The 70704-nt window shown below is 43.8% G+C and overlaps 5 protein-coding genes across 5 annotated transcripts in view; all 5 read left to right on the top strand.

Moving 5' to 3' along the window:
* Positions 1-7853, top strand: part of LOC115077459 (extracellular calcium-sensing receptor-like) — a 10303-nt gene extending 2450 nt beyond the window's left edge. Inside the window, exons 2-5 of the mRNA XM_029579751.1 lie at positions 248-1078; positions 3554-3781; positions 6696-6819; positions 6925-7853. Of these exons, the coding sequence (XP_029435611.1) occupies positions 248-1078; positions 3554-3781; positions 6696-6819; positions 6925-7853 (2112 nt within the window). The remainder of the gene's footprint in view (positions 1-247; positions 1079-3553; positions 3782-6695; positions 6820-6924) is intronic.
* Positions 7854-17959: 10106 nt separating this feature from the next.
* On the top strand, positions 17960-27731 carry LOC115077458 (extracellular calcium-sensing receptor-like). The gene is made up of 6 exons (XM_029579750.1): positions 17960-18216; positions 19253-19541; positions 20754-21584; positions 24915-25142; positions 26589-26712; positions 26803-27731. Exons 1-6 carry the CDS (start codon positions 17960-17962, stop codon positions 27729-27731), a joined length of 2658 nt encoding a protein of 885 aa, XP_029435610.1.
* Positions 27732-34615: 6884 nt separating this feature from the next.
* LOC115077457 (extracellular calcium-sensing receptor-like) lies at positions 34616-40849 on the top strand. Its single transcript, XM_029579749.1, has 5 exons — positions 34616-34915; positions 36263-37096; positions 37349-37576; positions 39707-39830; positions 39921-40849. Exons 1-5 carry the CDS (start codon positions 34616-34618, stop codon positions 40847-40849), a joined length of 2415 nt encoding a protein of 804 aa, XP_029435609.1.
* Positions 40850-45588: 4739 nt separating this feature from the next.
* LOC115077456 (extracellular calcium-sensing receptor-like) lies at positions 45589-52592 on the top strand. The gene is made up of 5 exons (XM_029579748.1): positions 45589-45861; positions 48684-49514; positions 50126-50353; positions 51449-51572; positions 51664-52592. Exons 1-5 carry the CDS (start codon positions 45607-45609, stop codon positions 52590-52592), a joined length of 2367 nt encoding a protein of 788 aa, XP_029435608.1. The 5' UTR covers positions 45589-45606.
* Positions 52593-55489: 2897 nt separating this feature from the next.
* Positions 55490-63671, top strand: LOC115078181 (extracellular calcium-sensing receptor-like). Its single transcript, XM_029580925.1, has 7 exons — positions 55490-55571; positions 57925-58191; positions 58623-58914; positions 59075-59917; positions 61189-61416; positions 62275-62398; positions 62749-63671. The coding sequence occupies exons 2-7, from the start codon at positions 57953-57955 to the stop codon at positions 63669-63671; spliced, it is 2649 nt and encodes an 882-aa protein (XP_029436785.1). The 5' UTR covers positions 55490-55571; positions 57925-57952.
* Positions 63672-70704: the final 7033 nt, after the last annotated feature.

The raw sequence follows: 70704 nt of genomic DNA, 5'->3' as shown, positions 1-70704 counted from the left end.
AGGGTAATTAAATTAATATTAATCAAGATAAACTAAAAAAACTAAAAGCATCAAGGGGAAAATTTTACCTCTAGCCAGTCACTATAGTGCTGCCTTATGGGAACAACTGGCAAGTGGTAGCTTTCTTCATGAAGAGATAGTGAATGTTAATCAGAGTCCATTGAGTCAAGAATTTTAACTTCTTCCTTTCTCATTAGGACCTTTGCTTTGTGAGTATTGCTGAGAAGGTATAACCATTTCTTAACAGGTCAGCTATTTGTCCACAAGTCCTTTCCTGAGTGACCGGATCCAGTTTCCATCCTTCTTCCGCACTGTTCCTAGCGATGACTTCCAATCACAGGGACTGGCCCAGCTAGTGATGCATTTTGGCTGGACTTGGGTGGGGTTCCTGGCTCAGGACAATGACTATGGCCAGCAGGGAGTGCAGCTAGTCATGAAGGAGCTTGTCAAGGCTGGGGCATGTGTGGCTTTCTCCGAGACCATCTCAACCAGGCTACCCAACAAGAACGCACTCCACATTGTCCGGCTGATCAAAAACTCCACAGCGAATGCTATTGTTGCCTTCTCATCCATCTCTGACCTGGTCCCTGTCATGGATGAGGTGGTGAGGCAGAACGTCACTGGGAAGGTCTGGATAGCCAGCGAGGGTTGGTCCACAGCTTTTTTCCTTGATAAGAACCAATACACAGAGTTCTTTACTGGCACCATTGGGTTTGCGGTCCACCGCAGAGAGATACCAGGCATGAAACAGTTCCTCAGTAACCTCCACCCATCAAGGTCTCCAGGGGACATTTTTATTAGGAGGTTTTGGGAAAAAGCTTTTGGCTGCTGGTGGAAAGAGCAGGAAGCTCACTTGACCAGGTGGGATAACAGTACTAAAGTGTGTTCAGGGGCCGAGGAGCCGGGCAACCTCCAGAGCTTCTACGGGGCTGAAACCGATTCGAGAGTCACTTATAACATTTACAATGCGGTTTATGCCATTGTACATGCTTTACAGGGTCTGAGGACCTGCAGGAAGGAGGCAGGACCCTTTCTGCACAGAACCTGTGCTAATATCGACGACTTCCATCCTTGGCAGGTAAGAACCAACAGTCAGTCGAATTCAAATGATTATTAAACATGAAGAGAAAGAGTACACACACACACATACACACAACTGTGTCATACCTCTAAACTGTTCCAAAATAACATTTATCATCTCTCTGTGATAATGGAATACTTTATCTTCAATTTTATGTCTTGCTCCAAAGAGTATAAAATCCACCTCATGTGGGCATGAGATGCTTGGGAACACTGCAGAATCCTTTCTCAAAAGCTATAAATTACTTATCAAGAACTGCAACCTTGGAAATGTTCCCAGGGAGCACGAGCTTAGTTGGAAATATAAGGATTATGGGTTGGACTGGGGGGAGGGGGAGGAGGGGGAGGAGGCCACCAGGAGGAGGTATAGAACGGGAGATCGTTTCTTAATTTGGTAGCCTGCAAATCTCTGCTCAGCAGCCTGAAGGAGATTTGGTACATTACGGAAAAATTGCATATCTTTAAGAAAGAACAATGCTGACACAGAGAACAAGCTTAAAACAGTAAAACACTGTGTCCTGGACATTCTGTACATTTATACTTTGCCTTACCAATTCCTAAGAATTGCCCTAAGCAGATTACAAAGATTTTCAAAATACAATGAATGCGACTATATTTAATAAAAACACATTTCATAAATACATTTGATAAAAAAAACAACACAAAATAATTCAGTAAAAAAAAAATAGTATTAATTAATACCATATCATACAACTGGAACTCTCTCCCTACTATCACTAGAGAAAAAAGGACAGCAGTGACTTATTAAATCATACAGAAGATATAATTATATTTAAATTTACTAAACCATTCCACAATCCATCGCTTAAATATAGCTGGTGATGTGGTTAGATGCAAGTAAATAATCTGTACCCTGAAAGTAGCTTCCTAAAACACCATGCCTGTAACACTGGCCGAGGATCAGGTGATATAGGTGCTGACTAACAATGCCCAGCGGGAGAACCCTACTAAGGCCACCTCATCACCTGGCACATGCGTCCTATGGTGGGACTGATTGGAGCTTCACCTATACCAGCTGCCTTCCCTGCAGGTTGAGCCCTTGGATTCTGGTGACTGGAAGGCGGGTCTCTAGGGCGAGACAAGAGCAAGAGTCCAAAACCTGGGTGGAGGTCAGGGCAGGCAGCAGTTGAGATGGGCACCCATGGTCAAGCTGGAGGTCAGGGCAGGCAGCAGACATGGAGAATCAGTAGGCAGGCCAGAGGTCAAGGCAGGCAGCAGACATGGAGAGTCAAAGTCCAGAGCCGAGGTCAGAATCCAAGAAGACAAGCCAAAGGAGGAGGAGTCAAGACAAGGCAGAGCAATACAAGACTGAGGCAGAGGACTGGGCAGGGCAAGGATGAGACAAGGCAGGGAGTCAGGAACCATGCAAGAGGCAAAGGCAGGGCTGGAACGCAGGGACACCGGAACACAGAACAAGCAGGAGCAAAGGAACAAGGTAACACGCACTGATGAGCAAGGCACATCAGCAGATCTGTTGCTGAGGCAGGGAACTGTGGGTCTGGAGTCCTCAAATAGGCCCAAGCATGTGACATCGTCCCAGGATGCTGCAAGTCTTTTCCCACCATGGGCCTTTTAAGTGATTTAACGTGCTGTGTGCGCTTGCCTACGGGAGAGCCCGGGATTGTTCTGTGGGCCAACAAAATGTAACAGCACCCCCTTTCCAAAGCATCCTCCGTAGTTTTCTGGGCTCTGGGTTATTAGGGAATCTCTTGTGGTAGTTCTTGAGCAGTGGCTGGCTGGCTGCCAAGGATTTTCCTCAGATCCATAGATTTTCCAAGAAATGAGGTATTGCACTTGGTTTCGGACCCTACAAGTCTAGAATTTCTTGTACCTCAAACTGAGTACCCTCTTCAACTGCAACTTCAGGGTTCTGGAGAGACGCCGTGAGCCTTTTCCCACCGCAGGCCCTTTAAGCGATTAAGCGTGCTGTGAGCGCGTGACCCCTATAGGAGCGCCCGGAGGAAGTGAAGCAGGATAGTGGCATCTAGGCGCTGCATGGCACGTTCCTCAACGTTCCCTCGTCAGCGGTGTCCGTGCCGGGGAGACCCGCTGGGTCTGGGTGAGTGCGGCGGCCCGTGGGACTGTCCCGTGGGCCGCCGGAAACACAACGATGCCATTTTGCCTTTTCTTCTGAATGCACGTTGTCAGAAAGTTCCAGGGGGCAGTGATGGAATTGGCCTTTCAAACACGAAAGGGACGAGGTGGGGAGGGGGAAAAGAGGGTGACCAAAACCCCACATATAAATTCCTCCCATAAACAGATTCCACACCACAGCTGCTCTTGTCAATGCCAATGCCTTTGTGACCCGCAGTATCCGTGCATGCCACCTCGGAGAATGAGAGGGGGATTTCCTCATGTCAGCCCATGAAAGATCCAGGGGAACCTGTTCAAGAAGAAGAAGAAGAAAAAGACAAACAAACCCCTTCTCTGCCCTGTCCTCTTTCCCTTGCAGCTTCTTCATTATGTTAAGAACATCCGTTTTCAAAATAAAATCGATGAAGAACTGTTTTTCGACGGTAACGGTGACCCCCCGGCACGGTACGAGATTGTAAACTGGCAGCGGAGTCCTGAGGGCGCCATCAGGCACGTGACGGTGGGCAGCTATGACTCCAGCGCCCCTCCGGAACAGAGCCTGGTCGTCAACGCCAGTGCCATCCTGTGGCATGGGGCCAGCTCACAGGTAAAACATGGATGGGTTTGCTTTAGGCTGTGCAGTCAAACAGGTAACCATGGCCGGAGCAAATACCATGCAGATTTTTACACAACAGTAAAGCTGCGCGATAATGCATCCCCCTATAAAAGGACACCACGGGACAATGCATTTTGGAAAACATGGGGCAGTTCATGGAATGCAGGAATCGTGCAAGGAGAATCCAAGCTTTTCAGTCTGAGAATAGCAGAAGTTTGTATAATTGGGCAACTGAACCTATGGGGCAAAGGTTCCAAAGGCTTGAATGGGAAACTGGACAGATAAAAGTGCAATGCAAATGTCCTCAGGGTTCAGGCAGATCTGTAATAAAAGTTCTTCAGGCATGTAGGAGGAGTGTGATGGCTAAGTGCAGACATACAAAAAACCCCCCCAAAAAAAAACTGCTTGTGTAGAGACAAGGTCATGTAACTGGAAGCATTGAACCAATTTTCGGTGTGTTGCATGCCCGAATCATCCATGCCTTACTGCACCAGAAGTTGAAACATTGAAATATGTTTGGCGTCAATAGTTCATGTGTCTCCGCTTAAGTATGACCATGGACAATCAGGGCAATTTTCGGGCTGGGCACACAAGCATAAAGTCCATGGGTATGTTTTTTGTTTTTTTTTTTACCCTCAGACTTTACGCTAACTGTCAAAGGGAAAGCAATCTCTGCAGAAATTTGCCCATGTTTTGGAAAGACAAACCTATAACTCCACCCTGCCCCCACCCCCACCCCCAGGGAATGCCCTCGCTTTGCTGCGGGTAAAGCAGTGCAATGAAGTGGCACCACATGCATAACTTCACATGTAGATAGGGTTTAAGCAGTTTTCCAAAACAAAACAACCCCCCCCCCCAAAAAAAAAACATGTCTTTGCAGAAATAGTTTTTCACAATATTGCCTTCTAGAGAAGCGATAATCAAACTGGCTGCATTTCTGCAAGGGGTAGGTTTTTATCCACGGGGCCTGCCAACATAATCAAAGCAAAGCTGCCTGGGAAGTTTTGCCTTATTGCCTCACGAATAAACACCCACACGAATTTGCCCCTGCGTTTTGTGCGGCTACACTTTCGAGGCAAATCTACGCGCCTAGTTTTGGTCATTTAGAATGACACGCGCAGTCGCCTCCCCTGACCTATCTGCAACCTAGAAATGGCTCCACCACCCCACAGTTAAAAGCATCCATGTTATTGACGTAAGCGCATGCTTTTACCCATGCAGAGGGTGGACAATGCTCAAATGGCCCATGGCTTTCACGGTCTCCCTCTGACTGGCAGGGACCACATTCAGCACCATGGTCAGCAGCCATAATTCTGGCAATATTTATTAGGGGTGTGCATTCAGGCCATCATTCAGGCATTTGGCACGTAGGTGTGCGCGTGCCTTGCGGGCTTTACGGTATGTGCACATGGGTATGCGTGTAGGGCCAGATTTTCAAAGGGGTACGTGCGTAAGATACACGTGTACTCCCCAAAAACCTGGCCCAAACTCCCCCTGCGCGCGCCGAGCCTATGTTGAGTAGGCTCGGCGGTGCCCGCAAGCCCCTGGACACACGTAAGTCCCGGGGCTTTCCTGGGGGGGAGGGGGGGCGTGTCGGGGGCATGTCGTGGCCGGCGCGTCATCGAGGGCATTCCGGGGGGCGTGTCGCAGCAGCGCATCATCGGGGGTGTTCCGGGGGCATGGCCGCGGCCTCCGGACCAGCCCCCGACCAGACCATGGTGCACCGGCGGCCGGCCCAGTGCGCGCAAGTTACGCCTGCCTTGTGCAAGGGGGGGTTTAGATAGGGCTGGGGGGGTGGGTTAGGTAGGGGAAGGGAGGAGAAGGTGCAGGGGGGTGGTGTGGAGGGAACGGAGGCAGGCTTTATGGTTTGGTGAGCGCAGGCTGCCGATTTTGGGCAGCCTTGCGCACGCCGACCCTGGATTTTAATGGATATGCGCGGCTACAGGGTAAAATAGAACCTTCTGGTATTCTACTCCTGGGAACCCATCCCCCCTCCCTTATCCATAAAACTTTGGACTTAGCAGGGTTTATTTTAAATTTGTTGACGTGGCACCAGGTCACCACCCTTTCCAAGCAGTGAGTAATCTCCTCAGTGCCCAAGCTCCCATCACTTGCTTCACTGCAGGCCATCATAATCTGCATCACCAGTGCACGATCACTTTACCATGTCAAACGAGTTTTGCTATATCGAATGATGGACCTTATATCACCTGGATCCAGCCTTGTCTGCAGTAAAGCGAGTGTGACAACCCACGTTTAACGTCTCTAGAAATCTATTTATTCCTTCAAGGAATTTCCCCGCTAAGTAAACACTACACACAGTGTTCTGCTTTTAGAGAACGTTGCTCTCTTTTCTTTTTGGGTGTAGCCTATAATCCTACCATGGTCATGCTGCACCTAAGTTTTCAGAGGAAGCGGGAAAGAATCAATGAATTGGCCAAACCTATAGGGAGCAATTTTCAGATATACTCAATGGACTTTAGGTCATTTTCAAAGGATAGTTTCCCTTAGAAAATTATCTTATGTGTTTAAAGTACCCACAGACTTATTATTATTAAAACATTTTTATGTCATGTTATCTAAAATTCTAAGTGGTGAACAAAAGACACAATCATAAAATATATACACTTACTTAGGTAATAAACAACAAGAACAACAAAAAATCTATATAAACATAAGAGACTTAAATCTGCCTTTTTCTGTGGGCAAAAATTTGCTGGAAAATAATATGCCATCAATACAAAAATCAAATCTGTGTGCAATTTTCTCCCCACCCCACCTTCTCCTCATTCCCAGGAACACCTCCTCCTCAATCTGGCTAAACATATGCATTTTATGGATGTCTTAACATGCTCTTTATTTGACTAGATGACCAACATTGTGCATTCACATGTTTTATGCTCAGATTCCACTCTCAGCATGCAGCCCCAGCTGTCCCCCTGGCTACAGGAAGGTGGTAATGGAAGGAAAGCCCATTTGCTGCTTCCAGTGTGTCCTATGTCCCCTGGGGGAGGTGTCTAACCAGACCGGTAAGCAGGTGAAAAGCATTTGTGGCCATGCAAAAGGTCACTTACAAATAGGGTCTAAAAAGAATTGCAGAAACCAATACAGTTCTTGCTAATTTCCTCTTTTAGAGTCTACTGAGTGTTGGAAGTGTCCACCGGATCAATGGCCTAATTCCAGACAAGACCAATGTGTTCCAAAGACTATGGAGTTTCTCTCCTATGAAGAGCCCTTGGGGATCACCTTGGCAGGAACCAGCATTGGCTTCTCTATGGTTCCAGTTGCCTTAGTGGGACTTTTCATCTTTCACAGGAACACACCCATCATCAAAGCCAACAACCGCAACCTCAGCTACCTCTTGCTCCTGACCCTCTCTCTGTGTTTCCTCTGCTCACTAACTTTTATTGGTTACCCCAGCCCGGAGCATTGTCTCTTCAGACAAGCTGCCTTTGGCATCAGTTTTTCTCTTTGTGTGTCTTGTGTGTTGGCCAAAACCATCATGGTGGTCATCGCTTTCAGTGCCACCAAACCCAACAGTAATTTCAAGAGATGGGTGAGGCCCCAAATGACCTATGTGGTCATCAGTGTTTCTACCATCATTCAATTTCTTGTGTGTGTCTCTTGGTTTCTTCTCTTCCCTCCTTTCTTAGAGTATAACACCCACACTCAGCCTGGAAAGATAATAGTTGAATGTAACGAAGGTTCTCCCATTGCTTTTTGGTGTATGTTAGGCTATCTAGGGCTCCTGGCCACCATCAGTTTTATAGTGGCCTTCCTAGCCAGAAAACTTCCTGACAGCTTCAATGAGGCTAAATTTATAACCTTCAGTATGCTGGCATTCCTCAGCGTATGGATATCATTTATCCCAGCCTACCTCAGCACCCATGGCAAATATATGGTTGCCATGGAGATCTTTGCCATTTTGTCTTCTAGTTTTGCCTTGCTCGCTTGCATTTTCTTCCCCAAATGTTATATCATTCTGGTGAGGCCTGAGCTGAACTCAAAGGAAAGTCTGATGGGAAGGAAGAGAGACCACGGCAAGAAAGTTTATGGGATTTAAGCACACGATGTGCAGTGATTAGGATCTTAGCACTGTTTGTTTCGGTGTATCATCAGCATTCTAAATAATAATAATTTACAACTGCATTTTTGTTGTTGTTGTTTTAGATTATATCTAATAAAACTTGAACTTTTTCTGAGTTGATGTCAGGATCTTCAGCAAATATGTGAAAATACACTTTACATTTCTGGGCACTAGTGATACAGTAAATGATGTTCACAATCTGCCGGACTCATAGTTTGTCCTTCAATAGATATGATGTGTGACACTCCCGACCCCCGATAAGATTATGTTTATGGGCAGGTGAGAAGACACTTATGGAATACATAATCATTGAACTGAGTCACTGCCATTTCAAGGGATATTAAAAGGGACATTCAACCAAGCCCACGGCTGTTTCTTTTTTTCAAATGCATCATGACTATCAGAGTTTGTAGGCAAGTAGCTATCAGCTCCTGGAACAGTGGTTTCCTGGCTAATTGGCCACAGGCAATCCCTACAACACTTTTGTCCTTTTATGGGTCCAACATCATTAACCATTTCCTCTGTGATCTATCACCAGTCTTGCAGCTGCCTTGCACAGATCCATACTTCAGTAAAATGATATTCTTCACTTCCTCCTGGATCGTCATATTTTGGTCTTTCCTCCAGACAGTGGTTTCCTACCTTCTCATCATTCACCACCATACTGAGAACCCCTTCTACCCTGGGAAGGCAGAAGGCATTCAACACCTGTGCTTCCCACCTCACCGTGGTCAGCAAATTCTATGCCTCCATTATGTTTAACTCCTAATGACTTAGATAAAGTGATGTCTGTTTTCTATTGCGTGAACACCCCACTCTTGGACCCCATTATCTATAACTTAAGAAAAAAGGAGGCAAAAGAAGCCATTAAGAAATGGTGAGGAAATTATATGTAATCCTAAACGTGCTATTAAATTAGTGAGGGTAATTTATATAGCAGTTTCAGGTGGTATAAAGTGTTTTACCCATGGAGATCAACTGTCCTAACTTTCCCACCTTGTACATATCTAACAACATGCACAGAGTTCTGCAACATATTATCCTTTTATATTTATTTATTTATTTATATATAACTTTTATATACCGGCATTCGTAAAAAAAAAAACATCATGTCGGTTTACAGACAACTGAGAAAGGAAATTACAATGATAGATGGAGGAAGGATAGAAAGTTAAAAGGTGACAACTTTACTGTAGAGCCAACGGGCGCCACATATATATATATATATATATATGTATTGTAGAAGATGAATTGAGCAGGGTTAAGTTAGAGGAGAAAACACCGCAAGGTCCATATTCAAAAGCATTTAGCTGGCTAACTGACAAGTTCGCCAGCGAAATGAATATTTGGCCACATAGCTGGCTAAATTCTAGCAGGCTGACGTAGCCAGCTAAGGGCCTCATTTTCCAAGCACTTTACCATGTGCGATAACTTCGCAAATCGCGTTAACAGCTGTTAATGCAATGTGCGAATGCAAATTAGTCATTTGGTATTACCACCATCCACGATAGTTCCGGACAGCCTGTTGAGAGAGAGAGAGAGAGAGAGAGAGAGAGAGAGAGAGAGAGAGAGAGAGAGAGAGAGAGAGAGAGAGAGAGAGAGAGAGAGAGAGAGAGAGAGCACCTTACTATAGTGCCTATGCCCTACATAGGTATTTTAACCCCTATGGGAGGGCCACCTACTAACTCGGGGTGGGGATTAGGTATGAGCGTTGGGGGTTGGGGGCCACTTTCGCATTCCACATGAGACCTACGGACAGAACAGTGGTCTCTAGTGCAGATTTGCTGGCCGTCGGAGTGAGGACGCTCCCTCCAAGCGGAGATTTGGCCAACATTCTCTCCACCTAGCATGTTGTTGCCCAGGTAGAGTGTCCATCAAGCTAGGTAGAGAGAACGTTGCCCAAACCACTTCTTGGAGTGAGCGTCCTCACTCCGACAGCCAGCAAATCTGCACTAGAGACCATTGTTCTGTCCGTAGGTCTCATGTGGAATGCGAAAGTGGCCCCCAACCCCCAACGCTCATACCTAATCCCCACCCCGAGTTAGTAGGTGGCCCTCCCATAGGGGTTAAAATACCTATGTAGGGCATAGGCACTATAGTAAGGTTCTCTCTCTCTCTCTCTCTCTCTCTCTCTCTCTCTCTCTCTCATTGATAAGGCCCTAAGTCTGGTCAGGCCAGAGAGCCGTCCTAAGGTTAGCTGCCAACTTTAAGATAGCCCAGTTACATTCAATCATGTGGCTGCATGACTGAATATACAGGACCCAGCGAGTTAGCTGGATAGGTTTAACTGGCTAACTCTGCTATCCAGACTGTGTCTGAAAATGGATCTCTGCATGTAGGCTTTTGTTTTCAGAATTACACTTGCTTTGATTGGAAAAAAACACTCACAGGAAAAATGAGTGCAGTTCTCGGTAGCAGGCTTTTTGCAATTTTCAAAGTGAAAAAAAAAGCACACACAGTTTTGGAAGCTGACGCAAGGCTCCCTAGGTAAATAAAAAAAATATTCTACTACTAGTGACGAATATGTAGGTTGTTAGATTGGTACTTACTTCTCCTATTGAAAAATCTTCAGAGGGATAGCTTCAATAAATTAATTAGTCTACAAGGAGCCACCTGACTCCTGACATTTTTAGGTCTTATATTATTCACTTAACCTAAGCACTTGGAGGAACTATTTAAGAAGAAAACATCGTAGGGACTAGGGATGGATGGGAAGCAATGAGCAACTGTTGAAGATACCAGTACTATTCTTCCATCCCTTTCAGATACATAATAACTGAAATACAGTCTAGCAAGGATGCTTTTACATTTTTATATAACCAGGAATATTATTCAGAGATTTCAAACCATGTAAACAGAGAAGTGCAGCATAAAAAAAATGTCTGCAATGAAAGCACTCTGTATATTATGGCTGTCTTACAATAAAATTCAGATTCAAACTTATCTGAGCAAAGTCGGCTAGGAGTTCATGGCTCTGTACAGACACCTGTGCACCTGATTTTGTTATTATTTGGGTTAAGAAAGTTCATGACTCCTAACAATCTTCTCAGATCAAAGAGGTCAGCTAGGAGTTCATGGGTCTGTATAGTCACCTGTTTATTTATTTATTTATTTATTTCTTTTATATACTGACATTCAATCGAGATATCACATCGGTTTCCAGATAACCAAGAGAATAGGGCGTAGTCCGCCCTATTTTACATTATAACATGGTAACCTGTGCACCTGAGTTTGTTATTATTTGGGTTAAGTAAGTTCATGACTCCTAACAATCTTCTCAGATCAAAGAGGTCAGCTAGGAGTTCATGGCTCTGTATAGTCACCTGTGCACCTGAGTTTGTTATTATTTGGGTTAAGTAAGTTCATGACTCCTAACAATCTTCTCAGATCAAAGAGGTCAGCTAGGAGTTCATGGCTCTGTACAGACAGCTGTGCTTCTGCTTCTGTTTTTATTTTATTAAGTCATTCTTGGTTCATGACCTCCACCCTGCTCAGTGAATCCCCTGCCCTTTCAGATACACAGCATCTTAAATACAGTCCAGCAAGGATGCTTACATTTCTAGATCAAACTAGGAACATTATTCTGAGATTTCCAAGCATGCAAACAGATAAATGAAGCAAAACAGAAGGTCTGCAATAAAAGCACTCTATATATTCTGATTAATTTTAAATAAAATTCAGCTTCAAACTTCTCTGAGCAAAGAGGTCAGCTAGGAGTTCATGGCTCTGTACAGACAGCTGTGCTACTGCTTTTGTTTTTATTTTATTAAGTCATTCTTGGTTCATGACCTTCAGCCTGCACAGAGAATCCCCTGCCCTTTCAGATACACAGCATCTTAAATACAGTCCAGCAAGGATGCTAACATTTTTCTATGACACTAGGAACATTATTCAGAGATTTTAAGCCATGCAAATAGATAAATGCAGTAAAACAAAGGGTCTGCAATAAGAGAACACTAAATATTCTGGTTAACTAACTAAAATGCAGCTTCAAACTATTTGATCAAAGAGGTCAGCTAGGAGTTCATGTTTCTGTATAGTCACCTGTGCACCTGATTTTGTTATTATTTGGGTTAAGTAAGTTCATGACTCCTAACAATCTTCTCAGATCAAAGAGGTCAGCTAGGAGTTCATGGCTCTGTACAGACAGCTGTGCTTCTGCTTTTATTTTATTAAGTCATTCTTGGTTCATGACCTCCAGCCTGTACAGAGAATCCCCTGCCCTTTCAGATACACAGCATCTTAAATACAGTCCAGCAAGGATGCTAACATTTCTATATCAAACTAGGAACATTATTCTGAGATTTCCAAGCATGCAAACAGATAAATGAAGTAAAACAGAAGATCTGCAATAAAAGCACTCTATATATTCTAATTAACTTTAAATAATATTCAGTTTCGCACTTCTTTGAGTAAAAAGGTCAGCTAGGAGTTCATGGCTCTGTACAGACACCTGTGCACCTGAATTTGTTTGTATGTGGATTAAGTCATTCTTGGTTCATGACCTCCAGCCTGCACAGAGAATCAAGGGTCCTTTCAGATACACAGCATCTTAAATACAGTCCAGCAAGCATGCTACATTTTCATATAACACTAAGAATATCATTCTGAGATTTCAAACCATGCAAACAGATAAATATAGTGGAAAAAGGTCTGCAATAAAAGCACTCTATATATTCTGATTAATTTTAAATAAAATTCAGCTTCAAACTTCTCTGAGCAAAGAGGTCAGCTAGGAGTTCATGGCTCTGTACAGACAGCTGTGCTTCTGCTTTTGTTTTTATTTTATTAAGTCATTCTTGGGTCATGATCTCCAGCCTGCACAGTGAATCCCCTGCCCTTTCATACACACAGCATCTTAAATACAGTCCAGCAAGGATGCTTAAATTCTCATATAACACTAGGAACATTATTCTGAGATTTCACACCATGCAAACAGATAAATGCAATAAAAAAAAAAAAAGAAGAATGTCAGCAATAAAGCACTCTGTATTCTGGCTAACTTAAAACTCAGCTTCAAACTTATCTGTGCAACAAGATCAGGAAGGAGTTTATGTCTCTCTAGAGGAATCTGTGCATCTTATTTTGCTTCTATTTTGATTAAATAGTTCTCGGTTGCTGATCGCCCTACAATGCACACTGACTCACCAGACCAGGATGATTCCAGCCCTTTAATAAACAAGGTATAAGCCTTTCTTTCATGGATTTGTTCTGTTTCCAAGGGCAGAGAAAAGAGTTTATTTATGTCTGTGCCTGCCTCCACCAGCACTCTCTCCCCTCCCATTTGTCCCCAAGGTGTGGGTCCTTTCTGTGGAGGTGAAGGCAGACCTTCAGGGCCCAGGCGGTGGTGTGACTTTTCCCTTAAGTAGGTGAGTGTCTCGCTGTCACTCTATTTATTTCTGTGATGCTGTGATGCAAGGTCAGACAGACTGGGTGTTCAAATAACATTTACCGATTTCTTCAAAAGTAAATTTAATGTCCGATCACAAGTTAACTGTTTGAAGTTGCAGCTGCGGGTTGGGCTCTTTCATGTTCATGCCCTCAGGTTCCCTGGCCATTGAGCTTAGCAACTCTTGTACTGAACGAATAAGTTTATCAGATAACTACAGGTGAGGGGATCCCCTTAGACTTGGAAAACTCCTACCCGAGTCCAAAGATTCAGCCTCCTTCAGCCAGCCTGCGTCCTGGTCCCTTGGGATGGAGATCCAGTGGTGGGTCCCCAGGCCTTGCTCCTTCTGGATGTGACCTCCCTGGAGGAAAGGTCTGAGAAAACAGAAGCCAGGCTTTTTATTATGGCCCAGCTTTCCTCACAACACATAGCTAAAAAAAACAAAACCCTCACTCTGGGGTGATGCTGTCACTGCCGTGCCTTCTCTGGTTTAGAAAGGAGGCACATAGGCCTTCAGCCCCTGACCTTAGGATTCAGGGGACGACCTTCACCAAATGGTGCCTGGTTTCACATTAGCAAACTCCAAATTAACCAGAATCTTAACAAGTCAGGAGGCAAACCCCCAAAAGCAAGGATTTCCTCACAACCAAATCTCCCCCCCCCACCAAATTAGGGCAAGAGGGCCTAACTCAGCATGGATACAAATAGATATGAATTTTCTAAATGTCACCACAGATTGACCACACCACTCCTACTCCTAGCCCTCACTTCTAGGCAGGGATCCAACCTAGGCAGGGATCCAACCTAGGCAGGGATCCAACCCTCTAGGGCATCCTCTGGGGGAGGTGCTGACAAGATGGTATCTTCCTCTCTGTGGTCTAACTCCTATTGCAGCGATCTAGGGCCATCTAGTGGGAGACTAGGGGGTCCCCACAACAGTAACTTAAATAAAACTAGCAAGGATTCTTACAATCAAATATAACTGCCAGTGTTTCAATGTGTAAAAATGTCTGCTTCAGGGGTAAGGGAGAACTTTCTCGACAACTGTACGATTCATTAAAAAATGGTGTCGCGTACTTTCATAAGTGTTCCTCTAAAGTTTCTCTAATTTCCTCAAAACTCGATGCTCTGACCCAGTAACATAACTCCCACTAATGGCTCATTCTAACAGGATCCAAACTTTGGAAGCGGATATGAAATCTGTCCAGAATGTTCATGGTACGATAATCCAGGAACGTTCCGTTTTAACTGGGAAAGTAGAATCTGTTGAAAATCGTTTAAGGCATTTGAACTTATGATTACTGAACTTTCCTAGGGTTATCGGAGAGCAGCCAAAGAGTTACATTACGGACGTATTTGATTGAAATACTACATATTTATCCAGAGAATATTCCTTCCTTTAATAAAGTCTATTTTCTTCCGTTTCAATGTTCCAGAATTAATGGGGCGCAGCCTCCATTTGATTTGGGAAATTTATCTGATTTCCTGGAATCCTCTGCTACTGATGTTCTTTTCTTTTTTTTTTTTTTCATGATTATTTTCTTATGTGCTCCTCATTTCAAGATCTCCTCCCCCTTTTTTTTTTTTTTTTTTACTTGCGGACTGTTTATTAAGTTTGTATTTCTTATCTTTTGTTTGTACATCCGCAATGTTTTTCTTTCTCTTGTTTACTGTGCAAAGTTTAATGTGCTTTGTAACTTTGATGGAAAAATTAATTTTAAAAAATGGTGTGGCGTGTCAGATACTGGTTAGAGAATACAGATGATTTACATCACAGCGATACTAAGACAAATCAACATGGCTGTCCTCATAAATGATTTGAGTTACATGCTAATGTACCACTGGTGACTTCAAGTTGGGAATAACATTTCTAAGAAATATGTGTGTTTATCTGCATAAAAATAACTACAAAATTAGAGAACTTTATCTAATACTGGACTAGAAAAATAATACTGGTAAATGATTACACGTAAATGGTTTTAGCTGAGTTTATGGCCATTTACACTCATTTATGCTATCAGAAGTTGTCCATGAGGCATCGTAATCCTTTAGATTTGTTTTAGTTGGATGTTCATATATATATAGGCCAAAAGCTCATACATGAACATACCTTTATCTCACTTGCCATTAAAATCATAATGGATTCTAAATAATGTTATATTGAAGATTTTCCTATGGACGTGATGTACAAAGTTTCATCGTGTGTATGTGAAGTTTGTTTGCCACTCTAGCATAGCCATGGCAGTAGCCTGCATAGAAACCATGCTGTGCATTCTCCATGCTAACCAGTCCAAAATGAAATGGATTTTTCACCCTTAGGGCTTCAGTGGCAAGAATAAGGGATGCAAGTCCCTGAACTCCCCTCCCCCACCCTTCTGTACCCAAGAACAAGGGGGCTTTCGAACCCTGATCTATGCTCCCAGCAGCAAGACCAAGAGGCTTTTATGGTCTGACCCCCCTCCCTCATGCTTCCTACGGTTCCCCAGGAATGGGGGGGGGGGGGAAGGATACCTCCACATCTGATGCAGGTCTATTGGAGACCGGGGCAGGAGAGAGTTGTGATCGCTCGCTTCTTACACGTGGCATTTTTGGAAATGACACCCAATGCAAAGAAATATCCCTGGGTGGTTGCGAATGAAGACTTGGGGTGGCAGGACTCCAGCCTCGGTTCTGATTCTGCTGGAGATCCAAAGGACCAGCAGGAAACTGCCAGATCAAAATTAAAAAAAAAAAAAAAAGAAGAATGGTGCTGGCTGAGCTCTTACACTACTTTGCTCCGTGGCAGGAGGGGAACCCAAGAAACCCAATTCTACCTCGAAGGGCTTTGCAAACTGGAGGAATTCATAGCCGTAGCAATTGCTGGTCAACAAAAGAACCATGTTCAATCCCTTGTGTTACTTTTTCAATGTTGGGTGGAGAGCTCAGCTGGCTCTCTTTGAACAGCATCCCACGCTCTTAGTCTTCCACTGCAGCTGAGTTCTTTCAGCAGGATTGAAGGGAGCCTTTCCCGAGGGGGTGAGTTTAGGGTAGAGTTGCAAAACAACATGTGGAGATGGAATTTCCAAATCCACTCACGCTGTTGTCCAGTGAAACAAATCTGCCCTAGGTGGGCTGCTTGAGTATGGCCCCCTCCTTAAATGGACATTTCATGTTTGCGTTGGTTAGCTCACAGCTCGCTACAATTTTACTCGAGACTTTTTAAACCTGGCTAAGAGCCAGAGGGTCCTACAGCGGCCTGTTTCCAATAGCAAGAGACTAGATGCAGCGCTGTGGTTTGAAGGGAACTGATTGCATTTCTCTTGCTTTCGGCTGATGCGTGTCCATTATATCTCAAGAAACACAAATGCAAATTGCTTCCAAAGGTGCACCTAACTGGGGATGGTTCTGCATTTCAGCTACAGATCATGGGGAGCTGCGGGGGGTCCCACTGCGGAAGGGACAGAGCTGTGAAACTTGCAGATCCGGGCTCCAGTTCTACTGCTGCCACCAACCTCCCTGCATCATGATCTGGGGGAAGCCCTGCAGCTGTGACATCTTGCAGACCCAAGTTCAAATCCCACTACTACCACAATGTGACTTTTTGCTGAATGTCCAGAGCTGTGACACTCACTTCCCGTTCCACTCTGCCTCTGACTCACTTGGTGACTGTCAGCAAATCATTTCACTTCACTGCACTCAAACGCTAATTCATAAGCTCTACGGAGAAGAGGCCTCTCAGCAGGAGAGATATCTTGCACCAAGTCGGGTGCATGGGCAGTGCTATCTTAACTATACCATGCTAATTTTATTCTGTTAGTTGAAAGAAAAACAACAGACAACTGACAATACCGCAGAGCTGAGGACACCTGAGGACCCCTTGAGGATTTCCAGTTCCAATCTCATTTATGTTCCCAAATTGAATTTAATCAGATAATTCAGCAACTCCAAGGAATAGTTACATCTCATGCATTAATAGTCAAACCCTTTAATCAATTGTCTTCTGGGAATGGATATTTTAAAATACAAATATATATATAAAGAAAGATGTGGTTATCTGTGACCTGCATGCATTACCCAGCTCCAGTGTGGGCAAAGGAGAGGCTCAGATGTTTAGGCGGGAGAAATCTTTACAAGGAGGGTAGACAGCACACTGTGAATGGACACCAGCAAAACATCCTTAGAGGGGGTTATCCAGGCAGCCGGACCTGACGTGAAATCTACCGTCAGGCAGAGAAAGCACTCAGTTTTAGGGTCATTTAAGACTACAAGGAGTCTTATTGCATAAATCTAAAATAGGGGTATTTTAAGAGCAGCCCAAGCTTTATTCAATTTATTCCAGGCTCAGTTTATTTCTTTTTTTAATTCTTTATTTATCAGATTTTTAATTACAAAAAATGTAAATATTTTGCAATTATGAAAAAACAAAATGGAAGTCAAAAAATAAATCATAAATTGAACTTGCATTAAACAATAAACAAATCATTATAGGCAAGACTTTCCATTAAATCCATAAATCAATATTAAATTTACTATAAGATCACTTGCAGCATAGGAAATCAGGATGCATTTTGCGCAGTCTTAGGATATTTTTCTACCTATCGATACTGCTATTTAGCTAACATTGTTTTAGGTGTAATTATTTAATTGGTAGGGTCAGGAAGCAGTAGAGTTCTCTGTAGCCTTGGAGCAAGTGGTCTAGGTCTTTCTCTAGGTCATGACTTCGAGAAGCGGTGCAGGAGGTTTCTTCTACTGGAAGGTGATCCTGTGGTTGCTGATATTTACCCTGATGCCACCTTCCCTCTCCCTGGGTACAGAGGAGGGGTGCCAGCTCCGTAGACCCTTCGAGATGGGATACTCAAGGCCTGGGGATATCTTGATTGGAGGGATCTTTCCCCTCCATGAAAACACAGTTTACCATGACACTTCCTTCCTTCTTGTTCCATTGGGTCCTGCTCCAATCACCTGCCACACGTAAGGTCATATTTTTTTTTCTGCTAATATTTAGTCTGTGGTAGATTTGATCTGCTAAAATACCTTGCGCATGAATCAAGTATAAAGTATTGTTATGTACTGGTCCATGACCTCATCCCACACTATGTGCAGTTAACTCCAGTTATCCGTGCCCTCCTGTTAGGGTGATTAGATGGCTCCAATTCAGCAAGGTCAGGATGAGTAAAGACCAGGTTTTGCCTCCTGGCATTGATAGATCTATGGATCCTTTTTAAAGGGTCAGACCTAACCTTGATGCCCCAGAATAAACTGGGGTACTGGTAGTCTGAGCTACCCAAGTGGTGGCCCTGAGGTTGGAGCCTCGAGTGAGAGAAAATGTTGATAACATGTGCACATCATGGCACATTGCAACAAGGGATTGGTATGGGATGAACCAGCCAAGGCAAGATTTAACCATCCTAAACTCTTGACATGCCGTAAATGATCCTGCTCAGCTTTAAAAAAGGATCACTATTTTTTTGAGAGTTTTTGTTTCCATCGATATGGAATTGGGAAAGTGAGGGGCTATTAAGTAAGTAATATAATCAAATTTTAGTCTACCTTTTAAAGTAATTTGGGGCAAGAGCCAAACTCAATAAGTAGGTGTGTGTGTGTGGGGGGGGGGGGGGGAGGTTTGCATTGGCAGAGGTGTGCATTTGTGGGCATGTGTGTGTGTGTGGGTGTCTGGTCTCAGTATTGGAACAGTAGGAGTTGCTACACGGTAGGATTGAGGTGAATTAGCAGAAGTGCAAGTGGGGGTCTCAGGGATGGAAGAGCATGGGGTGGTGCAGATAGAATATCAGGGTGCAATGCAAGAGCTGTGTGTGTGTGTGTTTGTGTGTGTTTATCAGTACTTGGAATAAGTGCTGCTGGTCAGGATTGAGTTGCATTGGCAGAAGTATGTACTTTCCTGCTGTCAATATCTTTCCCAAAACGTGACAATAAAGACATATGATGCTATATATAATGATTTTATAAATGTGGTCTCTGAGGCATCTGCTCTCCACGTGTCTTCCAGGTTTGCTTTCCAGAATTACCAGTGGATGCAGAGCATGGTGTTTGCCATCGAGGAGATTAATAGGGATTCAAATCTCTTACCCAACATCACCCTAGGGTTCCAGGTCTATGACTCATGTTTAATCATGCAGCGAGCCCTGGAGGGGACCCTGTGGATGCTGACAGGAAAGGAGAAGGCTGTTCCCAACTACAGGTGCCAGAAGAGTCGGCTGGCCGCCGTGGTGGGGGATGCGGGTTCTTTCTGTTCCATTCCCATGGCTCGATTGTTGGGTGCATCCAGATACCCCCAGGTAGGATCCTTGGAGTGACAGATGAACTTCTTGGGGGAGGGGGCACAATTTTCCAACTGTCTGCATTAGGGCAAAGCCCGCAGTTACTTTTCACTCAGGGACTTTGCCCCAATTTTGAAAAGCAAAAAGGATGCATGTAACTTTTACTTTGAGACTTGTGGACACTTGTACCTGGTTTTTCTGCAAGTACTTTTTTTTTTTTTTTCATGGAAAATAATGCACATAGAATTATGTGCTATTTTCTCCCAAGACCTAAACGCTCCCTCCCCCCACTGCGAACATCTCCTCTCCATAGGAATTATAGTCCGTGCATCATAGAACATCGGCGCTGACCTTTAGCCTTGTTGCAGGACGGGCACAGTTTTTGCATGTCCAATCAACATGGCTGAGACACATTTTTACCTGCACGAATTGACCTGAGGATTGTCCCCCCTCCTGATGTCCACGATGGGCAGTTACGGCCCTGACCATAAATGGTGACTGGGGAGGGTGGGAGAGTATGGGGAAACCATTGGGCGGTGTGGCAGGAGGGTGTGCAGAAGCCTTCGCACCCCCAGAACCTGTTAAGCCACTGAGATTAATAAGTGTGAAGTAAAATAAATATCATATCAAAAAAACAACAACTAAAAGTTTCAAGACCATTCAGATAAAGTGTTATGTTATTTTATTCTGACTTAAACTTTTATATTTTGCTTATTTTTGTAAACTGCTTAGATCTTATACTTTGCATAGGCGGTATAAAAATAATTTAAAATAAATAAATACAAATAAAGTGCTATATTTACTCTGTTTCACAATGTGCATACATTTAGCTGCATTTAGGGGAGGTGTTCCCTGGGAAGGCATGTTTTGGGCAGGATCAGAGAAAATAATACACATAGACGGTCTTTTCAAATCTACAGGGGATGCGCTGATGTTTTACTTGCACAGAAAGCAGACGTAATGTCCAAGGGAACTTTGTACTTTTAGCCATCCTAAAAGGGAAAATCATCCAGGAAGTACTTTCCCTTTGAAAATCAGCCACAAGCTCTGTCGCTATAAAACATGCACGGCTTGTGCAACCTAGGGAGGAAGTTTGAAATTTTCAGCCATAAAGACTGCTCTCGTGTTACCCTTCGGTCTTCTCTGTCATTTAGGATAAATAAACCCCCAATATGGGCTGTAGAAACATTCAGAGTCAGCAGGCACATTCTGTGTTTATTCCTTTCACAGATCAGTTATTTCTCCACAAGTCCCTTGCTGAGTGACCGCATCCAGTTTCCATCCTTCTTCCGGACCGTCCCCAGCGATGCCTTCCAGTCCCTGGGGCTGGCCCAGCTAGTGATGCACTTTGGATGGTCCTGGGTCGGGTTCTTGGCTGTGAGCAATGACTATGGCCAGCAGGGGGTGCAGATGGTAAAGGAAGAGATCGTCAAGGCTGGAGCTTGTGTGGCCTTCTCGGAGACCATCCTCTTAAACCGAGCTGACAAGAATGCAGTACACATCACCGAGGTAATCAAAAACTCAACCGCCAATGCCATCGTTGTCTTCTCCCTTGACTCAGAGCTGGTCCCTGTGCTGGATGAGATGGTGAGGCAGAATGTGACGGGGAAGATCTGGATAGCCAGTGAGGCTTGGTCTACATCCTCCCTTCTGTCCCAGCAGAAGTACGCAGGAATCCTCTCCGGCACCATCGGGTTCGCACTCCACAGTGGAGAGATGCCGGGCTTTAAGGAGTTCCTCATCAGCACTCATCCTGCGAGGACTCCAGAGGATATATTTCTCAGGGAATTCTGGGAAGAGGCCTTTGACTGCAAGTGGCCAGAGCAGGAAGCCCTGCTGAGGTCCCGGGATAACAGAACCAAGCTGTGCACAGGAACCGAGGATCTGGAGGGTCTCCAGAACTTGTATACAGATGTCACCAACCTAAGGGTTACCTACAATGTGTATAACACAGTTTATGCCATTGCATACGCTCTGCAGGTCCTGAGCTCCTGCCAGCAGGGGAGAGGCCCTTTCCGGCGGCACACCTGTGCAGATGTTGCCAATTTTCAACCCTGGCAGGTAAATACCAGCGCTTCTTATTAATACAGATTTAGAAGATCATTTTCAATTAGGCATTTAACTGAAAAGGTATGTACATACTTTTAAGCCTTCATAAAAGAAACGCATTTTCAAACATGAGGTACATGGGGAGATCTTGCATTTGAACATTTATTTGCTTTGCAGCCAGAAGGGTGTGTGTACCCTTTTTCATGTGTCAAGACAAATGTATAAGTTAGCCGAATTAACAGTATGCCTTAAACTGTGCAGATTATTTTTTGGGGGGGGAGGGGAATTCAATGTACTCTGCCATTTCCAAACAGTTCTCTAAAATGTGGGGCTCCACCCCCCCCCCCCCCCGCTCAGGAACTCCTCGTTTCCTATGCAGCCACAAATGCATGTGTTATAAAAGTGTATGTGGACTTGCATGCGGTGAGGATTTGGGATAATTACTGCTTTAGAATAACTACCCCATGCTGACTGGTAACTGAAAATAAAAAGGAGGTCAAGGAAAAGCCAACTGAAGCGGTGGGGTGGTTGTGTGCAAGGATGACTGCATGAGTAAAGAATGGGTGCGGATAAGAAGGCACCAGATGGCCACAGGAACAAAGAAACACAGTCCCTGAGAGGGGCCTCAGGAAAAGTGTAGCCAGGTATAATGGGCTGTAAAAAAAAAGCAGCCTTGCACGAGAAGCAGTTTATTCTGTAAATCGGCTCTGTTCGCTCCCTAAAGGGAAAACAATTCCTTTGTCTCTTATCTGTCCTTTCTCACTGTCTCTTCACCTCTTCTGTCTCCTCCTTTACTCTCTCTTTGACTCTCTCCCTTTCTTCTTTGTCTCTGTCTCTCTTTTCTCGACCTACCTCTCTCCATCGCTCATTGTCTACCAATATTTATTTCTATTTTTTTGTTCCTTCTGTTCTCTTTCCTTTCTGTTATTTGTCTCCATTTTATTCCCCACCCAGAGTTCTCCGTCTCTCTCTTTCGCTGCAGGGGCATCAAATACACCAGTAAGTAAGGACAAAAAGTTCATCTTTTAGAAAGTACAAGGGATCTCATAAAGTGAAGGACAGGGACAAATATCTGGAAAAGCCATGAGAAGCAGGGAAGTTAATCGGGACAGCAAAGGTGCAAGTAGAAGAAAAGGCAGCTAAAGTCATAAAGCGAGGTGACAAGACTTTTTTTCAGATATATCAGTGAAAAAAGGAAGCACAGAGATGGAATAACAACTGAGAAAGAGGAAGGTGTGGAGGATGATTATGGAAAAACTGAAACACTAATCAAAGAGTTTTGTTCATTGGTCACTGAAGAAGGGATTAGAGAAGGACCACTGAAAGCTGATGGGAGATATATGATAGTGGGGACGATGCTGCACCATTTACAGAAGAAAGGGTGTTTTAGTGTGGAAACAGTAGAACTGAAAGAGGACAAAAGCTAAGGGAGGAGATGGAATACATTTTAGGATATTAAGGGAGCTTTAATAGATTATGGTGGCTCCACTGATGGTTCTGTTCAATCACCCTTTGAAGGCAGGAGTGGATCTAGAGGAATCGAGAAAGGCAAATGTCAACCTTCTCCATAAAGGTGGAAATAGGAAGGAAGTTGGAAACTATAGGCCGGTTAATGTGACCTTAGTAGTGGGGGCTGTAAGTTAATGGAAACTGTGCTAAAAGGTCTTATTTAGAAGAATATAGACACAGTCCAGACAAGGGCTACCAAAATAATGAAGAATTGGCACCAAAATCTCTATGAGATGAAACCTTTTTGAGTTTCTTCAAAAGGTTTATCCCGCTGACTTTGGAAGTTAGCTGATGTGGCAAAAGAGGGTTCTATGTGCCTACTGTGATTCTCTGTTTTGCTCTGAGACCTGTGTCTTCTCCAGTGCAAATTCTGCCTCCCCTTGCAAACTCTCAAGTTACTATACACGTGACATCAAGACTTTTGCAGTGTTCTGCAACTCCTGATAGCTGGGAGGCTCTTTTATGTCAGCCAGGACTGAAGGGTTATCCCTGCTGATTTGAGTCAAACTGGATACATTTAATGCCTTTTCCCCAGGAAGTTGTAATATTAAAAATTACTATCTTAAGATTGTGCAACGTTATTGTTCAGGAAGGACATAACTGGCTCAACTGTACCAGCTCCAGAGAGAACTAGCCCAGAATTTGCTAGATATCTCAGTCTTAGCTAGGGAGTCAACAGAAGCATATCTGTGGCCAAGATTCCAGTCCCAGCTCTGTACAGCCTCCTATGGACAGACTGTTAATAAAGTTCCATGGGCATTGGCTAATTTTAGTGAATCTTAATTAGATAGTGTTAAATACATAATCCCTGTTCCTTTTTCCTTTCCAGTTTGCAAGTTGTAGCTTTTCTTGATCACTGTACCTTATTTTTCTTACTCAACTTCTTAGTTTGTTATCTCTGTGTCTGTTCACTGATCAGTAACACACAAACATGTCACTGGGTGATCCTAATATTTTTGTGTTTGGTCTGTAAATATAATTTCTGGGAACTGTGTGGCCCCTGAATTTTGTTGGATCTCTGTGTCCCTAAAAACTTGTGGGGGTGTAATGTGTGGTTCGCGGTGGAGCGAGTTAGCATGCAGATAAGTTAGACGTGCCATACAGCAGGTCTAAACTTAGCCAGTCATAACTTATACAGGTAAGTGCGAATATATATGCATATATTCAGTGGCTTAGCTGTGCTGCTGAATATATAGCAGGCCTAAATCTTATTGGTCAAATTTTGACTAACTAGATTATAATTAGATGTTCAGCGCAAAAACTATCCTGTCAGTTCTGGCTGAATATCTGTCTAAATATAATCAGAAAAAAGTATCTGATTCTCTTACCAACTCTGTGGGCTTTAAAAAATTGACCTCTCAGGGATCTACTTATGTGCACCATAAGAGGAGAGAAGAGAGTCAGGGGGATATGATAGCATTACTCAAACACTTCACCTCAAAGGTAGAAAGAATAAATTAGAAACAAATCATTTTTAGGAGAAAGGAAGCTCCTGAACAAGAGAACAGGGTAAGAGGCTACAAGGAGTCAGGAGAAACATCAAAAAATATTTTTTTTCACAGCTAGGTTGATGAATGCATGGAACAGCATTTTAGCAGAGAGGATGGGGCAACATTAATAATGAAGTTCAAGAAAGCCTGGGAGAAGCACAGGTAGTCCCTAGTTGTGAAGAAGTGAAGGAAACCCGGAGATCAGCTGAGGTCTGTGGCATTGGACAGACTAGATGGGGCCTTTTGAGCCTTCTCTGCCATCAAATTCTACGTTTCCATATTACTATAAAGTAGAAAGGGAACTTGCACAGTGAAACCCCTTCATTCTTCTCTCTGCCTCCAGCTTCTGCATTATATCAAGAATGTCCATTTTCATAATAAAGTTGGCAAAGAGATCTTTTTCGATGGGGATGGAAACTCTCCTGCCCAGTATGACATCGTAAACTGGCAGCGGAGGGCTGGGGGCACCATCAGACACGTGAAGGTGGGCAGTTACGACTCTAGCGCCCCTCCAGGGCAGCACCTCTTCATCAACATTAGCGCCATCCTGTGGGGTTCAGGGGATGCACAGGTATGAAGAAGGCCTTAGTGAAAATCTTTGTATTCATATGCAGTTTTTGTTTTCATGGCATGCAATTGAGAGCAGTAAATACTCTAAAAATAGACAGTAGATGAAAGGGAATCAGTTATTTGTCCTAGCAGTGAATTCATCATACAGAGCCTCAGGTAGAGCTCTCTTTACAGTTCCATAAAATGAGACATGTCTTTTACCATATGATTCAAAACAAATAAAATGATATTTCATCCAGTGAACAACTCATACAATGTGATTAATCCAAGGATGCAAACTACCCATGGATAATTTGTTCAATGACATTTTGCCCAATGGACAATTTGTTCAACAGCGATTCATCCCACAGTTACAATTTACCCAAAGACATTACTTTTCATGTTTGATGTCTACCATTGTATTACTTCTGTTTCTATGAATGTTTATCCACCTTGTAACACAAATTATATTTTGAATGCTTTAACTGTAAACCGTTATGAACTAGTGATTCTCACATGGAATGACGGTATCTAAAACATTTAAATAAATAAATACATACACTTCCCTTGGGCAGTTTGTTCAAAAAGTACAATTCATCCAAGAACAATTAGTATAATGGATGTTTTATTCAGTACTAACATATCAAACTGGTAGAATATGCACAATGACATTTTTTTCCAGTGGACATTTTGTTTAATAAGTACCATTAAACCAATGACATTTCATCCAGTGGACAATGAGCCCAAAACATATTCTTTCAATGGGTAGAACTGGTTCAATAAAATTTATCCAATAAATGATTTCTTCAAGGTTTTAAGACAAGATTTCTAATGCAGACATGCTCAGTGTGTGTGTGTGTGTGTGTGTGATGGTGGGCGGGGGGGGGGGGGGGGGGGGGGCAAGTGCTTCATTAAATATTAAATGGTTATGTAACTTGTTTTTGTTGTTCATTGGATGAATTGTTTAGTCAGATGAATTGGCCATTGGGCCATTTATTCCACTTTCAAATGTTACCCATTGAGCGTTCCATCACGGGATGAACTAACTCAGACCTACAAGCATTAAATATAGTTAAAGCATACTTTACAGGAGTGCACTGATGGAAGAGCACAAGCCCCCACATCACTACCATTAGCCTGTCCCTCTAATCCTAAACAGATTTTTTTTGACAAAGTTGATTATTAATTTATTTAAACGTTTTTAATATACCACTCAATTTAAATAATTAATTCAAATCAGCTTACAAAATCAGATTTAATCACACAGAATTTTAATATAAAAATGTAGGCAATAATTACAAAAAAATAATGATAAAATAATACAGAAATACACCAAACTAAAAACATTAACAGCAAACATTAAATAAAAACATACCTAAATTCATTGAAGGGCCTAAGCTTAATTTCCTTACCCTTATTGCAATTTACATCCTAATAGGCATTGTGAATTAATATTTTTTGTTTGCAGATCCCACCTTCAGTGTGTTGTCCTAGTTGCCTCCCGGGCTTTAGGAAAATTGTTAGAGAAGGCCAACCTTTATGCTGTTTCCAGTGTGTCCTGTGCCCCCCAGGGGAGATCTCTAACCAGACAGGTAAGTAGATGAGTAGTGTGACTGATCCACTGGTATTTTCAATGGTCAGTTACAAGGCTTGGTAAACATCTTGTTCATTTCATCTTTCAGACTCTGCAGAATGTTCCAGGTGCTCATGGGATTACTGGCCCAATGCCAGACAAGATCAGTGTATCCCCAGGACCATAGAGTTTCTCTCTTATGAAGAGCCCTTGGGGACCACCTTGACAGGAGTCAGCATTGTCTTTTCTCTAATTCCTGTTGTCTCCCTGGGACTCTTCATCCATTATAGAAACACACCTATCATCAAAGCTAATAACCGCAGCCTCAGCTACCTCCTGCTCCTGGCTCTTACCCTGTGTTTTCTCTGCTCACTGACTTTTATTGGCTATCCCAGCCCAAAGAAATGCCTCCTCAGACAAGCTGCCTTTGGCATCAGTTTTGCTCTTTGCATCTCTTGCGTGTTGGTCAAAACCATCATGGTGGTCATTGCCTTCAAAGCCACCAAACCAAGTAGTGTCTTCAGGAAATGGGTGGGACCTCAGTGGTCCTATATAGTCATCAGTATTTGTACCCTGATTCAGGTTCTTGTGTGTGTCTGTTGGTTATTTCTCTCCCCACCTTTTTCAGATTATAATATTCATACTCAGCCTGGAAAGATAATAGTTGAATGTAATGAAGGTTCTACCATTGCTTTCTGGTGTATGCTGGGCTATCTTGGGCTTCTGGCCACAATTAGTTTCATAGTGGCCTTTCTAGCTAGAAAACTTCCCGACAGCTTCAATGAGGCTAAATTTATCACCTTCAGTATGTTGGCATTCCTCAGCGTGTGGCTGTCATTTATCCCGGCCTACCTCAGCACACATGGCAAATACATGGTTGCCATGGAGATCTTTGCCATCTTGTCTTCCAGCTCTGCTTTGCTGTCCTGTATCTTTTTCCCCAAATGTTACATCATCCTGGTGAGGCCTGAACTGAATTCAAAAATGAATCTTCTGGGAAGAAAGAGAGGTCACAGCAAGAAGAAAAATGGGATTTAGGCCTTTAATATAGAGTAATCAGGACCTCTATACTCTAGTTCTGTAAATTTTCATCATTATAAATGGCAGTTTACTGATACTTTCATTATTATTTTTAAAGAAGGTCAAATAAAATTTTAAACTCTTTGATAAAGTTGATGTCTGAATCACCTGGGATCGTGTTGCAGTTCTGTGATTTTATTATCTTTTCTTAATCATCTTTATCTAATCTAAGCTAGCTAATAATCTCAGAATAACCCTTTTATATATCCCAGTAGTAAACTACATATGTCCTAGTCTGATTGACCCAAGTAAACTATATGTGTTCTAATTTGATATGGACCCTAACATCTCTAGCTATACTCTATGCCTATCTTAAACTATAAATATTATACTATAAATCTTAAATCTTATCCTAATAAAGTTTTCTTCAGCTGTGGCTCTGCAAGACAAAAACTCAAATCAACAGGTTTCCCTTCTGGAGTAGAGGAAAGAGAAAGCCAGCTGGCAGTGGAGAGAGGATGAAAGTAAGGAAAAGACCATCATGCCTCTCTACCTTAAACAGAACAGCCAAGCAGGCAATCTCACCTACCGTTTCTTCCGGGTCCTGATGGGTCGCCAATTGTTGCACTTCTCTGAAAATAAGAATGCTTAAAGCCACTAGTTGTAGGGAAATGTTTTTATTAAATGTTATATAATAATATAAATCTTAAATATTATTTAATAAGGTACTTTATGGAGAGGCAGAGTGCCATGCAAGTTGCTAGTATAAACTCCCTCTCAAATGATTTTACTGATAACAAAGCATTATATAGAATTTACAGTTGTATATTTCCAGCCTCAAACTAAGTTACATAATTGTCACAATTTCTATGATTGGCTTTCTATTATAAACAAATGATCTGAATGGCTGTATGGTAATTTGTTCTCATTCTCCAAGTTAATCAATCCTCATCTCATATATAAATATTTTCATGGAATTTGCCAGCATTAGCAACCTTGTGTTTGTATTAAGAATATTTTCTATAATCTTAGATGGAATATCAGTTGGCCTCATCTCTGTTTTTAGATGGAATGTCACCTAATCTCATATCAGTTCAAAATGTTCTACAGCCTTGTATTTCAGCATTTTTTATCTAAGCTTATAATAGCTGACTGTTGAGATAAACAACTGCAAGGTTGTAACACAAATGTCATGTTACAATGTTATACTTGTTAAAGGTTGCCATGATCAAAAATTAAAAACTTAGGAGAACAGGAATAATGACATTTTGTGTGACATCAAAAAGTGTTTCACTGAAACTAAGGGCTTATGAGCATCTTCAAAATCATGTAATCATGTACCGACTTTTTATTTTTATTTTTATTTTATTTTTTTACCATTTTTGCCCCTTGGGAAACATAATTCTTTTTTTCAGAATTGCTAAAAATATGGATACCTTAAAAAAAAAAGGCTTTTGGGTGCATGATTTGAAATAGTGTGTGTGACACCCAGAGAAATCAATGCAGGGATAGTTTGAGGATAACCTTGCAGAACACGCATTCATTTAATGCAGTCATTGCCATATCATGATATGCTAACAGAAATACTTGGCCCTTCAATGAAGTCCATGATTATTTAATTGTGGATAAGTTAAGTTTCATGAGTCCCATGTTTATAACCCATGGTCACCTTGGATTTTCAAAGCTTAGCTGCTGGAGCTCAACAGAAATCTGACTGAGATCTGCTGGTTTTGCTGGAGACTTGGATACACTGTGAGGTTGATTTTTAGAAGCATTTATCAGAAGATATCCAGATAAAAGAATAATAGAAATCTATATAAATAAATAAAATGTAGATTATACAACAGGCTATATTTTAGCCAGCTATCTTATTATCTGACTGAAATTTAGCCAGTTAACTTAGGGGCATTCTGAGGGTCTTTTCAGGGAGGAGTAATGTTAGCCAGCTAAGTTATCCAGATAACTCTGATATTCAGAGCTAGTTGACTAACTTTTCTGGCTAAGTCTGTCCTAAATTTAGCCAGATAAAGTTAGCCGGCTATATTCAATTGTGTGGCAGAAAGCAGAACACGGGCACTGATGACCTTCGATGATTGTATCATTTGATATGTCTTGTTTGCATTGGGCACATCACAGCCTGCTCTATTTTCATGCTAGACTCTGTCATCTTCGACCACGGCCAATGAGGCTGCACATCACCAAACTTGCAATGGAAAGAGACTATAGGTGGTTCTTTTTTTTTTTTTAAAGTTTTTCTTTATTGAAAAAAGATGAATGACAATGAAATACAAAAGGAAAAATATTAAACCAATGAAAATAGACACATCGTAATCACATCGTAATCATACTTTCCCGGAAGATTGGGAGATTCAAGCATAAACAAAAAAACATCAGAAACTAGTTTATCATGATATTCAAGCAGTGATACAACTATTATGGGTCATCAAACTAGAGCTACTGGGATCCAGGAGAAAGATTTAAAATACTTCTGGAGTTAATGAAAGAATTGAGTTGGTCAGGCAAAAATAAAATATGAAGCAATCATTACGATATCTAGTAACATATTTACAGGGATATCTAAGAACAAAAGAACGCCCTAAGGAAATAGCCTGAGACCTAAGAGCAAGAAAATCTATCCTTCTCTCCTGTGGAGGAAAAATATGAAACACCTGTCCATGAAATAAAGAGGAAATGTTCCGAAAATGCCTTTTCATCACTTCACTCAGATCCTCCTCAGAAACAAAGGAAACTAACAATGTAGAGTGGTCAAGAATCTTAGCACCTGAATTTTCAAGAAAATCAGTCAAATTTTCAATGGGATTAGATATTTCAGCTGGCTGTGACTGTCTATTAGTAGCTGAAAGAAAATAAACTTTATTAATTGAGGGAACTTTATCCGAGTCGAAGTAAAGAACCTCTAAAAAGGTGTAATATGGATTCTCACCCACTAATCTAGGGATGTTCAAAAAACGTAAATTCAAATGCCTAATATAATTCTCAAGATAGTCAATCCTGCGAGAAAGATTAATCCGATCCTTAGCCACGGTGGTGTTAAAGGTCTGGAGTTTCCCAATAGCAACCTCAGTAACCAAAATCTTGGAGTTTATTTCCCCAAATTGAGAATCACAGTTTCCCCCCATATCGTCCACCTTGGATGATAAATAGTCTATCTGCGTGTTTCAGAGCTTCAAGGAATTACCAAAGCCTGCCATCAAGTCCCTTACAGCATCCAAAGTAACAAGCGACAGCATGGCCGGCAAGAAAGAGGACTTCGCCGGGGTATTCACGCAAGGCCGAGCCTGCGATACCAGCAGCAGATGCCAAAACCGGTGATTCAATCAGCCCTCCCCGATCGTCAGCCAAACAGACAGCAAGATCGAGGCCTTCGGCGGGGTTTTTCAGGCAGCAAAGTTAACAGTGGCCGCGGCAGTTCGAGGCCTGTTCTTACTCCTTCTCCCCCCTTCGCTGGCGCGGAAAGCACGTCATCCAAAGGTGCCGTGAGGGACTATGGGGAGGGGGACGGGGGGGGGGGGAGGGATCTCACAGCCGGCCAGGAGTTGGTGATCCGGAGGGGGACTGAGCAGCTCAGGAGCTCCCCTGTAGGTGGTTCTGTTGATGTTAAGGGGATTGATCGCAGCCCATGTGCTTCTGGCTGATGTATGGTCCACTACAGGTCAGGGCACGTGAATGAAGGTTTGCCTCTTAGATGCACTTAGATGAGGTTTCTTCTTTTTACTAGATGTGTGGGGAGGCTACGTAACCCACTCCTGAGAGCACAGAGCTGGCACGCCCGCAGAGCCAGGCTACAATCCCACTTCTACCACCAATCTCCCTGCATGAACCAGTGCGGAAAGCACAGAGCTGTCACGCCTGCAGGCTCAGGATCTAATTCCAATCTGTGTGTGTGTGTGTGTGTGTGTGTGGAGGGGGTGTGTGTGTGTGTCAGAAGACAGAGCTGTCACACCTGCAGACCTAAGTTTTATGCCAAGACTTTCACCAGTCCCACCATGTGAAACCCCCCAGAGCTGTGACATCTGTAGCTCTGCCTCTGTCTCGCTTTTTGACTGTCAGCAAGTCATTTCGCCTGCCTGCTCTCGAACATTAACTCGCAAGCTCTACAGAGTAAGGACCCGTAACCAAGGAAAGTATCTTACACCGTGCTGCACCCGCGGGCAGTGCTGTCTCTAAACTAAATCATGTTCTTTGTATCCTGTGAAATGAAAGTTAACAAAGCCGGCAGCTGATCATTTTCTAATTCCCTAACCTGGTTTTCTTTTCCAAATTGAATTTAATAAGATAATGCATCAGCTCCCAGGAATAGGCTAGTGGCACCTTCCTGTTCTCATTAATAGTCAAAAGCTGCGACCGGTTAATCTTCTGGGAATGGATCTGTCATACGCGCACGCATATAAAAAAAAAGATAACGCGGGAGCGGTGCCCGTCTGTGTCACTCAGCTCCAGTATGAGGAGAGGAGAGGCTCGGAGGGCAGAGAGCGCAGCCTGAACGGAGAAATCCTGCACCCGGATCTGTCACGAAATCCACTGTCACATTAACACCAGATCGACCAGGAGGCTAAGAGTCAGGGGCAGGGGAAGTGTGGCATGAGGGCTATGGCAATGATTAGTACAAGCAGCAACAGTTTCGGGGACATTTTTTTAACATTGACCCCCCCAGCATTTTTTAAGTTTGTACCATGACAAGTGGTTTCGTTTCTAATGCCAGGTTAAGACAGCCAGCACTTTACTGGCGTCGCTGAACAGGTAACTTCCAGGATGCAGGCAGAATAGGTTCAGGAGACGTTGGAATTCCAGTTCTTTATTTCAAAGTCAATATTGAGGGAAAGAATCGGTTTTCCATCAGCTTAGCCCAAATGATAGTGAGATTATTTCTAGGTGAGTATAAGGTTGGCTCAAAGCTTTTCATCCAGCCTGCTTAATGGTAAATCACATCCTTTCCCAATGCAGGTGGAATAGAAGAATTTAAAACAAATACACTAAATAAGGATGTATTTCACTCAGTAACGTTGAATCTGCTGATCAGCTAATTTGGGTTCAATTATTGTGATCATTATTTTAATCGGTAGGGGGCCAGGAAGCGCTAGAAACCTCTGCAGCCTGGGGGCGCTGGTCACGGGCGCTTCTCCGGTCCATGACTTTAAGGGGCAGCGTGGGAGTTTTCTTCTGCTGGAAAGGGTTCCTGTGGCTACTGATGTCCACCCCGATGCCAGCTTCCCCTTCCCCGGGCATCGAGGAAGGGTGCCGGCTCCACAGACCCTTGCAGGCAAGGTACTCGAGACCTGGGGACATCCTGATGGGGGGGATCTTCCCCCTGCATGAAGGCACAGTCCAGCATGCGGCTCCTTCCCTATCCGTCCCGTCGAGTCCTGCTCCGGTTGCCTGCGACATGTAAGCTCATATTTTACTTTTTCTTTAATGCTTAGGCTGCGGTAGAGTACGAATCTAGCGCGTAGCTCTGCTACCTCAAGCCACGCCATGCGTGGGCGGCGCCAGTTATTTGTCACCCACCCGCCAGCCAGACCGACCAGAGGACTCCGCGTCACCAGGGCCTGCGTGATTAAAGCCCAGGGTTTTCCACCCTTGCATCAGTGGCTGTGCCTGTGGGTTTCTGCTCCTTTTTTAAAAAGAAGTAAAAAACCTGACCTTGATGACCTGCAGTCAGCTGGTCACCCTCCCTAGTGTTCTGCTACTGTTGATTTATTTATCAATTTGCTGGCCTCTGCGGTCGGAGGCTTGGGTGATAGAAAAAGCCAACGATGTGTTCATATCATGGCACATTTGCAACATGGGTCTGTACATGAAGAACCAGCTGAGGCAGCATTCCACCGTCCTAAGTAACTGGCAGACTCGTCACGTGAATGATGCTGCTCAGTCTTAAAGAGGGAGGGAACGCTATTTTTTTCGAAAGAGATTTTTTTTTTCTATAAACACGCAATTGGTAGTGACGGTGGTATTGGTGGAGCAGGGTGGGGAGGCCGAAACATTTCCGAAAATAAGAATGGCTATAGGATGACTAACACAGTAACCGATATTACGTGAGGCAGAAACTGGAATTTTTAGCCTGTGCTTTAAAGTACTATGGGGCAAGAGACAAGTTGTTTGCTGTGAGCTGGAGCATCGGGGAAAATAATGGAAGCAATGTGTATGTGTGTGTGTGTGTTTGTTTGTGTTGGAGGGGATTCTCAGTACTGGAACAGCAAGGTTTCCCGCAGAGCAGGGCTCAGGTGCTCTGGCTAAGGGTCCATAAGATCTTAATACTGGAATATCAGAAGATGCTTCTGGACAGGAGTGAGGTGCAATGGCAGAGCTGTGTGTATGTTATGTTTTTCGGTGCTAGAAAAAGAGAGGGTGCTGATGGCCAGAAATGAGGTGCTTAGTTAGAGCTGTGTACTTTTCTTTCATGAATGCCTTTCCTGAAATTTGAAAATAAAGATACACGCTGCCTTGAAGATTGAGACAGACATTCAAAAAACAGTTGAGCACTTAAATCTAGGCACCAGTTAGGTTTTTAAAAAAAAGTTATCTGTCCATTTTTGGACTGACTTAGAACCCTAAGTTTTTAGCTGAAAATTTACATAAATTTAGGGCTTAAGAAGCTTAAATTTAGGCCTGTAATTAATTTGCTGAGATTTACGAGTCTAAGTTAGGTACCTAGTGCTGAAAATCAGTGGTAAGTCCCTAACTATTTTTTCCCAACCTAAATCCGCCTACTTTTTAGGGTCCTAAATTTAGTATCCTAGTATAACTAAGCACCTAATTTTAAGCTCCAGTCAATGTTCAAAGGAATCAGTTTAGACTCCTTACGTCCAATGTTAGGCCCACAAATCCTTTGGAAATTGACCTTTGATTTTATAAATGTGGTCTCTGAGGCATCAGCTCTCCACATGTTTTCCAGGTTTGCGATCCAGAATTACCAGTGGATGCAGAGCATGGTGTTTGCCATCGAGGAGATTAACAGGGACCTGACTCTCTTACCCAACATCACTCTGGGGTTCCAGGTCTATGATTCATGTAAAATTCATCAGCGGGCCCTAGAGGGGACCCTGTGGATGCTGACAGGACGGGATGAGGCTGTCCCCAACTACAGGTGCCAGAAGAGTCAGCTGGCTGCCGTGGTGGGGGATGCGGCATCTCTCAGTTCCATCCCCATGGCTCGATTGTTGGGTGCATTCAGATACCCACAGGTAGGTCTCTGAGGAAAAGATGACCGTCCAGTAACATAGCCTCTGATTTCCATTAGAGACTCTGAACCCATAATCTATGCATGCAACAGGTCTATTATTGATACAATTTAGGGACCTTGGTCCCTGGGAAATTTATCCTAATACTAGCAGAATGCCCCCAGACAATAAAGTCAATAACCAACATGTAGAATACCAAGTGTGTGCAACTGTCTTCTCTATATCCATAAATGCTATAACCAAAAATATCTTTCAGAACCCAAAAAGTAAAAAATAAATTGATCCTTTTCTCATCAGGTCTTTCATTTATATGGCAACAGATACAATGTGGATGACCAGTCTGATATTTCTCTTCTCCCAGCCCTGACTCCCAGATGTTCACAGCTGTTGATGTCCCCCTTCCAACTTTCTCTCTTTGGGAGTCATGTTTTCGTTCTATTTATGTGTCACACTGACAATCTGTTATGATTGACGTCTTCTAATTATTGATTACTTCTATACTTTTTACTGGTGTCTATGATACCACCTAAAGCTTACTTGTGGTTATTATATTTTGTTATAAATCTGTTTTTTTCCCCAAACTAGGTGAAGGTCAATACATTTGGATGAGCTAGTTAACGTCACAATTCTGTTTATATACTTTGAGAGGCGGTCCTGCATAAAGTTACTTTAAGACCTCATTATTGTTTTACCTCATTATTTTTTATATATAGTTAAAATATTTATAAGCTAATATAACATACATTACAGCTACACCCTTCTGATAAGAATACCCTTTTGTTAGAGTTCATAAGCCACCAGCTAATGTGGTAAAGGCAGTTAGCGTAACTGGGTTTAAAAAAAGCTTTGGACAAGTTTCTGGAAGAGAAGTCCATAAACTGCTATTAACCAAGTTGACTTAGGGGTGAATTTTAAAAGCGTTGCTTTCGTTAAAAAGCCCAAAGATGCAAATATATGGACCGTGCATGAACAACGTTATTTTTAAAGTTGCGAATTACACGCCTACATGCGCGTGTGGGAACAAAAAAAAAAAAAAGGGGTAGAGTTGGGGGCATGTCAGGGGTGATCCGGGGCTGGGCCAAGAGTTACAAGTATAATCCATATTTTAAATCCGGCGGCTGCAGCGCTTGGTGGGCTGGTAGCCACGCATGCTTACTTTTGCTCCTGATGAGGTGTAAGTCTTCATAAATCACCCCTCTTAAAGGTTCAACCTAACAAGTTCTGTCAGACTGGCTATCTGTAAAGGGATCCATTGCTTCTCTTTGGCTAGAAGTTCATGGTCTCCCACAGTCAAAAATCCATGCACCCAATTTACTGCAATGCATAATTATGTTTCTATTCCTTTCACAGATCAGTTATTTCTCCACACATCCCTTGCTGAGCGATCGCATCCAGTTTCCATCTTTCTTCCGGACTGTCCCCAGTGATGCCTTCCAGTCCCTGGGGCTGGCCCAGCTAGTGATGCACTTTGGATGGACCTGGGTTGGGTTCTTGGCTGTGAGCAATGACTATGGCCAGCAGGGGGTGCAGATGGTAAAGGAAGAGATCGTCAAGGCTGGAGCTTGTGTGGCCTTCTCGGAGACCATCCTCACAGATCGAGCAGACAGGAACGCAATTCATATCGTCAAAGTAATCAAAAACTCAATTGCTAATGCTGTCATTGTCTTCTCCATTGATTCAGTACTGGTCCCTGTGATGGATGAAGTGCTGAGGCAGGATGTGATGGGGAAGATCTGGATAGCCAGTGAGGCTTGGTCCACATCCTCTCTTCTATCCCAGCAGAAGTATGCGGGAATCCTTTCTGGCACCATCGGGTTTGCTCTTCACAGTGGAGAAATGCCAAATTTTAAAGAATTCCTCCTTATCAACAGTCAACCAACAAGGATTCCAGATGATATTTTCCTCAAGCAATTTTGGGAAATGGCTTTTGGTTGCAAGTGGCCAGAACAGGAAGCTCTCTTGAGGTCCCAGGATAACAGAACCAAGCTGTGCACAGGGACTGATAATCTCGGAAGTCTCCAGAATTTGTACACAGATGTCACCAACCTAAGGGTCACCTACAATGTTTACAATACAATTTATGCCATTGCGCATGCTCTACAGGGTCTAAGATCCTGCCAGCAGGGTAGAGGCCCCTTCCTTTTGGGAACATGTGCAGATGTTGCCAATTTTCAACCCTGGCAAGTAAGAACTGATAATTTCTAGTTCTTCTTTCTTAGTTTACCTCTCTCTCCTTCATTCATTATCTTTTTCAGCTCTTTCTACTATATCATTTTGTTGTTTCTCTTCGTCTTTTCTCACATTGATGTGTCTATCACTCTCATTTCCTTCTTTTCCATTCTTCCCCTTCCTTTCTTTGAACTGCAATCAAACATATCAAAAACTGCACCACAAACTGAACCCTCAGTTAAACTCCTTCATCTGTCTTTCCTGCAGGTTTTGCATTATGTCAGGAATGTCCATTTTTACAATAAAGTCGGGAAAGAGATTTTTTTTGATGAAAATGGAAACTCTCCTGCTCAATATGATATCGTAAACTGGCGGCAGAGTGCCGAGGGCTCCATCAGACACATAAAAGTGGGCAGCTATGACTCCAATGCCCCTCCAGGGCAGCACCTCATTATCAACATTAGTGCCATCATTTGGGGTTCAGGGGATGTACAGGTATGAAGATCACCTTGATGAAGATTGTTATATTCGCATGCAACCTGGTTTGTTTCTAGATGATATGCAGCTATGGGTAGAGCATTCTCCAAATGTAGACAACAGATCGTGGAGAATCTGTTTTTCGTCCTGCCAGGGAATTTGTCATGCAGGTCCACAGGTGGGGCATTGCAGACTTAGGGGAGTTGGAATGTTCTCTAATGTAAGCATTTGATTCAAGGCAAATCCTAAAATGACATTTTGTCCATTGAATAATTGATATAATGTGATTTTGAGATAATCAATTCAGGGATAATCCATCCAATGATATTTTCCCTTACCAGTAATCTATAGAATGCGATGGGTACAATTCTCCTAATGGTATGTTTTCCAATGGACAATTTATCAAATGAGTACAATTCATGCATGTCCTTCCTTTCTGCAATGGTAGCATGTCTTGAGTTGTGATCACCCATCAACTATACCCAATTGCTGTGTGAGGACGTTTTGCTTTTCTGGGCTGTGTTTTCCCACCAGCCCTTCCTCCGGGCAGCCAGGGCAGTTTCAACATTTTTTTTTTAATCTCTTTCTCTCCCTACTCCATGCAGACTTGCCTGGTGATGCTTCTCTTTGTTTCCTTTAATCCCTCAGATCTGTGAATAGATTCATCCACGAGCCTTCCCCTTCATATAGTCTAATGTTAATTCACATTCTAGTCTGGTATGTGATACATTTATCAGGCAAACTGCACAGTGATACAGATGACAAATGTTTATCTTTCAAATCTCCTCCCATGCACCTCAGCTTCTCTGTGATTTCTAGCACAACGTTAAAGGCTCTTTGAGCCTCAGATTGTATAATTTGCAATGCAGAAACATTTTTGCTGTAAAATTACATCTCTCAAATAATCACTTCATTGGATCCCATATCTATTTTGTGGTGCTTTGCCCCTTGGATGTGTATTAATTGGCCATTTTCAACAAGAAGATAAATCATAATTTTCACCTGCATATCTTTCTGGTCCCAAATATCTGCATTCACAGTTATTCTATCTGTGCATATCACAATCCACAGTTTATCTTTATATGTAACATTTCTATTTTAAACTTTATTGTCTGATAGTTGCTTGCACTCAGTTTAATTACAGTTGCTCTGAGATCTATGCTGGAAGCCATGCTCTCAGACTGAAGGGACTTTCTTGGTTGTACTCACATTTTCTGTTTGGTCACAGCAGAATTTCTGCTTCAGGCCAAACAGCTCTCCCCTCCACCACACTTAACGAGCCCCTTCCTGACCTTTCCCATCCTCCTCCCCCCCCCCCCCCCCCCCCCCCAGTTCCTCTTAACTGGAGTCATGGCACTGGCCGTGGGCTGCCAGTGCCATTTGCAATAGTGACAGCTGCAGAGCAGAGCAAGCAGGGGAGACATTTTTAACGAGTGAGTAACAGGTTCCACAGGGAGGGGGAGGGAGGAGTAGGGAGGATTGGGGGAGGGGTTTGGGTCTTTATGGTTACAGATTCCTTTTTTTTAATTTGTTTATCTTTCGCTTTATTGATTTTAATTTTCAATTTTTGTTTGTCTCATTTTTTGTTTTAGATAAATAAAATTAAATGAAACCATCAATAAAATATAACCAGATAAATACAAGGAAAGAAAAAAGTAAAATAAAACAAAAAAACAAAATGAAAAGATGTTTGTACAGTATTCCCAAATTATTCATCTGCTTTCAGTAAATCAGTAAATGGTTCTTCTTAAAAAATCAAACTGTAATAACGCTGCCCTGCACCTGCATCGTGGAATGCAAATTGATCTCCATCCTTCTCTCTCCCTATACTCTTTGTCTTCTCCCCCCCCCCCCCCCCTCTCTGTATTGTCCAATCCGCTCCCTTCTATCACACAAAGAAATTGGGCTCCGCTCCTCTCTCTGGCTGTACTCTCCAGCTCTTCCCTTCCCCTCTCTCTCTGAATTGTCCGGTTCCCTCTCTACTACCATACACAGTATACCCAAACTCAGCAGGCACTGTCTACTGCTAGATATCTCAATTATGCACTTCCTACAGTTCACAGTATTTCACCATCCTTGGATGCACTTTCACTACTAGTAACTTAGAACAGCAGTGATCACAAGTCATTATATTTCTTTTGTCTTCAGGTCCCACTCTCTGTGTGTAGTCATAGCTGTCACCCTGGCTATAGGAAAGTTATTAGAGAAGGCGTTCCCAGATGCTGCTTCTCATGTGTCCTTTGTCCCCCAGGAGAGGTCTCTAACCAGACAGGTAAGTAGATGAACAGTATCATTGATTCATTAACATCTGAAATACATATAAACAGAGCCCGGTAAAGAACTTGCTATATTCATCTTGTAGACGCTGCAGAATGTTCCAGGTGCTCATGGGATCATTGGCCCAATGCCAGACAAGACCAGTGTGTTCCGAGGACCATAGAGTTCCTTTCCTATGAAGAGCCCTTGGGGGCAACCTTGGCAGCAGTCAACATTATTTTCTCTTTGATTCCAATTGCCTCCCTGGGACTCTTTACCTATTACAGAAATACACCTATCGTCAAAGCCAATAACCGCAGTCTCAGCTTACTCTTGCTCCTGGCGCTCTCGCTCTGTTTCCTCTGCTCGCTGACTTTCATTGGTTACCCTAGCCCTGAGAAATGTCTCCTCAGACAAGCTGCCTTTGGTATCAGTTTTGCTTTTTGCATCTCTTGTGTGTTGGTCAAAACCATTACAGTAGTCATTGCCTTCAATGCCACCAATCCCAACAGTGCCTTTAGGGGATGGATGGGGCCTCAGCTGTCCTATATAGTCATCAGTGCTTGTACCTTGATTCAGGTTCTTGTGTGTGTCTCTTGGTTACTTCTCTCTCCTCCTTTCTTAGAATATAACACCCACATACATCCTGGAAAGATAATAGTTGAATGTAATGAAGGATCTCCCATTGCTTTCTGGTGCATGCTGGGTTACCTTGGGCTTCTGGCCACCATTAGTTTCCTAGTGGCCTTCCTAGCCAGAAACCTTCCTGACAGCTTCAACGAGGCTAAATTTATCACCTTCAGTATGCTGGCATTCCTCAGCGTGTGGCTGTCCTTTATCCCGGCCTACCTCAGCACCCGCGGCAAGTACATGGTTGCTATGGAGATCTTTGCTATCTTGTCTTCCAGTTCTGCCTTGCTCGCTTGTATCTTCTTCCCCAAATGTTATGTCATCCTGGTGAGGCCTGAGTTAAATTCAAAGGAAACTCTGATGGGAAGGAAGGGGGGTCAAGGCAAGATAATTAAAGGGCTTTAGGCACAAGTTTCAGAGTTCATAAGGTATTTTCATCATTAAGAATAATGACAATTTTTATTCTTTTATTTCAAATAAAGTTTTAAACTCATGTCTGAAGTTATAGTTGATGTCTGGACCACTAGATGACATTTGCAAATGAGTCTTCCATTTGTGGACCTGATCAGTACATAATCTATAGCAATACGGATGTCACGGTTCAGCAGGCTGGAGTCAAGGAAAACCCCCACTGAAGCGGCACAGGGCTGCAGGGCAGGACTGGAGCTGGTCTTCTGCCTAATCAGCCCCCTCCCCTGCAGGTTGAGTCCTTGGGTTCTGGGGTCCGGTAGGACTTGCCTTCTCGCAAACATCATGGTTAATGCTGGATTCAGACACAGGCTGGGAGCTGGATATAGGCAGAGCTGGAGGCAAGGATGATACTGAGGGCAGGCAGGAGATGGATACAGGCAGGGCTGGAGGCAAGGCTGGTACTGAGGGCAGCAGGAGATGGATACAGGCAGGGTTGGAGGCAAGGCTGGTACTGAGGGTAGGCAGGAGATGGGTGTAGGCAGAGCTGGTACTGAGGGTAGGCGGAAGATGGATATAGGTAGTGCTGGAACCTGGTACAGGCTGGGAATTGGGACATGGTACAGGCTGAAAGATGAAGCAAGGGCAAGGCCTGGGAAAGCATACAAGGTACTGGACTGGCAGGGCAAAGCAAGGACAGGATCAGGTAAGGACTGGACAACAACAGGACTAGACAGAACAGGCAATAACACACAGGAAATCCCAACAAGGAACAATGCTAACTAGGCGAACCTAAAATGCCTGAAGACTGTAAGGCTAGACAGGAAAGCCGAAGAGGGCATTGAGAATGGTAGGTGGATCTGAAAGATTTCAGAGTAAGGCCAGGAGGTTTAAAAAGGACCAGAGCAAGACGGGTAGTCCTGGGATGCCACAGAGCAATGCACACAGGACTGCCTTGGGGGGCTTGCCCAATATAAACACACAATTACTGGGGTTATACCTGGGGGCTTGAACCCAGGAGCATATTCCCCACACAAACTTTGACTTAGCACATCAGGTTGCAGGTAGTTAGGAACGTAAGTTTATTAGAGCAATAAGAGGAGAGAACAAACAGAAGAATTAGTTGCAGGTAATTGCTACATATACATAAAGCTTACGTGTTTCCAAAGGATCAGTCTGTGCTACCTCGTCCAGAAGTCCTCCCTCCCTCTCTCTCTAGCTCTTATTTCTCCTTTCACACTAAATGCTTGGGGGAGCTGCAATATCCCTCCCTCCGAGGTCTTATCAGTTTCAGGCACAGCTGTGTGGCCTTCACTCTCTGTCAGGCTTTAGCCTCATTAATTGCTCTCTTTCTCACCACAGAACTACTGGCATAACTACAATGAACAGACTCTTGCCTGTTCATAAGCATTTCACAGTGCAAAGCAGTAAACAAACACGAGTTCACTCAGAGGTTGGCCTGTGGCCTTCAAACTAGTCTTGTGTCTGGGTGTGAACTCTGAATCCATACGGCCCAACCTCCACACACATCCTCAGCCAGAGTAGCAAAAAAAAAAAAATGTCTCTAACACATGCAGTGGAAGTTTCCAATCCCACCAATCACAATGTGTGAACCAGGGGTGAAAGAACAGAGCTGTCACACCTACAGACATAAGTTTTGATTCCGTGGCTTCAGGAATCCCACTGTGTGATCTCCTGGTGAGTCCCCAGAGCCACGAGGCCTCCATGCCTCACTGCCAGTCCTCCTCTGTTTCTGATGCACAATCATGTCTACATTCAGACTTTAGCTCATAAGCTCTACCGTTCCCTCTGCTTTATCGGGGCACTGCCCCGATAAAGCAGAGGGAACGTCTCACACTGTTCTGCATTCATGGGCAGTACCATCTAAATGAAATTATGCTCTTTTGATTCATGAGCTGGAAGAGACAAGCAGACACGCTGATAATTTTCCCTGAGACCCTCATTCCCCAATCTCGTTTACTCTCCCAAATTAAACTTAATGAGATAATTTAGCAGCTCCCAGGAACAAGCCAAATGGCACCTTCCTTCTCTCATCGATATTCAAAAACTCTAATCAGCGGTCTTCCGGGAATGGATTTATTTATATATGTATGCATGCACATAAGGAAAAGAAACCCAGGAGCGGTGCCTGTCTGCATTACGCGGGCTCCAGCAAGAGCAGCGTGAAGGCTCGGAAGCTTAGGCCGGGGAGGAATCCTTACAAGGAAGACACTGGCAAAAAGCCACACATCTGCCAGAGAAGGTCCCTGGAGAAGATCCCCCCCCCCGGCAGCCGGACCTGATACAAAAATCCACTGTCACATTTACAGCAGACTAACACGAAGACTAGAGTCGGGGCACAGGAGGTTATGGCATGATCGCAAACTGAACCCATTTTAGGGGAATTTAAGACTGCAAGGAGTTTAATCGCTTAATCCAAACACAGAGGTGTTTAAAGATTAAACCAAGTGTTATTACAGGATTCATTTAAAGATGGCAAGTGGGTTTATTTCTGATGTCATGTTAAAACTGCCAGCACTTTACCGAAGTTTCTAAACCGGTTATTTTAAGGTTAAAAGTAGTACATTTTTTAAGACTATTTAAGGCAGCTTAAAGTTAACATTAAGGTGAAAAATCAGATTTCTATCAAGGCAGCTCAAGCTGTAGTGAGCTTTTCTTCTAGGTTAGTTTGAGACAGTGAAAGTTTTATTTTCAGATCAGCACAAGATTATACAAGCAAGTTATTTTGAGGTTGGGTCAAAGCATTTACTTCAATCTGCTTTACGATCAATGGCAGCATTTTCCATAGGGGAAAGAGCCGAGTAAGGATGTATTTCAACCAATAATAGCGCAGAGTGTTGCTTCTCCGATTTGGTTCAGGGCTAATCATTATTTGATTAGTAGGGGGTCAGGGAGCCATAGGAAAGCTCTTTAGCCTTGGGGGAGGGGAAGCGTCCGGCTGTTTCTCCAGGCCATGACTTTAAGGAGCAGGGTAGGAGTTTTCCTTTTTCGGAAAGTGGCACTGCTGATCCTGACCTTCATCCTGACGCCAGCTTCTGCCTCCCTGGGTCTGCGGGAAGGGTGCAGGCTCCGCAGACCCTTAGAGACCGGCTACTCGAGACCAGGCCATATTCTGATCGGCGGGATCTTCCCCGTCCATGCAAACCCGGCCAACCGCGAGACCTCCACCCTCCCTGACCCAACAGGTCCTGCTCCGATCGCCTGCCGCACGTAAGGTCCTATTTTTATTGTCCATTATCATTTAGACGGTGGTAGATTTGACCTGTTAAATCCCCTTGAGTGCGAATCTATTGTTACGTTCTGCCGTTTGGTTATTTGCCTCTTCCAAATCTGAGCTCAAGGTGAGTCACAGTCCAGGTACTGTAGTTATTTCCATGTCCCAAAGGGCCTTACGGTCTAAGCTGTACCTGAGGCAATGGAGGGCGATGTGGACTTGCCCAGGGTCACGAGGAACATCAGGGACAAGGAGAAGTGGGATTGCAACCTCAGCTTCCCTGGGTCTCAGACTGCTGTTCTAACCTCTAAGCTATTTCTCCACTCCATTGACTGCTCCGTGACCCTATCCTATACTTTCAGGGTGATTTTCAAAGGAAAATGTAAATGTAACATACTATCGTAGCAATTTTCAAAAGCCCATTTACCCTCGTTAAGTGCATTTAACTTGACAATTCAGTAGCATATATTGTAGCAAAGTTTAAAGAAAATTGCTACGATAGTATGTTACTTTTATATTTTCCTTTGAAAATAACCCTGAATGTGTGGATAACGCCAATTGTCTGTGTCCTAATGCTAGGGTAACTGCATGACTTCATGTCACCAGGGCCTGGATGAGACCAAGTCCAGGCTGTGTCTCCATTCTATCCCGGGACCTGTAATTCCTGCTTCTTTTTAAATGAGGGTTCAAACCTTGAATTGGTTCGGCCAGATCTTGCTGACATGCAGTCAGCCGGTCACCGTCCCTGCTTTGAGTTACCCGAGTGGTGACCCTGGTGGTTGGAGCCTTGGGTGCAGATCATGACGCGTTGCAGCACTGCCCCGGTATATGATGAACCAGCCAAGGCAGCACTCATCTGTCCTAAACAACTACCACAAGTCAAGAGCATAAATGAGCCTTCTCAGCCTTAAGCCAAGAATATTATTTTTCAAAAGAGATGTTTCTGCAGACACAAAACTGGGGGTAGGGTAGGAGGGAAGGAAACGATTCTGGAAACAGGGATGGCTTGGGTGGTTTAACTCTGTAAGTAATATGTGGCTCATAAAATGTAAATGTAGGCCTCCCTTTAAAGTAATTTGAGTTGGATAGGTAAGGGTTGCAGAAGTGAGTGCATATACATTTAATTTGGGGAGTAGGGAGTTTATGTGTGTGTGTGTTGGGGGTGGGGGGTTATCTCAATACTGGAATAGCAGGAGTTGCTATAGGTCAGGACTAAGGTACTCTTGCAGCTGTGTGAGTTTCACAGGAATGGCAGGTGGGTGCTGCAGGGCAGGAGTGATGTACATTGGAAGAGCTGCTTATGTTTCTCAGTACTGCAATAAGAGAGGATGCGGTTGGTCAGGATTGAGGTGCATTGGTAGAACCGTGCACTTTCCTCCTATCACCCTCATTCTTGCCACGTGACAATAAAAGATTACATACTGCTATTTATAATGATCTTATACATGTTGTTTGTGAGGCACCAGCTCTCCGCATGTCTTCCAGGTTTGCTTCCCAGCATTACCAGTGGGCACGGAGCATGATGTTTGCCATCGAGGAGATTAACGGGGATCCAAATCTCTTGGCCAACGTCACCCTGGGGTTCCAGATCTACGACTCCTGTAAAACTCATCGGCGGGCCCTGGGGGGGACCCTGTGGGTGCTGACAGGACGGGATGAGGCTGTCCCCAACTACAGGTGCCAGAAGAGTCAGCTGGCCGCCGTGGTGGGGGATGCCGTGTCCCTCAGTTCCATCGCCATGGCTCGATTGTTGGGTGCGTCCAGATTCCCCCAGGTAGGTCCCCTGGAGAAGAGATCACCTACCTCTGATCAGAACAGCAGTGAGAGCTGCTGACCATAACTGGTGGTGGGGAGGAGAAAGAGAGTGTGAGGGGGAGCAACCTGGAAGAAGTGTAATTAAAGTTAATTGAAGGGGAAACAAACAAACAAACAAAAAAAGATCATTCTAAGACTATTCAAGAAGAAAAGGCAGCCCTTCTACATCTGGAAACTGGTAGCCGCAAGCCTTCTACGTGCGTAATAAGCATGGGTTTATGGTCGTATTTTCTGGGTTCAGACCATACACACTGGCATTCTGCCCAGGGGCTCAAACTTGGGGGCTAATCTCACTGGGGTCTACCTAGGAGTTACCTGAGGGGCTTAACATCTGCATGCACACAGGACCCCCGTGTAAACACACACTTACACACATACACACTCTTGACTCTCAGTACATCACAATTCCAGGTCTTCTTTATGATAATAGGTTTATTTGAGCAATAACAGGATAGAATAAATAAAATCAGATAATACAGAAGACTTCATTGCAAACAATTGCTAAAGAGAATACCTAAAACATACATATATATTTCTGCAAGGATGCTGTTGCTGATTGCTGTTGAAAACAAAAAAGCAAGCAGTCTGTCTTACAGCTTTCTGCGGTTCAGACCTCGCTGACTGTCCCGCTGCCAGTTCCACCCTTTCTATCTGCTTATCTGAGACTTATCCGAAATGCATGCAGCTTGCCCAAAACTCAGCCCAGACTTTCTCTTGCGATTCTGACCCTCTCACTACAGATTCTGCACACCTGGTGTTGTTTATCACTTCTTCCCCCACAGTAGTTACAATCATGTGATGTGTGTCTGAATCCATTAAGGTCTAAATACATCCTCAGCCAGAGTGGTCAGGCTCAGGATAAGTAATTCCGTTACAGTGCAAATGGGTCCTTTTAAAATATTGTGCTGGGTTTGTGCACACAAAAACATGCATGAACCCCCAATTTAGTACAAAAAAAAACTAGGTGTTCTGGGGAGGGGGGGGGGGCAGAGTTTTGATTTTAAAAAGCATGCATGTAAATGATTTTGGAAGATTTTCAAAGCAAACTTACAAACAATAAGTTACGCAGGTTCCTATAAAATTACCCTCCCTAAGTTAAGAGTAAGTGAAGACTTTTTAAACTTTCAGCTAGCATTTGAATCTTAATTCCTTTATCTTTCATCTTTTGGGAGATGCTAGAGGCAAAAATGATTCTTGTTTACTATCTGTTTTTAATTATTTTATATAGTTTATTTATTTGTTTTTTGAGTTTTTTATACCGTAAATCAATGTTTCTAAGCGGGTTACAGGTGTTAACATCCATAAATAACATTAACAAGAAACAAACATACTTAAAAGGTTAAAAACTTTAATAATAATTATTTAATAATAATTAAATAACACAGACAAACACTTTAAATCTAAAAGTAAAATCATAAAAATTTAAAGTTGGATTGATTGACATCGTATGAGTTTCTTTGTCTATCTTATGCAATGGGGTAGTTTTTCTTCTTTTTAGCGAATGTGAGCTTAGCAATGTTCACCGGAAGGCTCTTGTTACATTTGGAAGAGGTTCTCTGTCTAGATGTGCTGTTTTCTGAGCATTTTAGTATTTTAATTTTGACTCTGGTTTACTGTAGGCACTGTTTGTGTCTATGTATAGAAATTTTTGTTTACGCTAGGCTTTGTGGTGTTTTACGTTGTTTTGTTTTTATTAGGAATGCAGTTTTAGTATGCCACCTTGAACTGTGGAAAGGGGAGGTATACATATTTTTTAAATAAATATGTAGCAAAGTAATAATAATTGAAAATTTAAAGATCATTCAGGGAGATCTGCACTTTTACCGTGAGCATGGCTGGAATTATTCAATTATAGAAAGACAGGGATGGAAGGCGCCTTAGGGCTCCATGATTCTAGAGGATCTAAGATGCAACCAATTACTATTTTTCCATGAAAGCTAGGGCTGGGACAGACCTCAAAAAGTCATCTCGAACCACAGAAACACAGAATTGGAACTAACTTCGAGATCATTGATAATCATACAAAAATAGAGCTATCTGGGGCTTTTGTAAGTTATTTAGATTTATAAAAAGAGTCACCACCCCCATGCTTCACTTCTCCAGGCTAAATTACCCCAGCTATGGGGCGTAGCCACAGAAGGAGCTGCCACCTCAGACCTGTCACTGAGCCCTGGAGGTGAATGGGTGCTGATGGCCACCCGGCTTAGCTGAAATTCTAGTTGGTAGCTGCCAACCCAGGACTCTGATCCAATAATTGCCTGGGTGAGTAGAACGAAAACTGTACCATGACTGGCTGAAATCCAGAAGAATTTGTAGCTCTTTTTGGGTCGCCATCATAGTAAGCTAAGAATCATACAATGAACACAAACTTGAGGAGCAATGGCACCTACCGAAGTTCTTTAGCTAACTGAAGTGTGGGGTTCTCAGAATTCTTTACAACCTTTCATCCTTTAGCTTCCTGTGCTGGGCTCATGATCTTCTGTTTTGAAGTAAAGAGATTCCCAGGAGTTAAACAGAAAGTAACCTATATTTTCTGAATGCAATATTAAACAAAGACAAAAAAAATTAACCACACATATCTGAGTCAATCATAAAATGGTCAACTTAATGAATTCTGTCGAAACATCTATGGAAGTATATATAACCTGGAAAGGGATTTATGGCTATTTAGGAGAGGTTCAAGTAGATCTTCCACAGTCAAAATCCATGCACCCAATCCATAGCAATGCTAAGACTGTTTCTATAAAAAATTTTTTAAATAAATAAATATTTATTTCACAGATCAGTTATTTCTCCACAAGTCCATTGCTGAGTGACCGCATCCAGTTTCCATCCTTCTTTCGGACCGTTCCCAGTGATGCTTTCCAGTCCTTGGGGCTGGCTCAGCTAGTGATGCACTTTGGATGGACGTGGCTTGGGTTCCTGGCTTTGGATGGTGACTATGGTCAGCAAGGGATGCAGATGGTAAAGGAAGCGATTGTTAAGGCTGGAGCTTGTGTGGCCTTCTCAGAGACCATCTTCACAAACCAAGCAGACAAGAATGCAATTCACATTGTCCAAGTAATTAGAAACTCAACAGTCAAAGCCATCATTGTCTTCTCTGGTGAATCAGAGCTAGTCCCTGTGATGGATGAGATGCTGAGGCAGAATGTGACAGGAAAGATCTGGATAGCCAGTGAGGCTTGGTCCACATCTTCTCTTCTATCCCAGAAGAAGTATGCTGGAATCCTCTCTGGCACCATCGGATTTGCTCTTCATAGTGGAGAAATACCAGGATTTAAAGAGTTCCTCATGAATGCTTACCCTACAAGCACTTCAAGGGATATGTTTCTTAGGGAATACTGGGAAGAGGCCTTTGGCTGCAAGTGGTCAGAGCAAGAAGCCCTCTTGGGGTCCCAGGGTAATAGAACCAAGCTGTGCACAGGGACTGAGGATCTGGAGGGTCTCCAGAACTTGTACACAGATGTCACCAATCTAAGGGTCACTTACAATGTCTACAACACAATTTATGCCATTGCGCATGCTCTACAGGATCTGAACTCCTGTCAGCAAGGAAAAGGCCCTTTCCTGCATGGCGCTTGTGTAGATGTTGCCAATTTCCAACCCTGGCAAGTAAGAACCATCGTCTCTTATTGATACAATTAGCACCTGAATCAATAATACCTTTCTCCCATTCTATGTCTATTGGTAAAGATCTTGTAGGCCCTTACTGCAAAAGAAGGAATATTATACATCATAAGATGACCTTTCAAATTGTCATTGAGAAAAATGGAATGAGTTTACTGATGGATAGATTTATATGTTAGGATTAGGAGAGACCAGTCTTAGTCATCTTTCTCCCTCCACTTTCTGTTCCTCTCTTCTATCTTTTTCCATCTCTGTCTGTCTGTCCTTCCATTGTCCTCTCTGTTTCTTTATCTTTCTGTCACTGCATTTCTGTGCCTGTCTCTCACTCTTCTTTGTCGCATTCTTTCCTTTCTCAGTCTAAGTTTCTCTCAGCATGCATTATGTCTCTTTCCCACTCTTATCATTTCCTTCCTTTCCACGTTTTGTTTTTGCCCCTTTCACTATTTCAGACTTTCTTATTATCTCTTTTCCCGTTCCTTCTTCTTTATTCTTTGACTCGCAGGCGCACTTGTTTAAAAATTTTTTTGTCAGTTACACCACCACGTAGAATGGTGGCCATCGTAATAATATTCCTTCCCCATTCTCCCTGCTTTCAGCTTTTGCACTATATCAAGAATGTCCATTTTCTTAATAAAGTGGGCAAAAAGATCTTTTTCGATGGGGATGGAAACTCTCCTGCCCGTTATGACGTTGTAAATTGGCAGCGGGGGGCTGAGGGCACCGTCAGCCACGTGAAGGTGGGCAGCTACGACTCCAGCACCCCTCCAGGGCAGCGCCTCGTCATTAACTTCAGCACCATCCTGTGGGGTTCAGGGGATGCGCAGGTATGAAGAGCTTCTATTCGGATGCAATATGGTTTGCTTCCAGATGACATGTAGCTAGGGACCAAAAATGTTCCAAAAGATCAAGAAGAAATCATATAGAGTCCCAGATAGGGCTTTCTTTACAGACTCAGTGAATCAGAATGTTTCTCTAAAATAGCCATCTGATTCAAGACAAATCCTAAAATGCCATGTTATCTGGAGAAGAGTTTGTAGAATGTGATTTGACCCATGGGGATAATCCATCTAAGAATAATTTGACCAATGGCATTTTCCCTTATGGATAATTAGTTCAATGGTGATTCATCCGATGGGCAAAATTTGTATTTGCCAAGTGAGTGCAATTCATGCAAGGAAAATTTATCCAATGATGTTTCATCCAATAGATAATTTCTTTGATATCCACTTATCAAATTGATACATATTGTATAATGGCATTTGTTGCAATTGATCATTTGGCTGATACCAATATGTCTAATGAGCACAATTTATCCAGGAACAATTGGTCCAATCACATTTTTTCCAGTGGAAAAGTTATTCAGCAAGTTCAATTGAATCAATGAGATTTCATCTATTGGACAATACATTCAATACCAGTTTGTTCAATGAGTAGACTGTTTACTAGATGAAATGTTATTGAACAATTTTGCCAGGGCTTATTCATCCAATGGGTCATATTTGTGCAGTGACATTTTTATTTAGTGGGCAAGTTCTCTAATGCTCATTTGTTCGGTAGGCATAAGTGTTTCATATACTGTAAATACTAATATATTTATTTGGGTTTTATTATTATTTTGAATGAATTGTGTTGCCAGAGAATTGGTGATTGGACCATTTGTCCTATTGGATGAAGTGTCCATTGGAGCATCTTTCATTGGATGTACTGACCCAGGCCTACAAGCATCAAGTATAGTTAAAGACTATATTTATCAGGGTGCCTTGAAGGAAAAACATACGTTTCCACACAACTAAAGTCAAGATATCCTTCTAATCCTGATACAAACTTCACTTCGGAAGACCTGAGCTTAATTCTGTTATTTTTAGTGAAAACAACTTACTACACTGTAAATCACTATATTTATTTTTTTTTGTGTTCAGGTCCCACTCTCTGTGTGCAGTCGCAGTTGTCTCCCTGGATATAGGAAAGTTGTTAGAGAAGGTTTTCCCATTTGCTGCTTCCAGTGTCTCCTGTGTCCCCCAGGGGAGGTTTCTAACCAGTCAGGTAAGTAATTTAAGTGGTATCACTGATTTATTAATATCTGAAATATACAACTTCAGGGCTTGCTAAAGATCTTGATCATTTTATCTTTCAGACTCTGCAGAATGTTCCAAGTGCACATGGGATCATTGGCCCAATGCCAAACAAGATGAGTGTGTCTCAAGGACCATAGAGTTCCTCTCCTATGAAGAGCCCTTGGGTGCCACCTTGGCAGTCATTAGTTTTATTTTCTGTCTGATTCCTCTCATCTCTCTGGGACTCTTCATCCATTATAGGAACACACCGATCGTGAAAGCCAACAACCGCAGCCTCAGCTATCTCCTGCTCCTGGCCCTCGCCCTGTGTTTCCTCTGTTCATTGACTTTCATTGGTTACCCCAGCCCAGAGAAATGCCTCCTCAGACAAGCTGCCTTTGGCATCAGTTTCACTCTCTGCATCTCTTGCGTGTTGGTCAAAACAATTACGGTAGTCATTGCCTTCAATGCAACCAAACCCAACAGTGATTTCAGGAAATGGATAGGGCCCCAACTGTCCTATGTGATCATCAGTGTTTGTACCCTGATGCAGATTATTGTGTGTGTCTCTTGGGTACTTCTCTCCCCTCCTTTCTTAGAATATAATACCCACACACAGCCTGGAAAGATAATACTAGAATGCAATGAGGGATCTCCGTTTGCTTTCTGGTGTATGCTAGGTTATCTTGGGCTTCTGGCCACCATCAGTTTTATAGTCGCTTTCCTAGCCAGAAAACTTCCTGACAGTTTCAATGAGGCTAAATTTATCACCTTCAGTATGCTGGCATTCCTCAGCGTGTGGCTGTCCTTTATCCCGGCCTACCTCAGCACCCGTGGCAAGTACATGGTTGCCATGGAGATCTTTGCCATCTTGTCTTCCAGCTCTGCCTTGTTCTCCTGTATCTTCTTCCCCAAATGTTACATCATCCTGGTGAGGCCTGAGCTGAACTCAAAGAAGAGTCTGATGGGAAGAAATGGAGGTCACAGCAAGAAGGTTAAAGGGATTTAGGTACATAATGTAGAATTAGTAGGGCCTCAGCACTGTTTTTTTCTGTACATTTTCATCATTATGAATATTGACAATTTACAGTTGTGTTTTTGGATTCCTTTATATTATAACAACTAAAGCTTTAAATTATTTTTTGAGTTATAATTGTTGTCTGTATCACCATGTGTAGTATACCAATACTTTTCCCATTGATATATAATTTCTTGTTCATAATCCGTAGAAATGTGGATATTTAAAAAAATTGAATATAAATTGTGTGCCTGGCTTAAAATATGCATTATGTGTGAACACCAATAGGAGAGTGTCAGTGGGAAGGTGAGGCGGTACCTATTGAACACTCAGTTGTTCAGCAAATTCGCATCCATTTCATAGTGTGTGGAAGGGAACACTCAAACTTCATATTAACTTCTAGGATTATTTCATATTGGATGTTATGCTGCACGAGTCTCAGATTTAAAACCCACAGATCCAGCTGCCTCGGAAGGCGTAACTTGTACGAAGTAATTTACAGGCACACATATTAAAACCAGACATTGTGCATGTAAATCCCAGCTCCGTCCCCCAGAATACCTCTCTGCAGCTCGTGGGAGCGCCACCGGGTTAGGCCCTGCACTTTTATGCAAACTGAGGCCGGGCCTATGTTAGTGGAGCTCTTTCCAAGCGTAAAACCCCAATTTCCATGTGCGGAAATAGCTTTGAAAATTCGGGACATAGCACATCAATTGTATACATGTACACTGTTTCCTGTAAATTGCCAAATTCACACTAATTCACCCTCCCCCGGTTCCCTTCCTCACGGAGGGATGGAGCTTAAGAACCCCTGCCGATTTTCAAAGAGAAAGGAGGCATCTATTTCCTCTTTAAGAACTGGTGCAAGGCCCGTGGATGAAAAGTTTGTTCCAAGGTGGTTAAGTCTGAAGCCTGCCCTTCTTTATGACAGAGTTTGCACTGTAGTGTTAACTGCTTTTTTTTCCCTATTGCAGCCATCCTCTCTTATGCACCTGCAAAACTATTAATCAGACTGAAAATTCACAATAAATAAATGTCTAACCCCAGTCTCTCTTTCTTACTATCTGCTTCACATGCACTGCTGAGTCCTATCATCCCCCCATACTTTAAAAACCAGATGACTCCGAAACTTCTTGTGGATCAATGTGAGCGGGAGGAGGCCTCGTTGCATGACGAGCGACCTGAACTTGTTTCATAATTGGGCAGGGCCTTATCCTGTCCTGCTTCCTAACCCCCCACTTTAACAGCCCATGACCGGGTCAGACACACTGTGTGTATATCGCCTTCAGTACCCAAGAGTTGCCAAAATATTAAGGACAGGCTAGAAAAGTAGCGGGTCACATTGAGTCCCAGGGCTGAGTCCTGACAAAGTCTCCCCCAACCATGGCATGGATTCTGGGATTAGCGGGGGAGCAGATGTACCTGCAAGCCCAGGGTGATGTGCAACAGCCACTCCAGGGGTGCAAACCCAGTGCTTCGGTTCCTTTGAGTTCCAAGGCCAAACAAATCAGACTGGAGACTCGGATTAAAAAGTTGAAGTTCCCTGTCTGACATGACCAACGGTAGTCGCATAGCAGCAAACACCCTTTCCTGTAGTTACCTCCATGATCCATATGAAGCTCCTCTGTGTGTGCGTTTCCCTTTCCTCCAATGAGGTGGAAAAGAAGACGCCCAGGATGGGAGGGAATCTCCCGTCTTTGCTGGTTCTTCCATTGCTGGACTGTAAAACTCCGCTCCTCTCAGTCCCTATTTTCCTGGGAGGAGGGTCCTACAGGTGAAATCTCCTCTCTGATAGGCTGGAACTTTCAGACTGAAAAATCCCCAAATTCACACAGCAGGGGGGAACCAAAACCCTCTTCTTTCCTCACTCCACTTTTGGGCAGGAAGGGTGGGCACGAAAACGTCCTCCCAAAACAAAACTTTATAAAATTTCCAAAAATCTAAAAATGCAGAGATGCCACAATCCAGCCACTGGGTGCGAGGCAGTAAAATTAGGTTTTTCTCTCTCTTCCAAGCCTTGCCCAGAGCAGAAGGGCATCCCAGGCTGGGCAGGACCAGACAGAATCACAAATACTGAGGCACACTCTGCCAGTCTCGCTTCCTACCCTATTCAGAAAAAATTTCAAAAAAATGGAGTCCAAGCTGAATAGGAATTGGGAGGCCACCACAAAGATCCTCTCATTTCATTTTAAACAGAAAACCACACCTATCCCAGGTGTCACCTGCCCTCGAGCTGCCAGGAGCCCACTAATGCACCAAATCAGATCTGGGGCAAAGTGGTGTGCTCCACTGCTCCTTCCCAACAGGTCCTTACTACTAGGGCCAGACGCCGGTTACTAATGGCCATGTATGACTGATGTTACACTTGGCCATAAATTTATCAAATTCTTCATATGGACTGCTAATATAATGACTATAGAGTAGATTAGAACTCGTGTGCATTGGGAGAACCATTAGTAGGGGCCCAGTGTTGAAACTGCAAGAGGTGCTGCAGGGAAGGACTGAGGTGCATTGGGAGCAGGGAGCTCTGTAGGGAAGGACTGAGGTGCATTGGCAGCTCTGTGGTTTGGAAATGGAATAGCAGAAGGTGCCGCCAGGCAGGAATGAGGTGCATTTACAGTGCTATCTGGAAGAACTCTGCACTGTCCCTGCTTGCACTGTCTCTCATGGACACTCAAATTACAGCAGTTGAGTGAAAGAAATGTCCAGCAGTTTTAAAGAACTCAGTGGCACTCTTACATGTACGACAGTGAATTACAGAGATGAGAGATAATCATAATTCTGTCCAGAGGGAGATCATTGGCAGTCAGAGGAGGGGCAGGGAACAGTATAAATGTAGGGAGTCGTCAGGGGCCGGGGGGGGATTGCAGTCACTGCTGCGGCACTGTCTGAGATCCTGAGTCGTCAGAGTCTGAACGCTGTATGGGACGAGGGGGAAGGAGAGTTCTGGGAAGAAGTGATATATTAAAGGTAAGGAAATAAAATACACGGCTATTCCTGCAGCTTCCACCTTGCTTTCCTATCTTTGGGAGACGTTACTTTTACTCTCTTAATCTGTCAGTATTCGCAATCTAATAATATAAACATTCATTTAGGCTAATTTGATGAATATGGAGAGAAAGATGAAATGTGTGTGTGAGACAGAGAGAGGCAGAAAGAGTGAACAGGAAGCGTCAGAGAAAAACCAGGCAGAGAGGAAGATAAAAATTGAGGCAAAGCGTTTGGCATGGAAGAAAATTTCCACCAGAAAAAAAAAACTACAATAAAGAAAAGCACTGAGGGACTTTCACCCGATCCCTTAATTTCAGCCCATAAACCAGGCCTTTGGGATAATAAGTTGCTGCTGTTTGGTGACTGATTCCTTATAAATTGTACCGATGTATGCCTTGTGCTCTTATGACTACTGATGCCATGTATATATGTATATAGTTTTATATATGTTTATATTTACAGTTTTCAATATTTATTGATCTATTAATTTGCATCGCCTAATCCCCCTGTTATGCTGTACTATTATTTCGGTTTTATGTAAGGGCGCCGCCCAAAAGTTTTTGTTCTTTGTGAACCGATACGATGTGCGAACGGATATCGGTATATAAGAGACCTTAAATAAATAAATAAATAAATAATTGCTCATTTCTGTAAGCGCCTACGAGACGCACGCAGCGCTGCACAGATACACAGAAGAGATAGTCCCTTCTCCGTAGAGCTTACAGTCTTGTCAGGACACACACGCAGGGCAAACAAGACGCTACAGGAAATTTATTTAGTAAAGAAAAGCGACTAAAATCTACGAGGTCCATACTTAGCGATGCGGCCAGCGGGAAGTTACCTGAGTAAAGTTACAGGGGCATTGACTGGTGAGCCTGCCCCTGAATGTTACCCGCCTGATGTTACCCGGGTGCAGTTACCGGGGAAGTTTTAGGGCGGCGGTTTCCCAAAAGCAGACTGTCCGTGCTATATTTATCCAGGTAGCGCTGAATTGTGACGCCACCCCGGATACATTTAGGGAATGTCCCTGGGAACACTCTCCGCCTTCTCTCAGTTTATCCGGCTGAATTTTACCCGGGGAAAAAGTTACCCGGCAACATTTTTGGTGATTGTGCTAGGTGGGCAGGGCGGATCTGGTTTGCTGGCCCGATAGGATTTTTTTGTTTATAGTTTCAGAAGGGCCGGTCAGGTTTAAAAGTTATCCAGGTAGGTGCAGGCGGATAACGTTCGCCGAGTGTATTCAGTGGGAGACTTGTCCCTCCGAATATCCGTGACATGCAAACTGTTTCCGGCCTGCATTTGCAAGGAGGCGCCACCAAGACGGGCTGGGGTTTGAAAATCCAAGGTCACAAGGAGCGCCAGCGGGGGATCTGATCCCCGGCTCGTGGCCCTGCTGCTCTAATCACAAGGCTGCATCTCCAGCAGAGACAAAAGGAGAAGGGGCACAGAGAGGGGAGAGAGAAGAGCAGGGACGCACAGGGAGGGGAGAGAGAAGAGCGCAGAGACACAGAGGGGAGAGGGCAGGGATAAGAGCGGAGGCAAACAAGGAGGGAGAGAGAAGGGCAGAGGCGAACAGGGAGCGAGGGGGAGAAAGCGAGACAAAAGCAAGGAAGGACCATAGGAGAGAACAGGGCTGGCTTCAGGGGAGAGCAAGCAGGGTAACTGCCTGGGACCGAGCACCGCAAGGGGCCCCCTTGAAGTAGGTGAGCGATGTCACCGAGGCAGAGCTTCAAGGCACCTGGCACTGGCTGGTCCCACTCCTTCATTTCAACCTTTATGTGTATTTGTACAGTGCTGTGTAGGTCTGTGGTGCTAGAGACCTGATAAATAGTAGTATTAGGCACCAAGGTATCTATCACTATCCCTGGGAGAGAGAAAGGCAGAGATGCATGGAGGGCGGGAGGGGGGAAAGAAAAGCAGAGAAATAAAGAGAAGAGGTAGACGGGGAAGGGAGAGTGAAGGGGAGAGACACAGGGAGAAGAAAAGGAAAGAGACAAAGGTCATAAAATAGTAAAATGCAAAAAATATCATTTAAGGTACTTGCTAGAAGAGAAATGCAATGAAACTGAGTCCCAAGTCATTGCCCTGCAGAAGGAAAGGAATCGGTGACGGGAGGCTGCCATCATGGGAAGGGCCGGCTGGCAGGGAGAGATCACTTGGAGACTGCAGCAGCTGAAAGAGGAGGTGGCCAAGTAGAGAGAGCAGAAGTCAGCTCCCGATCAGGCTCAATGGTGGATCAAAATCTTCAGAGGGTGGGGGGAGTTCCCCTTGCTAACTTTTACAAATTAATCTCTCCTTATGAAGATTTCAGACCCCTATTTTTTTTGTACAGCAGGTGTCTCCGACACTGATGACCAGCGATGCCCTCAGCAATTCCAGTGAGAAATTGCCCAGCCATGATTCTGGCCAGGCTGGCGGTCCTGCTGATGATTCCTTTGCCCATCAGTCCTGCTGATTCCCCAGGATGCACCCTGAGAGGTCAAGAGGAAGCGGGTTTTAGGCAGGATGGGGACATCCTGATTGGTGGGATATTCCCAGTGACCTCCGGCAGGAATGTGCCTGAATGGCCTTCAGCTGGGCAGCCTCTCCTCTGCTACACGTAAGACTCATATTCCTTTGCCACTTGTCCTCTTTGTGTGATACTCAAAATGTCCCCAGCCTAAGACTGCTCTAGTATGTCTGGCTGCTCTTTGATGTCTAATGGTCATCCAGGCCCCAGTATCTGTCTCCAAAGTGTTTTCTTCCTCCCTATTTATCAACTGAACAGTTAGTTAGTTGCATTTGATGGATTGCTTTTCTAAGAAAAATCAAGGCGATTTACAATAAAATCAGAATAAACAAAACAATAAAACACCAGAACAAATGCTATTGTGTGCTTCAGAGAACCCTCATGGATCCAAATCAAAAACTCAATCATAAGGAGTTGATCCACTAACACGACACTCTTATCTGTTTCAGCTTAGTTACTCACATCACCTTTCAGAAAACTAATCTTCCACAATTCACCTTCTCTTTTGGATTTATCTCTAGGTTTGACATCAGGGTCTATGGTTGGATTCAAGCCATGGTCTTCACCATCAATGAGATTAACCAGGATCTGGTCCTCCTTCCCAACATCTCCTTGGGCTTCCTGATCTATGACACCTGCTCCTCCATGGTGAGGGCTCTTGAAGGCACCGCTCGGATGATGAATGGGCAGAACAAGCCCATCCTGAACTATCAGTGCCAGAGTCGGGCACCGCTGGCAGCTGTCATTGGTGAAACGCGATCTACCACCTCAATTTCCATGGCCAGATTGTTGGGGCTTTACAGATACCCTCAGGTAAGAATCCATTTCCTAATCAGAATCATATCTTTTAGAGAAAACTACCATACAATGCAAAGAAGAATAACAAAAATCCTTGCAAGAATTTTAAAATTTCTAACGTCCAAATCCAAAAGGCTTTGTCCCCTGAGCTGATTAAATGCTTCTGCTTTTCCAGGTCAGCTACTTTTCCTCTAGTCCCCTCCTGAACAACAAGATCCAGTTTCCTTCCTTTTTCCGCACCATCCCGAGTGATGACGTCCAGGTCCGTGGGCTTGCCCAGCTGGTGGTGCACTTTGGTTGGACTTGGGTGGGGCTGTTGTCCAGCGAGGATGACTATGGGGAATTTGGCTCCCAGCTGCTAAAAAAAGAGCTACAAGCGATTGGAGCCTGTGTTGCCTTTCATGAGACCCTCCCAGATCAACCAGTGAAAGGGAAAATCCACCACATCACTGAGACAGTCAAAAGATTCTCTGCCAATATTATCATTGTCTTTTCTTCTGGTTATAATGTGCTACCGGTGATGGAGAATCTAATCAAGCATCACATCACCGGGAAGGTGTGGATTGCAACGGAGGCCTGGTCAACCACTGCTCTTGCTTCCACCAAGGAACTTTCTAACATGTTAAGCGGCACCATTGGCTTAACTGTCCACGAAGGCGACGTTCGTGGCTTCAGGGAATTCCTGCACAACCTACGCCCTTCCTCTTCTCCCAGTGACACATTTATTAAGTCATTTTGGGAAGAAACCTTCAGATGTCAGTGGGAAATTCGTGAGGATCCTCCAACCCAGGCTACCAGTGAATTGAACAACACCAGAGTCTTGTGCACGGGGAGTGAAAAGCTAGAGGAGTTTAAGAGCCAAACGTCCATCGAGAAAGACAACAGGATCAGTTATAACATCTACAATGCAATTTATTCTGTGGCACATGCCTTACAGAACATGAAATCCTGCGTGCCAGGGGAAGGGCCCTTCACCAACAAGAGATGTGCGGACATCCAGGATTTCAAGCCATGGCAGGTAAGAAGCATAATAGGATCATGTGCCCCTAAACATGAGTGTTTCAAATAAGTATCTCCCCTTTTTCCCATACATTGAGTGAAACTTTAAAGGGTAATTTTAAAAGCATCTTACTTGCGTTAATCATCTCAATGAGAATAAAAGTGCACAGAGTAACCCACAACGCACATTCTTTTAGCCACCGTGAGGGGAGGGGGGGGGCATGTTTAGGTAGGAGGGAGGCAAGGTACATGTGTAGAGGGTGTTTTTCAAATCTCGGCGCATGTTTTTCAAGCAAATCTCTATCTGCACCGTGGGCAGGTGGGAGCAACTGTCCGTACTTTGTACCCATGGCAATTTTGAAAATAAATCTACTCGTAGTTGCCCTTTAGAAGTTGTTGCACAGACTGCGATTAAAAAGTATGCGTCAAAGTACCACAATGTGGGTGGTTTAAAGATTGTACCCTCATGGAGGTTAATTTTCAAAGGGACTTCCGTGAGAAAAACATTATTTTACACTCAGAAAACATATTTTACTAAATAGCCCATCCCGTTATGAGGGTAAACATAAGTGTATATGCTACATTCTTGTGTAAGCTTTACCCGGATTGAGCAGAGGGGTTCCCAGGGGTGTGAGCTGGGGGGAGGTGTTTTAGATTTACGCATGTACCCTGCAAAATTTGTGCTGGCGTTGTAGTGGGTGTAACTTGAGAAGGATAGATTTGGCAAGATGATTTTCCAAGGTGGACTTATGCACAAATTTGCCAACATTTTTAAGTGAGATGTTACAAAATTAACCCCTTCGTGTTCTACCTGCCCATCTCCGTCTCGCTCTTAAACTTCGAAGATTTCCAATGGTCAGAAGGAGCAGATCAATTTCTTCATGCCGGTGGAGATACTCTTTTGTGTGTTGCCTACTTTTTTCCAATTAACTGTAGAGTATTGAAGATGAAACCTGTCCATTTATTCTGAGGCAAACACAGAGTAAGCCAGCAAGCAGGAACGTTATCCGAGTAAAGTTACAGGGATAACTTTAAGCAGATATTCAGTGGTACCTACCTGGATAAAGTCATCCAGATAAATTTAGGACAGTTATTTATCCAACCAGATTTACACAGCTAACTTTATCCAGGCAGCGTGCCCCAGCAATGCTCTCAACGCCAGGTAAGTTTTGTGTGGGTAACAAATTACCTGGATAAAATTTAGCTAGGGAGCAGGTGAAATATTCAAATCCTTTAAATATCAACCTTACTGAATTCTCCTATGGAATTAACAAATAATATCTCTTCCAGCTCCTTCACTACATGAGGAAGGTGCGCTTCAGGAACAAGTTGGGGGAGGAGATGTACTATGACAGCAGTGGCAACCCTCCTGCTGTGTATGACATCGTCAACTGGCATCCGCAGCCTGACAATACCATCCGCTACGTCAAGGTGGGAAGCTTTGATTCCAGAGCATCCAAAGGACAGGAGTTGACCATAAACAACAGCGCCATCTGGTGGAACACACAAAGTGCCAAGGTACCAGCCCATGCATAGCAAAGATGGGGCCAGCCTGTTGCTCAGCAACCAAAGGAATGGAAGAGATTTGGGTTCTATTTCCAAGCCCAGATTCTGATTCTTGAGCCAGCAAGAGCTGGAGAATGCTGTGGATGCAGCTTTCACAATCTTTGGGGGAAAGGATGCCAAACTTTCACGCAAAAGTCCAGGGTGCACACGGTGTGGATAACGTTGCGGTCTGTGGACCTTGGCCAAGGACTGATCCTGTGATGGCTGCACCAGAGGGAGGGGGGTTGAAAATGGGATAGTTGTAATGTAAATGAAGGCTAACAGCACCAAACACCAATATAGGCTGGTAGCAACTAAGCTAGGAGCCGACAGGAGAAGAAAGAAAGTGATAGCTGAAAAAAAAAAGAATGAAAAAAATATATGCCTTAAAATACATCCCTGCTGATTGTTAATTTCTGTCACTGCTGAAAATATTTCTTAATATGAGCTATTCCCCCCCTCAGCATCAAGCTCTTATCAGTAATTCAAGGACCTTGAAATGAAAGGGTTGTTGTTGTTGATTTTATCTTAGGCACTAATAACCAATATTCCTTGGGCTTACATGATGCATTTTCATATTTAATTAGCAGTAAGTGGTTGAATTCCTGTCCTGCCCCATAGTCTACTTCTCCTATGATGGTCTGAGAACTCGCTATGATTCCTGGCTGACATCTACTCTCAAATCAATCCAGTCGAGTCTATAGGTTGGCAAAGCCTCCATGAGGATTCTAGCTATGATCCCATTATGATTATGATGCAATGACCTGACAAACTATATTTGAAATATTAAGATACAATTTCAAAAGGCCTTTCCTTCTTCTCCCCCCTCAGGTTCCACGCTCTGTGTGCAGTGAGAGCTGTCCACCCGGGTACCGGAAGGCAGCTCAGAAAGGACAGCCCCTCTGTTGCTTCGACTGCCTCCCATGTGCCGAAGGGGAGATTTCCAACATGACAGGTATATGGGGCACAACTGATTTGAAAAGTGAAAGAATACATGCCTTATAACTCAGTGCAAGGCTATAGCAAGTGCAGGAGTATGAAGACATATACCTGTCTGATACCCCCAATATAAAGATTCTAAAACATTAAACACTTTGGATCAAAGCTTAACTGGGCTCAATTACTAGTTCCCTAAGTCATGGACCCAACTGTTAAGCAACAAAGAATTCCAATGTATTTTACTCTTCTCATTATGGGAAATTAATTGTTACCCCCTGGAAGCTCTCCATCCAAAAGATAAATTCATTATCAGAATAGTACAGAGATTTTTTAAGTTTCTACAAAACAAGTTGATTCTTTTCCCAGATTCTACAATTTGTTGGCCATGTCCAGTTGACCATTGGCCCAATTGGAGAAGATATGAATGTGCACCAAAGAGAACAGAATTCCTTGCCTTTCCAGAGCCTCTAGGGGGCACTCTCACTGCTGTTGCCTGTTTCTCCTCCATCATCACGGCTGCTGTGTTGCACATCTTCATCAAATACTATGATACACCTATTGTCAAAGCCAATAATCGTGAGCTCTCTTTCCTTCTCCTGGGATCTCTATTGACAAGTTTTCTTTGTTCTCTGTTCTTCATTGGAGAACCTCAGCCAACAACCTGCTTGATACGTCAATCTGCCTTTGGTGTCGTCTTTGTCCTCTGTGTCTCTTGTGTGTTGGCCAAGACCATCATGGTGGTCATTGCCTTCAATGCCACCAAACCCAACAGTAACTTGAGAGGATGGTTAGGACCTCAGGTGCCCATTGTGATAGTTTCTGCTTCCACACTTGTTCAGATCCTAATCTGTGTCACCTGGCTGCTGCTCTGCCCTCCCTTCCCAGAGAAGAACATGAAACTGAAGACTGGAATCATCATATGGCAGTGCAATGAATGTTCAGATGTTGCATTCTGGTGCATGCTGGGATACATGGGACTCCTGGCATGTGTCAGCTTCCTGGTGGCCTTCCTTGCACGCAAGTTGCCAGACACTTTCAATGAGGCCAAATGGATCACATTTAGCATGCTCGTGTTTCTGAGCGTCTGGCTGTCCTTCATCCCAGGATATCTCAGCACCCAGGGGAAGTACATGGTTGCTGTGGAGGTCTTTGGGATCATCTCTTCCAGCTCAGGGATTCTCGTTTGTATTTTCTTACCCAAGTGTTACATCATATTACTAAGACCTGACATGAACACCAGGGAACAGCTCTTAGGGAAAGGGACCAATAGGAAAATAAAAGCCTTTTAGATACTTCTGTGGAATTCTCTGTTGAAATTATGGTTAATTGTATTTTTTGAGCAATCAGTGACTATATTGGAAATTACTAACTGACCTTTCAAGTAGGTTCTGAACTGGGCCACACTTTGCTGTCCCAAGGGCCTAGCGGGTTGAGTGCTTGTGTGAGCCATTTTCCCTACTGGGTTAATAATTTTTTCCAGTGAGAGTATTTTTATAAATACTTTACCTGTGAGGGAAAAAGAATAACAGAGAGAAGCGGAGGAAGGGAGGGGAAAAGAGACTTAAGGGAACTCAGGGGAGGTGGAAAGGAGAGTGGAAGAAGGCTGCTGAGGTTGGGAGAACACTTTCACCCTATCACCTATGGAACTATAAGTGCATTGTCTTGGGTCCAGTCCAATCATGTTACGTTATAGCGCTCAGTACAACTGCACAGTGCTGAATGCGCAGTTGGTGCTTTATAAACAGAAGATACGGCTCCGTGACTGTACAGTGCTCTGCACTTTATAAGTGAAAGAACAATGATTTAACAGGCTGGGGGGGGGGGGGGGGCGCTGTACCCCTGCTTGCTTTGCTTGCCAGCCTCACCTGTGGGGGAATGTATGCAGAAGGGGTGTGAAGCTGGTGCATATGTGGTGTGGCAGGTGAAGGGAGGGGTGCATATATATATTTGGTTGGTGGCACTCTTTCCCTCTTTCCCTCCTCACCTCTTTAGGTGTGTGGCAGAGGGGAAGGTAGGGGATGTGTGTGTGTATCACACGCTCTCCCTCTCACATATAATCCCCAATTCCCCCTTGCACGCTCCACTTTGTAGGTCTCCCCCTCCCCCGGTGTGTGTGTGTGTAATGTGCTGGGGGTACTATTTCCCCCTCTCCTCACTTCTGTCAGTGTGTGTGTGTCTGTGTGTGGGGGGAGGGGGGCTGATGGTTTATTTATTTATTTGAAAGTGTTTCTTGCCCCACCCTCGGGAGTTTGGGGTGGGGTACAAGCTGACATGGACAAAATTGTGACGTGAAAACAAAACATAATAAATCAGAACATACAGTGAAGCTGCAAGAGGCCAGCAATCGTTCCTAGCTTGCGAACGGATGACAGCTGGCAGCTGTAGGTGAGATGTGTGTGTGTGTGTTTGTGTGTGTGTGTGTGTGTGAGGGTTCCCCTTCATACTGTCCATGTGGGCCCCATCTCCCCCTGCAACCCCGTGAGAGAGAGAGAGAGAGAGAGTGTGTGAGTGTGTGTGTGTGAGTGAGTGTGTGTCTATGACTGGGGACCCCCTGTTTATCTCACACTCTCCAATTTCTTCCCTTCTGCTCCCTCCTGTTTGTGTGGCAGAGGTACTGGTGGTGTGTGAGATGTGGTTGTCTATGTGGGTGTGTATGTTTATGCTATTACTAGCAACGGTAACATGGAATAGACTTAGTTTTTGGGTACTTGCCAGGTTCTTATGGCCTGGATTGGCCACTGTTGGAAACAGGATGCTGGGCTTGATGGACCCTTGGTCTGACCCAGTATGGCATTTTCTTATGTTCTTATGTTCACCGCTGCAGCAACTTCCAGTGCGGGTGCTGGGGCAAAGTTGTATGTTCTACTCCTACTTCCCTACAGGTCCTACATACTAGGGCTAGTCACTAATGGCCATGTATGACTGATGTTACAGTTGGCCTTAAATTTATCAAATTCTTCATATATACTGCTAATTAAATTACAATAGTATAAATGAAAACTCATGTGCATTGGCAGAGAAATTAGGGGAGGCCCAGTCTTGAAACACCAAGAAGTGCTGCAGGGCAGGATTGAGGTACTTTGGGAGAGCTGTGTGTGGATCTCAGCACTTGAAGAGCAGGGAGTGCTGCAGGGCAGGACTGCGGTGCGTTGGCAGCTCTCTGGGTCAGAAATGGACTAGCAGAAGGTGCCACAGGGCAGGACTGAGGTGCATTTACTGTGCCATGGGAAAGAACCCTACACTATCCCTATCTGCACTCTCTCCCCTCTCTCATGGACACTAAAAATACAGCAATTGAGTAAAACAAACATCATTAAAGAACTGAACAACACTCTTGCGTCTTTGACAGTGAATTACAGAAATGAGACATAATTATAATTCTGCCTGGAGGGAGACCATTGGCAATCAGAGGAAAGGCAGGGAACGGTATAAATGTGGGGAGAAGTCAGGAGTGAGGGTCATTCACTACTTCATCGTTGTCTCAGGACCTGAGTCATCAGAGGGAAGAGTCAGAGCTCTGGACACTGTACCAGGGCACAGGGGAGAAGGACAGCTCTGGGGGAAGTGATATATTAAAGGTAAGGAAATAAAATACAGAGCTATGTAACTTCTAGCTTGTTTTCCTATTTCTGGGGCACGAGCATTTTAATCTCTTTTCTTAAACCACCACTATTCACAGTTTAATAATATGTAAACTTCTGCCTCGGCTAGTTTGATGGTATGTGGAGTGACGGATAGAGAGAGTGTGTGTGTGTGTGTGTGTGTGTGAGAGGGATAAAGAAAGAGTAAGTAGGAAGCGATGACGTAGACAAAAAGAAAGAGAAGAGATTAAAAAAAAAAAGCCACAGAAAGAGATCAAGTCAAGAAACCATAACAGAGAAACTGAAAAAGCAATGCCAAGAGGCTGCAGCAGCACAGGATTAGGAGTCAGGGCAGGCGCTGAGGACAGACTAGTGGGAGCCTCTCACACTCTTGATCTGGATGTGTGGCTACGTAATTATTGATTTATTTGTATATTTCTATCTATATGTACCGCTAGGTGGTTCGTCCCCGGTTTGCAACAAACCTAGCAAAATAAGCATAAAATTTTCATACACATAACATACTTCATAAAATCAAAGCAAAGCAATTATTAATAACTAATACTTAAAGGCCTCTTCAAAATAAAAACCCTTCAACTTTCTTTGGGAAAGGACAGGACGTAAGTTCGGAAGGGAGAGCATTCCTCCATAGCGTGGGGTCTGCAGGGGAGAAGGCTTGTCATCCAAACTCACCCGCCGGAGGTATTATCTATCAACAAGTTGTCTGACTGCCATCTCAATATCTCCCGGGACTGTTACTTTCTCAGTTTGTCAGCAAGAGTGCAGGGACCATCCAAACTCAAAAGCTTAAAAACAAATTGTTAGCAATTTAAACGGCGTACGCCACATAACTGGCAGCCAATGCCGCTGGCACAGCACAGGGCTGATATGTTCGGCATGTCCGAGACCCATTTAGATCCGTGCTGCAGCATGCTGGATTAACCGCAGAGGTCCTGGCATTAACTTAAGGGCAACCCCTACCATAAGACCTATTACAATAATCCACTTGGTTAAAAAAAAACAGCAAAGCTTGCAACGCCGACCGAAAAAAGATTCTCTGTCACGATTTAATCTTCCTTAAGTTTTAGAGCTATCATCAGAAAGATCCTCCAATATATGCAATAGACAATAATAACAAGGCAAAAAAACACAAATAGAGCATTCTAAGCAATAATACAACTTCTAAGCTCACATTTTAGGGGGATATCCACACCATGATTTTAACAAAAGGTAAATAAGAGGCAAACAAACAAAGAAGACTAGAAAAGAGGGAGAGATACCGAACCAAATGCCTTTACTATATCCACCTATGTCTCCCCAGCTATCGATACTACACTATCAGCCTGCCTCTTTGTCACTCAAAAATCTAACTAGGGTGATCCGGATCATAGAAAACAAAGCTTTCACGGTGATACATCACTAGACATTTGCAGGGATATTTCAAAAAACAAGGTAGCACCTATGGAGAGTAACCCTCTGCTTCAAAAGCAGAAACCGCCTCCTCCTAGCCTGGGTTGCTGACGAAATGTCAGGAAAAATAGATATGTCAACAAAAAAAAATAAATTTTTTTACAAGGAAACTATTAAAACATTTTCTGTTAATAGCTGTTGCAGAGGCATGAAACATTTCCAATTTTAACAAAAGCCTTCTTAACCACCTGCCTGATGATAGGATTTAAATGTTAGGTGGGAATGGAGTGTAATACCCAAATTACAGGCCTCAGTTACAATACACAATTCCTGGTCTCCAAAGGATACTGTTTTAACACTCTTAACAGTTGGGTCTTCTATCTGGCCATAGTAAGGACGTTTTGCTGACATTTAGCATCACATGGTTTACTGGTAGCCATTCTTTTTTTACTTCTCCTATGCAAAAACTAAAAAGTACCATTGGACATTCTCCATCAACACACGGTAAATAAAACTGGCTGTCATCTACGTATAAAAAAAAAATAGAGGGCGCCCAAATCTTTTAAAACATCACATAAAGGCCGCGAAAATACATTGGATAATATGGATGACAGTACTGAGCCTTCCAGAGCCCCGGATGATAATCTCACGCCCCCAGGATGATTTCTTCCCTCCCTCCCAGTTCTATTCGCCCCTATGTTATTGTCCGCTTGCCATGTTCAACTTTATATGTATTGTTCATTGCTCACTGTTCTCTGTAAAGCTCGTTAACTGAATTTTTTGTTCTCTGTGAACCGATGAAAGATGTTCCCAACGTTCATCGGTATATAAAAGCTTCCAAATAAATAAATAATAAATACTGAAGACCTGATATTGTCTTAGCAGCTAAAAAAAAAAGACTGAAACCGTTGCAGCACTTTTCCGCCCGTAACCAATCTGTAACCAGCCTACCCGATAACCGACCGTGACCCGCCGCGTCGAACGCTGCACTCAATATCCAACTGGACTAGAGTCCCCGAGCGACCCCGCTCAGATTCACCACGTAAAGTTGTATCTAACAAAGAGAGCAGGATGGCTTCAGTACCGTGATTTCTACAGAATCCGTGTGGCTGCTCATCTGAGATACCTTGTTCCTCTAAGAATTCCTCCAATTTGCAAATATTACACGCACTTCTTCACAACCTTACCTAAGGTTGGGATATTAGAAGCGGGGCTGAAAATTAGATACGACGTCTAAGGGTACTGTAGAATTTGTTTTGCACACGACCTCTCTAATGCATAGTCATTTGCTGCTTCTTGGATTCATTTTCCTACTATTTGCTTTTAGGGATGTGAATCGTTTTTCAACGATTAAAATTATCGTCCGATAATGTTTATATCGTCTTAAATCGTTATAGAACACGATACAATAGAAATTCTAACGATTTATCGTTAAAAATCGTTAAATCGTGTTAGTGCGCACTAACTCGAGTTAGTGCGCACTAACTCCCCGTTAGTGCGCACTAACTCGATTTAGTGCGCACTAACTGAAAATGATACAAATAAACACTTTCCAGGTCACTGAAGGTCAGTTAGGAATGAATATGTGTTCCTATTGGCTGGCTGCCCTCTTATCTATTGATGTTACCACTGAGGTGATGGTTGGGGGGATGGGAAATGGAACTGGAAACTAACGAACACCAACAGAAAATGAAACAAAGTGTTCACACTTCCCAGGTCAGTAAAGGTCACTTAGGAATGAATATGTATGTATGTATTCCTATTGGCTGGCTGTGCTCTTATCTATTGATGTTACCAATATGGTTGGGGGGATGTGAAATGGAAACAGTTGGAAGCTTGACAAAAAAAGTAATGTAATGATCAGCACTCACCTGACTAGAACTTGTTTGTTTATTATTTTTGTTAGCAGGCACCTGAAATGCTAGTGCATGTTGAATTTGCCAATCACTGTGCATTTTAGAAAGGTGGTCCTGGCTGGAACTGTACACAGTTCAAATATATGTAATTGATTGTTGGTAAGTGTATTTTTTAAGTAGCCACACTGGCACCAGTATGTTTACTTTTCCTCCTACTTAACTCACTAGCTCAGCTTTGTAAGAAGGGCTTCTCTGCTTGTGTGTTGTTTTTGTTTGGTGTGAGGAGAGCAGAAACATCAGATCTTTATTCAATCTACTACAGTCATCTCTTACAGTGCCCTATCCCTATTAATACCAGGAGTGTTGTGATCTTCCTGCACACAGTGCCCTAACCCTGATACCAGTCTGAGACAGCTCCCTCCCTGCATTACTAGTGAGAGGCTGGCTTCACAGACAGGGGGGAGCTGCCTGACCCTCACTCCTGACTTCCCCCATGTCCCAGCTAGTGAATGGTGTGTGGGTGAGGGGGGGGGGGGGAGGATGGTGAAGTCTGAGACAGCTCCCTCCCTGCATTACTAGTGAGAGGCTGGCTTCACAGACAGGGGGGAGCTGCCTGACCCTCACTCCTGACTTCCCCCATGTCCCAGCTAGTGAATGGTGTGTGGGTGAGGGGGGGGGGGGGGGGGAGGATGGTGAAGTCTGAGACAGCTCCCTCCCTGCATTACTAGTGAGAGGCTGGCTTCACAGACAGGGGGGAGCTGCCTGACCCTCACTCCTGACTTCCCCCATGTCCCAGCTAGTGAATGGTGTGTGGGTGAGGGGGGGGGGGGGGGGAGGATGGTGAAGTCTGAGACAGCTCCCTCCCTGCATTACTAGTGAGAGGCTGGCTTCACAGACAGGGGGGAGCTGCCTGACCCTCACTCCTGACTTCCCCCATGTCCCAGCTAGTGAATGGTGTGTGGGTGAGGGGGGGGGGGGAGGATGGTGAAGTCTGAGACAGCTCCCTCCCTGCATTACTAGTGAGAGGCTGGCTTCACAGACAGGGGGGAGCTGCCTGACCCTCACTCCTGACTTCCCCCATGTCCCAGCTAGTGAATGGTGTGTGGGTGAGGGGGGGGGGGGGGGGGAGGATGGTGAAGTCTGAGACAGCTCCCTCCCTGCATTACTAGTGAGAGGCTGGCTTCACAGACAGGGGGGAGCTGCCTGACCCTCACTCCTGACTTCCCCCATGTCCCAGCTAGTGAATGGTGTGTGGGTGTGGGGGGGGGGGGGGGGGAGGATGGTGAAGTCTGAGACAGCTCCCTCCCTGCATTACTAGTGAGAGGCTGGCTTCGCAGACAGGGGGGAGCTGCCTGACCCTCACTCCTGACTTCCCCCATGTCCCAGCTAGTGAATGGTGTGTGGGTGAGGGGGGGGGGAGGATGGTGAAGTCTGAGACAGCTCCCTCCCTGCATTACTAGTGAGAGGCTGGCTTC

This window comes from Rhinatrema bivittatum, chromosome 16 (assembly GCF_901001135.1).
Source record: "Rhinatrema bivittatum chromosome 16, aRhiBiv1.1, whole genome shotgun sequence".
In the NCBI taxonomy this organism is placed as follows: domain Eukaryota; kingdom Metazoa; phylum Chordata; class Amphibia; order Gymnophiona; family Rhinatrematidae; genus Rhinatrema; species Rhinatrema bivittatum.
The sequence above is the reverse complement of the archived record's forward strand: the minus strand, read 5'-3'. Positions and strand labels throughout refer to the sequence as shown.

Coding starts and splice junctions, on each gene's coding strand:
- LOC115077458 (XM_029579750.1), top strand. CDS start 17,960: ATGACTTCGAGAAGCGGTGCAGGAGGTTTCTTCTACTGGAAGGTGATC. Junction 19,542..20,753: donor GTGCATCCAGATACCCCCAG/GTAGGATCCTTG, acceptor TTCCTTTCACAG/ATCAGTTATTTCTCCACAAG. Junction 21,585..24,914: donor CCAATTTTCAACCCTGGCAG/GTAAATACCAGC, acceptor CTCTGCCTCCAG/CTTCTGCATTATATCAAGAA.
- LOC115077457 (XM_029579749.1), top strand. CDS start 34,616: ATGTTTTCCAGGTTTGCGATCCAGAATTACCAGTGGATGCAGAGCATG. Junction 37,097..37,348: donor CCAATTTTCAACCCTGGCAA/GTAAGAACTGAT, acceptor TCTTTCCTGCAG/GTTTTGCATTATGTCAGGAA. Junction 37,577..39,706: donor GGGGTTCAGGGGATGTACAG/GTATGAAGATCA, acceptor TTTTGTCTTCAG/GTCCCACTCTCTGTGTGTAG.
- LOC115077456 (XM_029579748.1), top strand. CDS start 45,607: ATGATGTTTGCCATCGAGGAGATTAACGGGGATCCAAATCTCTTGGCC. Junction 50,354..51,448: donor GGGGTTCAGGGGATGCGCAG/GTATGAAGAGCT, acceptor TTTTGTGTTCAG/GTCCCACTCTCTGTGTGCAG. Junction 51,573..51,663: donor GGAGGTTTCTAACCAGTCAG/GTAAGTAATTTA, acceptor TTTATCTTTCAG/ACTCTGCAGAATGTTCCAAG.
- LOC115078181 (XM_029580925.1), top strand. CDS start 57,953: ATGCCCTCAGCAATTCCAGTGAGAAATTGCCCAGCCATGATTCTGGCC. Junction 61,417..62,274: donor GGAACACACAAAGTGCCAAG/GTACCAGCCCAT, acceptor CTCCCCCCTCAG/GTTCCACGCTCTGTGTGCAG. Junction 62,399..62,748: donor GGAGATTTCCAACATGACAG/GTATATGGGGCA, acceptor TTCTTTTCCCAG/ATTCTACAATTTGTTGGCCA.